Genomic DNA, 70,140 nt, shown 5'->3' with positions numbered 1-70,140 from the left:
CATTCTGTTTTGTACAAAGCCATTCTGTTTTGTACAAAGCCATTCTGCTGTGTCGGCTCAGTGCCTGATTACAGACCTACCGACAAGTTGCAGACAACACTTGAACAGTCTGAAGTAGTGAAAATTGTGTTACAGACTGTTTAATTTCTAGTATTCAACGTGCATCAATCTTATTTCCATGCTGAAGGCACAGTCCCTCACATCAGCTGGGGCCACTGAGCCTTGTGGGTGTGCACTACAACATGACCTGGAAAATTCACACACACTTGTGTATTAAAATCAGTGTAATCTCTGCAGTGCTGGCTGAGTAGTACTTTAAATTAGGTAATGCTTCAAATTAAGTGCCACTTTTATATCAAAACGCTTCTTCTGTTTTACATGAAAATTCATAGAAGTCTTTCCTGGATCCTTGTAATTAAAGAGGAAAATCATCATTAAAGCCTTCATTCCATATTGAGATGAATTCAACTTCTCCTTTCAGCTTGAAATAAATAGCAAGTCTGCTTTCTGCTTTTTCAGTGTGATGTGCTGCAGTAACATATCACAGCTTGACAGAGAGTGTGGACTGTTTATTCCTCTGGAGCATCACAAGCTGCTCTGTCAAAATTCTGCACTTCCACTGGTAGAACTTTTTTTCAACTGTATAAACCACAATTATACCCTGAGGAGTGACACTGGAAACTCCACTGCAAATATGTTTATTTTCATGTCCTTGCTCATTATACAACATCTTATGGCCAGTTCAAAAGGGCAAAGGTGCTATTTTCTGAACAGCTGGTGTCGCTGCTGGGCTCAAACAACTGGATTTGGAGTTCTCTCCTGTTTATGTGTCATCAGCATCCATGATCTGTCTGAGGTGGGCTGCACATATATTTTGTAAAGACATCAAATGGGTCAGGTAGATTTTATGTATTTTAAATACCTAAATAGATATACACTGAAATAAGTACAACTAACAGATTATAGGGCTGTAACATTCATTAGAAATACTTTCAGTCTGTGTATTCCTGAAGACATGCTGGCATTTTTTGTGCAACACTTATTTTTGAGTGAGTTCTGTGTCTCCACGCAGAGTAGTGCTTTGTATCTAGAGCAATATCTGAAAGCCTGTTTTCTGCTAACTTTTTGAGATATTTAAAGATCTTTTGCTGTGTTTAACTTTGTTACTGTTGAATTTATTACTAGAGAAAGTAATTACCTGGAAAGAAACATAATTTCTGAGTCTTGAAATTAAATTGGTTTTGGGAAAGCTTCCAGATAGATGGAAGAGAATGAACAGCTGATAGAGAAGACTTTTTATGTCTGTGCAAAATATTCCTCTGCCTACTACCCTAATTCCTCCAGGTTATTCTCTGTACCTTTGCTCCTTTTGGTATCCAGAGGCTTTTCCACAGATACAGCCATTTTATTTGTGCTTGGGTACCACTGGCTGTAGCACTGTTTGTCATTTCTGACAAACCTTTGTGCAACAGGTTCCCCAGCAGCAACATAAGGGTTTAGTTAATACACTGCATTTTATAGCTTCATGAATTAAATAAAAATGTCCTGATAAATGGACTGTAAGCCTGGCAGGATATAGATAACCTGCATTTATGCACTACCAAACACAAGCATCTCTACTACTGATTAGAGCAGTACCTTTGGGCAGCAACTTAACATAAATATTTGATAACAGCAAGAAAGTTAACTCCATCATATTGCAGGCACACTAAAAAGGTGGCTTTGGAATACTTTTGGCATTGATGAGTTCTTTTGAACTGCTCCCTAATGATATAACTGGTTTTATGCACTGAATAGTGTTAACTTACCTGTCCTGCTGATTTTGGGTGCCAAAGGTGTATCAGGTGGCCACACGTGCCTACATTTAACTGGGGTCATTGCTATCTTAGCTAATTACTAGGATCCAGGTACCACACACTCATATATTTGTGGGTTAATCAGAGCTACCTGCTGGGTGCATGGTGGACTATATATTGCTGAAGGCTAAGTGGGAAATATTCTGTAACCCGAGCATGAAAATGTATGTTCTATCCCTATATTGTGCCATTCCAGCTGCAGACAGTGTGGACTAGAGGAATTATCCCAGAATCTCAAGAAACCACAGCTTCATTGCAATATGTTTTTTTTTTTTTTAATCTGTTTTGCTGTTTATCAAACAACTGCCAAGAAGTAGGAGGCTCTCATCTTGATTTTTCAATGAAATTAAGAAAAATAGTTTTTGTGTACATCTTCCTGAGCGCTTTCTGAAATGCTCCAGCTGGGCTGATAATTTCTGAGCTATTCAGCTCGCCTGAAATTCAGTTGCTAAATTGTTTGTCAACTGTATTCCTTGCATTCATTGTGTTCTGGTCTCCTAAATGAAACAGCTGTGAATGTATTCACAGTCTGAGAAAGCTGGAGCAGTGGTAGAAATCTGCAGTTTTAGTCATTGCTCATCAGCTGACGTAAAAGCCAAACCAATGGGGAGCATGAGTTTACTCTCTCTCTGGTCTCTAACTGTGCCCACGTGTTGCCATTTAATTTGGATGGATCAGAGAAGTCAGCATTCAAGGCTTCTGATAATTCAGGTTTCTGAGGGCATAATAAATCCCAAACATCAAAAGGATAGATAGGTAAAGACTTCAGAAGATACAACTATATGTTTGTGGAAGTGGTGAAATAATTTTAAAAAGTGAAGAGTGAAATGCAAAACCAAGGATCACAAGTTATCTAGTGATGAGTCTGCAATGAAAAAAAATTTAAAGTGTAATGTTTTCAAGTGTCCTAAAATTCTGTTGCCTCAAGCAGGCCTTCCCAGAGATCCTTGTAAAAATACACTGAAGTTGCTTCTGAAACTTTAGTGACGACAGAGAAAATGTTCCTGGATCTGTATTTATCTAGAGAATTCCCTTTGCTACCACAAACTCATAAATGTCTTTAGAATACTTTATTCCTGTGTTTGGTTTAGAAAACAACTTCTAATTGACAGTAATTATCTTAGAGCGTAACCAAAAGATGGCAGCAGTCCAATATGTTTTTTTCTAACAAGTAGACAAGAGACAGTTTATTTACTGTTTTATGAGTTCTGCTGTGTTATGAGAAGGGAAAGATGCTATGGATTCTATTTCCTATTGGAAATGAAGTGATCAAAACAACTGGAGAGGTAAAAAATGGTTTGCAGTTTTTGTATAAATGTAAGAAAACAAAACAGAGAACAAACCACATTGAGACGAGGCACTTGTCAGACCAAGGAGAAATATCTTCATTTAAACATTTTCATGCTGGACAATTCCTAGATGGGACTTCACCCTATAGTGACAAAAAGATCCAACCAGACCCCCCAAAAAAAGAATTAGCTTCCCAAAATATGAGGAACTGGAGGGGGAACCTGAAAGATTGGCTGAGGCGTTTCCTCACCCTTTACCAGGGAACCTGTCATCATTTCTAGTGTGTGATCTTGAAATCTGTGTGCTCCAACTTTCCTGGGGACGCTCACAAGGGGAACAACAGGATTAATGAAATGGTCTTCTCAGGCCTTCCCGAAGCCCTGTGAGGTCAGGGAAAAGGTTCCCAGTGACTCCATTTGTGTGTGAATCAGCTGCTGTCTGGTGCCGTGCCAAAAGGGCCTGGAATTGTGCAATGCACTGATGTGCACCTTATGCTGGGCTTGGATTATCAGTGCAGTCAGGGAGTTGATAACAAAACAGAAGCTACAAAGAGAATTTGATGTGTGTGGGAGAATGGGGAATTAACTGTTTATTGGGTTTACAGTGCAGACAAATTCCCAAACAACAAAACCTCAGATAACCAAGCACTTCAGCAAAGAAGCCTTCGCCCCTACCCCCGAGCATTTTCAAGTTCAAACACCTCACAAATCGTAGCACATAACATCTTCCAAAACAGAAAATCCCTTAGGAAAAGGTTTCTCATAATCACAAAATTTCCTTACAGGAGGTTGCTCAACAACTCTTAAGCAACATTTCCATTCTGTGCACAGCAAACACAAAAGCTTGTGGCGTTCCAGGGTGCCTTCACTTGCTGCTGTAGCTGAGTGAGGTTCCTCCTTTGTAGGGTGAATATGGCTTAGGAACACAGTCCTGGTCACTGATCTTCACACTTGTGAAGGTGCATTATCACCCTATTAATGTTTTTTAGATGTTTCACCAGGGCTAAAGCCCTGATATTCAGCCGGTGTGATACACCCCTGCAGAAACACTTTGGGGTAGTTGAAGCCTGTCCTGATCGGGGCCATTATTTATTTTAAATTGTGAAAAATCCCACTAACATTTTCCTCTGACTTAGTATTTATTTTTGGTAGCTCAAAGTTCCAGGCTGAAGTTTGCCATTGTATGATATATGACTCATATACTTTTGTCTCCTGAACAGAAGCAGTTTGTCCAAAGGAGGCAGGGCGAGTAGGACTTGCTTTTGCTGCATAACGTTTGAAGAGAAAAGCTATAGGAGAAGAGGGTCAAAATAGCTGAAATGTAATGGAAAATTAGCCTGGTTTTTAAAATTTCTACCTTTTCTTTGTGCCTTTGTATAATGAGATAACTCTAATTATACAACTCTGAATTATTACTGAATTTTACTTCAGAAGAGGAAACACGAGTTAATGCTGTTTAACCTCTTGTAGAAATCTGGGTTCTTTCCTTCATGTCCCTGCTGGTTTCTTTTTCAGGCAGCTGCTATCCACACCTTGTTTTGTACACAGGCCTGCAGCTTCACAATCCTCCTCTCAACTACTGTGGTGCAGTGAGCACTGAGCCAAATTTACAAGCCAGGAGGGTTTGACACGAGTGGGAGCAGTCTCGGAAAGCTGTGTGCAAAATGTGATTCAAGAAGAGCAAAATGTGACTCAAGCTCTCTGTTAAATAAACAAAATATCGATGTTTGCGGTGAGTTAAACATCTGCATTTCACTTCAAGCGTTAAGTGAACTTTGAAAACGCAATTTCCCCCGTTTTTATTAAATTCAACAGTTTGAGAAAACTTGGCTGTCAAAAGTACTTTTAAAAGGAGTGATCGGTAAAGGATGGTGTCCTTTATTATGTTAAAAAAACAGATTTTTTTAAACCTTTTTCTTTTTTTGGTGGCTAATACGTGTATCCTTTGTGTGGATGATGGTTCCATTACTGGTCTTAATAACTATGTTTACTTTTTGTCTATGTGGTAATTAATTTATATGTTGAAATTCAAGGCTTTTCCTCTCAAGAAAAAGCATTATAGGAAGAGGATCAGTCTCATAGTTATCCTAAAGCTTAAAGATTATTTAACTTTATTTTTGCAGGACGAATTTCAACATGAACATCCAGATTTTTTTCAAGACAAGCAAAAAGTGCAAAAATTATTTAGAAATTTAAATAACTTCTGATGAAATCTGGACTATCACATTGGTCTACATTAAACCCCAACAGAATTAAAGATGTATGTGAATTTTAATTTAATTTCTTTGAATAACTTTGTTTTTCTGGTGAACAATTTACTTCTCAAAATGCACTATTTCAGGCAACACGAGATGAAGAAAAATATGTCCTAAGACATAGGCTGAACAGGGTTTGTTCTCATGATGTCCTGTTCTACTGCTCTGGTTTACCTGTGGGATGAAGACCCAGAGGGAAATTCCTTCTTGGAGTGAGCAGGGCAGTGTTAATGCTTGAGTGACCCATATTTTGGATGATTTTTCAACAGGAAAAGGTGATGTTCCTTATTTCATATGATCAAGGGGCAAAACAGTGTAACTCAAAAGCTGAGGAGAGGAAACTCTGAAAGAAGTTCAGGAGCTGACAGCGGTTCCCGAGGCTGAACATGTCACTTGTCACTTTGACAGGAAGCTGAACAGGAGCCAGAGTGTGCCCAGGTGGCCAAGAAGGCCAATGGATCCTGGCCTGGATCAGGAACAATGTGGCCAATAGGTCCAAAGAAGTGATTCTTCCCCTGGACTCAGCGCTGGTGAGGCCACCCCTGGAGTGCTGTGTCCAGCTCTGGGCCCCTCAGCTCAGGAAGGACATGGAGGGGCTGGAGCAGGTCCAGAGAAGAGCAACAAGGCTGGGGAAGGGACTGGAGCACAAGTGCTGTGAGGAGAGGCTGAGGGAGCTGGGGCTGTTCAGCCTGGAGAAGAGGAGGCTCAGGGGAGACCTCCTCACTCTCTGCAACTCCCTGACAGGAGGGGGGAGCCAGGTGGGGGTTGGTCTCTTCTCCAGGCAACCATCAGCAAGACAAGAGGGCTGGGTCTTGAGCTGTGCCAGGGGAGGTTTAGGTTGGATATTAGAAAGAATTTCTTTGCAGAGAGGGTGCTCAGCCATTGGAATGGGCTGCCCAGGGAAGTGGTGGATTCTCAGTCCCTGGATGTGGCATCAGAGCCATGGGCTGGGAACCGCAGTGGGGTTGGATCAAGGGTTGGACTGGATGATCTCAGAGGTCCTTTCCAACCCAGCTGATTCTGTGATTCTATGTCACTGATCCAGGCAAGCAGTGTTGGCCCTTCCTGGCTCCCTCCTTCCAGAGAAGGGTTCAGAGGACACTGCCAGCATGTTCCTGCAAAAACCAGCCCTGCTGCCTGGCCTGGGAACGGTCCTTGGAATGCCTGCAGGTCCTCTGCAACCCGAGAGCCACAGGGTCACCACCTTTGGTACACAGGGGCAGGCACATGCAGGGTTTTTCTTGTCCCTGACTGTTTTCTGACTCTGACCTGCTGGCATTACTAAGCATGTCTGATTTATTTCTGCTTCAATGAAATGTTTTGTTTAATCTCAAATGATCTGTCTTAATTGGCTGAGTATGTGGAAACATTTCAGTTTGGGACAGACCCAAAAGAATAACCACTAACTTGTGGGATTTTTTTTCTGTTGGCTACTGAACAAAAAAAAAAAAAATCAATTATTTACATGGTTTCTGTTTTAACATCAGCTGCAGAGGAACTCAGTAGGATCGTGCCTTTATTTGAACCTGAAAATCAATGTGAAATGTGATCAAAATCAAAGCAGGCTCAGAGGAGCAACCAGGATAGAGAAGAGAGGGTACTAAAATACTTTTAGATGTATTTCTTTCTTTCTTTCTGACACACTTGAATTCAAACTGAATTCATATTGGAATCTCTTTAAAGTTGATATTATTTTGGGATTCACAGTTTCTTTTGATTGTGTATAGAACTAGAAGGTCAGCTCTGGATATTGAACCTAGTCTTTTTTTAGCTGATGCACACACTCTCTTTCAGGATAGTGTTCACTTGTCACTAAATAATGTGAGCAGCAGGTTTAGATCAGGACATTACAACAGGTTTTAAACTTGTTACACGTCAGTGGTTTTTTGGACCAGGGCTTCATATTTTGACTCAGCACCAGAGTTACAACTTCCAACCAGCGTGAACTTCATCATCTCCAGCTGCACTTTCCAGATCAGGTACATCCCTAGTGGAGGTAAAACACAACGTGGAGAAAGGAGACAAAGAACGAAAGACAGACAAATAATTTTTCATGCTTGTCTTACAATACTGTAGTGGAGAACAGGCATGGAAATAATGCTGTTAGAAACTGTCCAACACAAATATGGTTTAGAGAGATGAATGAGAGTTTTACCTGTATCTTGTTGCAGAGATGGAAAACCCACGTCGCCTCTCCTGCAGAGCCAAGCAGAGGCTGTGGTTTCTTCTGCCCCTGATGGTGCATTCACTTCAGAAGTGGTTGAGTCTGACATGGAAAACAGGAGTTAAAAAAATCCATTCTTCATTGTACAAGCAGAAATTAAATAATTGTAATTTGCTTTATTTGTTGTGACTTTGGAGAGATGGAATAACTTGCTTAGGTGCTGATCATGAATGTACTCACCCTCTCTTCTTTCCCCTCCTCTTCAAACACTCTTCTGTCTCAAGCACTCATTTGATATATTGACCACTGAATTCAGTACATACAACTACTGTTACCTTGCACTCTAGTCACACGAAGGATGTTAAAGCAGTTGCCCAGTAAATACAGCTTTGATTAGGTCAAACATACTTTCCGAGACTAGCTCCTCATATGAAGAATGTGAAGTAAAGTTAAAGTTAGGAGGTGATGTTTTGGGTAGGCTAAATGTCACTGGGGTCAGTCCGGGGGTCATTTTTGGTAAATGATCAGTGTTATTAATATTATTATTTTATAGATTTCACCTTTTTTTTTTTTTTTTTTTTTTTTTTAACTGGATGCTGCATATCTTTTGGAAAGGCTGCACTGAAAAACTTAACAGTCTCAATTACACTTTGGAAGACTTCCCGTCAGACCCACTTATGTCCGTCTCCAAGTTCAAAGTGTCAGGTCACATTGAGGTTTTCTTAATAGCAAAGAGGCCTTGGAATGTCACTGAAGGAACACAAGACCAAATTCTGTGGAAAACGGGGAGTGAGGCAGTAGCTACACTTTCTGGGAAAGCTTTCATAAACAAAAAAAAGGAGAAACTTTGGTTGTGTATGCACTTCTTAGTCTGTAAGATATGAAGTCCTGATGCAGCATTATCCACTGTCCATCCTTCCCATCTCCATTCTTTTGCTACAAAGTGCTGCAATATTATACTGGAGGCATGGTGAGAGGAATCTACAAGTTCCTTTTCTCCTCCAAAACTGCCTGCAAACTAAATCCCCATTTAAGCTTTATACTGTGAGCTATTTACTACAGAGAAAAGGTTATTTTAAGAGCCTGAGTTGGTAATTTCTCTCCAGTTTTTTTTCTGTGTCTCATCTGAAAACAGGTATCCTTAAAAAAAAAAGAAAAAAATAGGAAGGCCTGGCTCACCAAATATCACATACCTCACTCTACATGCACTATATATATTACTTTCTGTAATGAGATATCACTGTGTAAGGAGAGTCAGTGAAAAGAAATTATTAGGAAAAAACTGGGCCAGTTATTTGTGAAGTTGTGGTGTTTCCTCCCCCCCTTAGTCTTACAATGGTAAAGCCAAGAAGATTTGGGATATGAGAGCAGCATAATTTGATTATTGCCCTCTGCTCTTCAGTTGCCAATAACCTTTACTAGTATAAGTGCTACCTAAAAGCTTTATTGTTATTTTTACAGCAAGGATTGGATTGAGTTTCCTTCTCTCCAGGTGATCAGATTAGGATCAGTAACACTGGTGAGGCAATATAGTAATACCAACTCATCACCTTTTACATGCTTAGAATTCCTCAGTCCTATTTCCCAAACTTTCCACCCCCAAAGTAAATTACAGGATTAGCTTATTTATTTTTTCCTACAGTCATGGTACAGTAGCTCAGTGAATTCCATCAATCTCTGCTTTATTTCCCATTTTCACTGTTAAACAAAAGTGAAATCATGACTAGGAGGCCAAACATGATACAGTGGGAATAATTATGGTTTTTTTTTTCAGTATGCTTACAGTGTCTTTTCTTTAAGTGCTCCAATATTATTTTTAATAGAAGTCAAGAGAAAAATTTTACTATTCTATCATAACTATTCCATCATGTGAGTGGATTTTATTGTTAGTGCACAAACCAGTATAAATTTCTGTCTTCATAGTTTGTCCAAGTACCTGTTGTCTAAACTAGGCAATAGCTTAAAGGACAACCAATATAAATGATTACCTAGAACTTTTAATTAAATTTGGATAGTTCAAGATTAAGCTGGACAGGGTGCTGGGCCATCTTGTCTACACTGTGTTTTTGCCAAGAAAGGTTGGATCAGATGATACTTAAAATCATTTCCAATCCAGTATTCTATGACTGAAATATTAACCATTGGTCTGAGTCATCACTTTCTGCTGTAATTCTGAACTCCATTGGCAGAAACCATATGTACAGACTTTGATACACACTTGGCTAACAGATCTACCAGATGCTTTGAAGCTGAGAATAGGAATGTAACAAACACCCCAAAAAACTAGTCATACATGGACATGGATCAAAGTCTAGAACAGAACAAAATGTGTGGCTCTCAAGTCTGGGTTTCCATTAGTTTTTGGTTTGGTGTTTTCTCTTGTTTTATACAAAATACATGTTGGAGAATCTGTGTTTTATTTACCCAGTAATCTCAAACTGAACGTAGCTGAGTTTATAAAGAACAGCCTTACATGTGGTTACAATGACAATATTTTTCTTTTTAAATCAACAGTCTGTTTTTCAACAGTTTAAATTATCAAAGTCCCTTTGATTTCTCTCAAAGAATACTTGTGAAAGTGTAAGTTACACTGGATATTTCTTCCATCTTCTCTTAATGTTGACACTTTATATGAATTTTTTTTTAATGTTATAAAATGTTCTATATTTATTAGTAACATATATGTGGTTAATAGTGTTTAAAAGAAATAGCTCTAGAGGCAAAAGTTCTGTGGTTTACATTTTATCATGGCACACTGTGAACTGAAGATGTCTAAGTTACTCTGTCCAGGGCTGCCTCTGAAAGAGCACCCTGGGTGAAATGTGTGTTAGGTTAGGTAGAATTTAGGAGGGTAGTTTAAAGCATTTAATTTTGTCTTATATATGTTATAGTTTTCAGAAGCTTATGAAGAAGAACAGGGTGACTCCTCTGCCTTGATTAGACTATAAAATTACCTGGCTTTGTACACGACAGCAGGTGTCAATGATGGCTCTTGGTTCAGGGATGGAGGCAAACTCATAAAACAGGTGGGGAATGAGGCAGTTCAGGATTTATAGAGAACAGGGGAAAGACAAGAAGAGATTACCGGGGTGAAAAAAAGGACAAGAAAGGCATTTGCTAAACTGTTAAAGGTTTGGTCACACATGAAAACTGCAGATAGAGATGAGGTGACAGCATGAGCAAATGTACAATCTGAATAAGAACTGGGGGACAGGGAGCTCTTTTCAGCTGTGTTTCACTTTCTGTTAACCAGGAAACAGGTATTACTGCATTTTACACTTGAGGATCAGAAGCAGAGAGAGATTTATTTAAGGTCATCCAGGAAGTCTACTGCAGAAGAGAGAACTAAATCAGGAATTTCTGAGTTCCAGACCAGTACACTAACCATGGGACAGCTCATTTCCTCTCTGTAGGAGATTCTGCTGCCAAATTGCATTAGAATAGAAATTGCAAAAGTCTCTCTTGTTTATATTTCTTTAAAACAAACCTTCATTAGGACTTGATTCAATACATCACAAATACATTATCAAGATTACCATGAAATGTTTATAAATCTCTAAATCCCAGTGATAGGATTGGCTGGTGATGTAAATGAAACTGAGATCAAGATTTAGGAAAAAAGCAAGTAAGAGTTATCTGAGGAGAAGAGTAAGGTTATTTGCTGATGTAAAAAAAAAAAAAAAAGATTTAAAAAACTCCGAGAAGTTTTCCTCAATTGGGAAGAACTTGTTTGTGTCATTGAATATGTCAGGATAATTTAAAAGCTCATTTATTATGAAATAGAATCCGCCTGTTTGAATCCTGCGTCTCAACAAATCCCCCGAGGCTGTTTACATAAAAGCAAACAATCTGCCAATGTTCAAAATTTTACTCACTTCCCTCATTTCCCAGCTCTTTCTTAAGGAGGAAAAAAAAAAAAATGGGAAAAAAGAAAAAATCTTTTGTGCAATGTTCTTAAACTTACATAGCTCGTACTGCTGCAAGAGCCAAGTGTTGCCGAGCTGCTGCCGTCCACAAAGGATGTTGCTCAAGTCATATATGGAAACAAACTGTGCTTTAAAACCAAATTAAATAAAACTCCTTATGCTGAGTATTATGGATTTTTTTACTGGATTATAAGTATTGTTCAACACTGTAGTGATGCTCTTCATTTTCAGAGTTGACAGTGCATTCCTCAGCTTGGCTCCAGGACAAACAGCTCCTGGCCATAAGTCAGGATATGGTTTTGGTGACTGTACAGACACAATGTGTTTCCATCTTCCTTTTTTCCCTAGGTACTCATGTACTGCAGTTATCATCAGATTAATTTCTGCTTTTTTCCTCGCTTTTAGATGAAGATTTTCTGAGCTGCACTACATTTTGGCCTACACATTGCCAGCACTACTCCTGCTCTGTGTTTGTGAACAGCCATTCATTCCCTTGGCTGAGTACAGTCCTGCTGAAGTCAATGGGTCTTTGACTTCCAAGATTCTTTACTTTCAGCCTGTGCCTCAAATGAGCATCAGAAAGTTCCCAGTGACAGCAGCTAAAGCCATGGATTTGATTAAATGTGCCTGCAAGGCTGGCACTGCTGGTGATTCAGCTCTGCTCACATGATGAGACAGGTGAATGTGTCTTCTGGGTGCCCAATGGCAGTCACACACACATGTGCCCAAATGTAGGACTGCTCGTGAATTGACCACAATGGAAGGTAAAACTCTTCATCTGAATAATTTACACATTTTCTTGTTCAGATTTTTATTCAGCAGACAAAATCTAGGAATAGAGAAACAGTTGAAAGTGCTTCACCCTGGCCTTTCCTGCTATTTCACAGTCATGAAAACATGTCTCTTTTATAAAGTAAATGTCTGAATTTCTCTTGCTTCCCAAAAGAACATCAAATGTTTGTTTAATATCTATCAGGAAAATACAGATATAAAAACTTCTTTTAGACACACAGACATTCCCTTCTACTCAACATTGGAACCTATCTTGCCACTATAAATCTGTATAAGGAAGGGGAGATATGGTGCTTACAAGCACCTTTAGGGCTGGAGAGCCTGAGTAGGGAAGAGTGAAGCTGCAGTAAGGCTCCCACAATAGTCTTCTTCACTGTCCTCCATGTTCCCCCTAAAATAAAATTCTATATACTTCCTGATACCTGTTACTCTTAAATTAAACACCACACAATTCCCTCCTGTCCTATTAATGCATCCACTTGTTGTTCTCTTCACTTCCTCTTCTCTTTTCTTTGGCAATGATTTTCTTTTCTTGGCCAGGCTTTTGACTCCATATAATTTTTTTTTTTTTTTTTATTTCAACAGAACATATCACACGGCAACAGTATCTGAAAGCTGTTCTCAAAAATCCTTTAGGAAAGGCAGGATGATATATTGGGCCAAGGAATACACTGTTTTGTCTTCTGGCAGGTAAGCTGTGATTATTCTAGACCAGCTGTTTTCCCTGTTTCCTTATCAACAGTTTTGGTACTCGCACAATTTCTCTCTCTCAGCCCTTCAACAAAGCATAAGAATTCTGGACATGCATCATTAATCTCCAAGGCTAACATAGGCTCCAATACCAGAATATTATTTCTCAGTTTTATCCATCATCTTGTTTTATGTGAACCTTGCCAATAATTTACAGTGCTGCTGCATCTGTCAAGACGAGCCTTCTGCTGTGTTTAAAGAGGATAGTTCTGACATCTGATTGGAAATGGTGTGGAAAAAAACCCAAGACTAAGTCCAGTCTCAGTCCTTTTTCTTTTATCAGATCTTTCCCTATATCGTTAACAAGGTCAAAACAGGTGCTCATTGCAAAGATTAATTATCAACCAAGATGCTGATGTTGTAATTCACAGCCTGTTTTCAGTGGTGGCAGGAAATCCCAGCTCACACAAGGGCTCTGCTGTGTGGCAGGAGAACCTGCAAAGCAACACTGGCTCCAAACAGGTTGGGCTGGAAGGGTGGAAAGCTGCAATTTTGGTTGGCCAACCAAGTGTCTTCCCACCAGTGATCTCCCTTGTGCTCTTCAGCTCAGTGAGTTCCCATCCAACATCCTGTAATTTGAGTTATCGGAGTTGGGAATAGGGAGAATGTGAGCACACACTGCAAACTCTGTTTTGCTAAACAGACAGGATTGATCTCCCTAGAATGGGGCTGCTGAATTACCAGCTATTTTCCAAGTGTTTCAGTGAATTCACTGCTTTATCACCATCAACTGTGATGACAGCCTTGGTTTACTTGGCCACTTTTGAAAATGAGACTGCTTTCAAATTTTCTGGTAAGAGTGGTTTGGAGATTTTGTGTCTTTTCCTTGATGTTGTGATTCTGATGGAGAATTGCTCAGGTATAGCGAAAGTGAGGTGTAGCTCATGCCTAATCTTTCAGAATTTTCTGGTGCACAGTGAATGGTCAGTTTGGATTATTTCCTCCTGGAAGAACTCCACTAATACATCAGGAATCTCTCAGTGATTGCCCCAGAAACTCACAAGTAATCCACACCACAAGACAGGTAGTTTGAAGATGATGTCTCAGTAGCTGTGTATTCTTTTGGACTCTTCATGGGAAAAGAGGCTCCACTGAGGCTGTTATTAAAGACTCTATTCACTCCTCCTTTTTTTTTTTTTTTCAAAAAGAAATTTTCCTGATCAGAAATAATTTCACAGAAGGCAAACTTCTCATCAGCTCTTAGCAGAATTAGGGACCACTTATGGAGACAAAAAAGGTAATGGAAGAATGAACTATATTCCAAGGAAGGCCACAGTAGCTCTTACATGTACCATTTCTCTGATCATCCAAGAAATTATATAGGTTTCAATAAAAAAAAAAGAACATTTTTAGCTTTGAATGGGCAATCAGGAAGAGACACATTATTTTAAAGCAATCATTTAATTTCCATAAGATTCAACCAGCCATTCTAGATCCAGTGGTATCGCTGATTACTTCAGCAGGCAGGTGATGATGAGAAGCATTTAATGTCCATTGAAATAAGCACTGAGGTGGAATCAGGAATCCTTTCATGCCTCAACATTTGATTGTTGCTATTATCCAGGGGAGAAAATTTTCAAGAAAAAAATAAATTGGGTAAAGATGGATAGTGTGTCTGGTACTGAACTGTAACAGAGAGATAATCAAGTACAGGAATTTGTTAAATGGGAATTTTACAGTATTTATTCCCAGGCTGTCTCAGTGAGTATGTCTGAAGTGATCAGGAGGAGGCAATCTGGACATTTAAAGACAGAAAAAATGGCTGAGTCATCTGATCCACGGGACCTGTTTGCACTCATGAGTCTGTGGCCACTGGACACAACTTCTTTCCCTGCAGGAAGGACAGAAGCAGACACACTCCTGATCCAAAGGACCTGCAGTTCCTGTGGCAGAAGGTTCAGGAGCAGCACATGGGCACTGTTTATGTTCACTGATGAAAGGTCCTGACCCCAGTTTTCATGTGTTATGATGAAGTGGTTGAGCCAGCAGGACCTGCAGCCTGCTGAGCCTGAACCCCCAGGAGGGTTAATTTTGTGATCACAAAAGATCATGCACTCTATGGAATTTAATCAAAATTTGAGGGAATGGGATGAGATGTAGACTACTGCTGCTCAGACCTGTTGGAATCACTCTTTTCCAAATTTAATCAGGCTCTCTGCTGAGAGAGTCACAACATCCTGAATGAGATCCAAGTGTTTAGGATCCTTGCAGTCTACGAATAAGGTTTTGTGTGAAGCATGAGAAAACAAGGAGCATGAAATATAAATGTCAGCTGTAACAGTGGCTTGTTGTTGAAAAATTAAGGCTGTGTTAGAATTTTAATTCCTTCCTGAGTGAATTACTCAGACAAATTCAGGCCCACTGGAAAAAGAAGGCAGAAATTCAATTTCTGATGCAGATATGCTCCTGTCAACATTATACACATGGGACAAATATGTATTAGCACGAATTTGAGCTTGAAGTAACTATATTTCAGCATAATTGCAAGTAGCACGAGCTAAATTAGGTGTAATATTTCAGGAGGAATTGCCCCTTACAGTTTATTTACAATATATTTTCTACCTCTCCTTTTTAAACGAATTTTCTAACCAGGAGAGGGTTTTTGGTGTATTGCTTGATTTAAGTAATTTTTAATTTTTTTTCTCTTCTGTTGCTCAAGCCTGAACTCTATTACAAAACCAAACCAAAACTGGTTTTTAGCATTTACAGTTTTCCCTAGACTCAGTAACTTGTCCTTCCACTTTGTCTCACTGGTGACCAGGAGAACCTGAGCATGGACAGAAGCAGTTCAGAGTTCCCCCAAGCTAGAAAGCAGAAGTCTGACACATAATTTCTGGGTTTACTATTAACTAGCTATGACCCCAGGCAGTCAGAATGTTAAAATGCTATTAATTGTTCGCCACTAATTTAAGATTAAAGAAAAGAAACTTTCTTTCTTGTGTTTTTACAACCTGTAGTGTTACTTATGGACTCACAGGCTGCTGAAGAGTTATTAATTCTTTAAAATTCAGAAGTCAGACTCCCTCCTTCTGTGCTTGTGCTCTAATATCTGTATACAAATGCATGTGGGTGGCCTCTAAGAACCTTTATGACACTTTTTCTTTTGATTATGTGAAGCCAAACCTTTTCATTGAGCACCAGTACATGGAGAATGTGGTTGCAAAACTATGACTCACAGATGTTTTTTCTCTGCCCCTGTACCTTTAGAGGCAGATGGGTCCTTCTGATTATTAAATCCTTCATTAGCCCACTGTTTATCAAAAATCCTACTGTTTATCAGGAGCAACTGGCTTACTGAGATTTCATAGGTAGTTTTTCTGCTTGGCTTAAGGCAATATCTATACAGATTGTATTAATTTAGTAAGAGCTGAATAGTTACAAGGCTGCCTATCACACTGATATATTCTAATTAAGGATATAAACTTGTTTACCAGCTTTCTTTAGCACAGATATTACTTGAGGTAAGCCAACACTGTGAAAATTACTTATAAAAAAAAAATTAGATCATCCTTAATTAAATCTCTCCACAGAGAGACCTCTCCACATCATAAATGAGTGCTCTTTCTTTTCATTAAGGTGAATTTATTTCTTCATCAAAAAATTATCCTCTGCCAGGAAATTCAAACACTTTCACTTAGCTGAAAACCTTGAGGCTGAGTTCCTGCTCCTGACTGTGGTTTGTTGTTGAGTCTAAAGTTCATGCTTTGCTTTAAGGTAATAGTGATTCTGGGAAAAAAAATAATACTGTGAAAACATCAAGCTTGTTCTAAAATTAGGCATCTGCTTGCCTAAGCTGTTGCATTATTCTGTTATCATTTAGTTTACTTTGGTGTATCATAAAAATTTACTTCTCCTCACTTTTAGATGATAAGGCTAACTTTTTTTATTTTTTATCTGCAGCAATGACATATTTCTGCAACCCTATCAATCTCAGGCTGTGGTGGCATCGCTCAGGGAGAGAAATGTTTATCTGAAATGTAATTGTTGGCTATTCCAGGACTGCTTTGTCTGCTAATCAGCTGGCATTTACTTTGTTTGTAACCCAAAGCCTCCTGATGTTACTTGAAATCTTCCTACTGCTTTTTAATGGACTTCGGATTTGTATTTTATTATATACTTAGATAATAACACTGAAGTGTTTTTACTTTGAAATATGAAAAATTATAAGAGGAGAATCAAAGGAAAAAACACCAGAAAAGCAAATGAACCTGTCTACTTACCATTATATATTTGAATAAGGTAGACTAGAATATTTCAATAGAATAGGTTTCTATGTTAAAAAGATACTTTTGTTTGTGCTTTTAAAAGCAGCTGTGCTCTGTTCCCTGATACTTTTGATAATCAAGAACAACTAATATTAATCTGGCTGTGATTTTGTAACAGAACTGGACTCTGGAAAAGCATGGACATTTTGTGAACTGGAGCAATAATTGCAGGTCATTAAACAGAAAGGAAGATTTTCCCTTAGTCACAGCTTTGATTGGCCCATCAGTGTCTGCTCCCAAGAAACAACAGATCATGTTTTTCATTTCTTCACTGAGTTATCAGTTTCAAATGTCCTCTTATTCTTGGAAAAGATGCCTCTGAAACTGAAAGCATCACCTTTCATCTTAATTTCCTGGAAGGAAAGCCTGTCTGGGCCCTGCATGGCAGATGGGAAGATGACACTCAACAAGGGTTGCTTTTATGATTTCTGGGGAGAAGAGGTTGCTCCAACCTCTTCTGTCTGTTCATTTATGTGGGTTGTAAATGCTTCAGGAGCAGAGTCCTGTGGCTATTTTGAGAAAAAACACATATCATACAGGAGTATTTTAAATGTGATTTACCTCTGCTCCTAATTAACTTCTGAATTAGAAGTCTCCTGGGTTAGTAACAAATTTGATTAGTTACCTTTATCAATAACATATATCAATTACCATATTTAAATTAAAAGTTGTTCCATTTAACAGCAGTTCACCCTTATTTTGAGCCACAATTAAAAGTAACACACAGACCACAACTCCCAAACAGAGGCATTCAAAATCACACGAATGAAACGAGAAATGAAGAATGTCTCTTTAAAGCAGCTGATCCTAACTAGTGCATTTATTGATTGGTGTTTGAATTCTGTGACTATTTATTGAAGTATTGAGAAAATGAGATTTTTTTTTTGGTTGATGTTTGTGAAATTGATAAAGTTTGAAGGGATAGATCTCTACCTGTTGCCTAGGTCAGAAAATAAGTGGTGAGGTAATACAGCATGACTACTAGAACTAGTAATGAACTCAGTGAGCTAGGGGTTATTGATTTTAAATAAATTATTTCTTTCCAGACCTTGTGGAAATTCTGTTTGCAACCAACAGAACAATACAACCCTTTAGTTTCAAAACTGTCTTTAGAAGTGTTTAATCTCTCAAGCCTTCACATATTAAATCCTTAAACTTGTGTATCAGTAAAAAACACAAATAAATAATACCACATAACCTGAAAGCATACAGCAGGCATACCCTTAATGAGTTTCATCCATATAATGGCCTTATTTTGCCCATTATGGCATAAATATAATAGGTTAGGACAATTTGAAGGAAATTTTTTCTTTTTTTAATTTGACTTGAGTAGAATAATTGAAAAGAATACTCAATGAAAGATTTATTCTGATTTGGTTTTTCAGTGTCTTCATTTTGGAGAATGGAAGAAGTATAATTTTGTAGGTTTTTTGTTCTTACATGTTCAAATACTAAAGAGGTGAGTCATAAGAGAGAACATTTTGTCCCACATATTTAAAATGAAAGAAAATTATGCTGTTATTGTTATGTGTAGAACTGTACTTCCACTCTTGATTAAGCCCCACTCACTACAAATTACCCCAGCCTGGACAGGCAAGATTCAGTCAGTAATGGTGATATGTTTCTCCTCTGGCCATCCAAAAATTTGGGTCTATGCTAGCACAAAAAATGGATACCTTACATAATCAGAGAGGAGCCAACTCTTGATTCTGAAATATCACGTGGAACTTTAAAAACTATGTTATAAAAAAGTTTAATCTGCTATTCATTAGTCAGACAAATGGGTACAGAACTACTAAATTAAGCCTCCTATAAATTCTTGATGGGAATGCTTTCAAATCGATTGGTTTGTGGGAAGAACATCCTCAGTGACCTGCTGTATAGTCACACTGCTACTATTCTATTTCTCATTTCTAAGGGGTACAAAGTAATGCATAAAACTGCACATAAGAAAGAACCAAACTACCCAAAGGAGGTTCCTAACATCTTCCAAGTATGCCTTGTAGTGACATAATAGAAAAAAAAGATATTAATAAAGTACCAGATATACACAAGGTTTACAAGTGAAGAAGAAAGAAGGGAAATTATTGTCCTGCAGTTCTTTCTGCTATAGCCAAGTTAGTCACTGTCTGAAGCAATCAGAGAGGGTAACAGTATATGATTAAGATGAAAGTGTATCTCTAAGCAGAAATAAATGCAAATCAATAAACTGATATAATTAAAGGTTTCAATAGCCACTTCTAATATTTAGCATAGGGTGGCATGATCCATTAGTGAATCACTTGACCAATAAGCAGCACCTTAATTCTTATGTTTATGCAAGCATTGCTCAGAACAAATGTGAATAAGACAGTAAAGAATCAAATTCGTTGTTGATGTCGTATTGCACATCCTGGCATACTGCAAATATTCTGGATTAGACTGGAAACTTCTGGGTTTAGTAATTTTTTTCCACTTGGAAGTTTTGTCTGCATCTCTGATAGCTGGATGATGGATGCTTGAGCTCCCTCCTCCTCTGCTAACAGGCCAGGATGACTCAGTCAAATTCAGCTGTTCAAGCAGATGAGCTGATGGTTGTGCTCTGCCTAGGAAGGAATTGCTCTGCAGGTCTGCTGGTACCTCAGAAATAATCAGTTTGTTTGCTATCAATAGTACCTTCAGCCACCTGATGGCCAAATGCCTTGGTTAAAGGAATGCCTCTGAATGGATTTCTCGGACTCTTCCTGTGAGCACAAGATCACAGAATCCCAGAACATGCTGAGTTGGAAGGGACCCACAAGGATCACCGAGTCCAACCCTCAGCCCTGCACAGGCCCATCCCCAAGAGTCACCCCCTGTGCCCCAGAGGATCATCCAAACATTCCTGGAGCTCTGGCAGCCTTGGTGCTGTGCCCACTGCCCTGGGGAGCCTGGGCAGTGCCCAACCACCCTCTGGAGGAAGAACCTTTTCCTGAGATCCAACCTGACCCTGCCCTGACACAACTCCAGGCCATTCCCTTGGGTTCTGTCACTGGTCACTGCAGGGAAGTGATCAGTCGAAATAGAAAAATCTCTCTTTGCTCTTTCTAGTGAAAAGAATTACAATGCAAATATGAATGTCACATATTATAGCAAACCTTTCTGTGTCCCCCTCCCCCTCCAAACTTCACCAGGGAAATCGAGAATATTTCCCGTTTGTTCTGTCTACAGCAATTTGCCAGGAGCCATGCCTTATTATCAAGGAACAAAGAATTAACTTCCTTGCTGATAGGGATGTTTAGAAAATAAAACACCATTATTCATAGCTGTACTTCCAGTAAGACCAAACAGTCCCTTTTCAGATAACGGCAGGTGGAAATCTCAGCAGAAAGATACGTGTTTGTCGTTATGATTCCTGATGACCTTTCTTGGTTTTACTCTCCCCTGATAGTGAATGGCTACTGGTGTTTTTAACCTCCTGAAGTGATTCGTGGCTTGTTGCAAAACACCATTAATTTATATTTAACTACCTAGGAATTTCCTCCTTTAACTGCATTGGCCAGTGTCCCAATTTAGGCAACTCATGCCACAATTTGTGACTGTTTTATGAACTACTTCATGAAGGTCAGAGTGGTGGTTATTGGAATGACAAAGCCATGGGTGAGTTGTCTGCATTCTGCTGAACCACATTTTTTTTTAATGTGAAGTGTTACAACATATTTTAATATGTATATTTTGAATATGACAGGACACAGCAAGTATTTTATCCACCCTCCTCAAGAATCAAGCAAGCCCGGGATCCTGAGACCAGATCTTTAAGGAGACATATTGCAACTTCCATTACTTGCTTCAGGTACCTACACTCTCTAACTGCACCCCAACATGACAGAGCGTGTGTTTTTACAAAATCTATTGCCCAGCTTGGGCAGAAACTTACTGTTTTATCCAAACACTATCAAGCCAGGACCTTAAGGGGACACAGCAGCAAGCTTTATTTGCTAAATTTATATAAACAAGCTTTATTTACTAAATTTGTATGAGCCTTCAAGGCATTTGTGACATCCTTTATTGTGCACTTACTCACACTTTGCTATGCACATCATCACCTTCCACATTTTGTGATCACATTTTCCACACATGAGGTGTAATTAATTTCTAAAGCAAAATTAGCCCTTATCAGTCTTAACTGTTTAAAGAAATGAGATTGCAAATTGTCCCTCACTTATATGTGATTTAGAATCACAGTCTCTCTGAAAATCTGCTGTAAAACCAAGTTAACAGCCTCAAAAAAGACATGGAAATAATTCCTCATTTCGTAATAAGAATACTAAATAATACCACTAAAAATACAAGAAGTAGTAGCAATGCTTAAGGAGTGACTCAGACTTTCCAAGACTATAATTTTTCATCTCCATGTTTCTGCTGTCTGCCTATTGGTAGCTTCAGAACAGAGCAAGCCTCTGCCCAGCCTCTCAGCATTGGTTATGGACCTCTTGAAACTCATCATTTCCATTCATTTATTTAGTTTTTTTCAGCAATATAATGCTTAGAACAGCATGTATGCATCAAAAAATGTACAGTTTTGTCTGATGTCAATCCCACCTACTCTAAGTTTCCTTTCTTACCTTCACCTGGATACCTGTGTTTTCATTTGAACAGCTCATTCATCTTGTATAGTTGGATCTTTGACAGAAGTTGCTCCTTGGAGGTGGGAGGAATAACACTAATTCCAGAGGAGAAGGAAGTCCTGCAGGACTGCTAATTTTGAAGAAATGGGAGACAGCAACTCTAACCCTTCATGGCAATGGGTACTGTCAATGTCTGTGACCTCAGAAGTCTTTTTTGTCTCCAACAATTACAGGCTGAACAACATGGCATTTAACTGAAGGATCTTCACTGACAGTTTTATTTGACTGAGGTGCCCCAAATCTGATCCTATATTAATAATTTCCATCTGTAGTTATTTTGATTTACTACTTTTGTCTCCTAAATATCAAGACTTTTATATCACTGCTATTTCACTAAATGGAAAGATGACACTTACTGTTACTATGTACAAAGAAGAAAAGGTTTCCAATGTTTTGCAGCAAGAGCTGTGAATATAATAAAAGTATATTGTAACTGTTACTGAAGGCTGCACAAGAAATTTGAGTAGATGAAAAAAGAGGAAGAGATATTGTTTTTATTTGCATTCTACCAGCTTTGATGTTGCTACTGAAATATCTACCTGTTCATTTACAGCAAGGTTGTTTGGAGCTGGTCTTTAGTGCAAAATTAGTGTTGAGTATGCTCTGGATTAATAACAGGAGGCTTTGAGGATTTGATTACTGTACACTTCACCTGCCAACCAGCAACATGCTTCCTCATCCACAAGTTTTTCTCCCACTGTTTGGAGTTTGGTAACCAATGGGTGGATTGCAATTGTCACAGCACGAGATGTCTTTTTATCTCTATATCTTTTTATGTCTAAATACGTTAAACTATTGCTGCTAAATTTAAACCCATTGAAAGTGAGCAGGGAATGCTGATTCCTTCATTCAAGTTGAAACTTGGGGCAAAAAAGAGCATTTATCTTCCTGATTCTTGGAGTATCCAGGAGCCCAGGGTTTTGCAACCAACACAAGCTCCCCTACACATTAAGAAGTGCTGAAGCCAGTGAGCCAAGCCAATGCCACCACCTCAGTTCTCCAGCCTTTTGCAGCCTTTGAACAGCCAGAGTGACACAGCCTCTCAGAAATACTCCTAAGGGGCTCCTGCACCTGCAGCTTTTGTTTTCAGCCATGTAAGGAGTTCAATCAAAACCTGCTCCATCATGGTTGATTGGAAAACAGTTTGTGAGAGGAAGAGCCACTGCCCTGATGGAGATGACATTAATCCCTCCTGTCCCTTCCCACAGCTCCTGCTCAGGTGTACGACCTGAGAAAGGCTGTTCCCCCCTGAGAAAGCAGTGCCTCCCCAGGCAGGACCCACGGCACAGGCTGTGAAGGGACAATTTTGGTCACTCCTGCTGTCTTCATTAGTAACAGCAAATGAACGGAGCTGACCACTGGTCACTGTGAAAAACTTAGTTGTGCTGGTGTCATTGCCAGTTTTCACCCCTCCAACACCTTCTGAAATCACCATCCTAATTAGCCATAACTCTACAAAACCACCCCACCCCAGAGAAGCCATTATTTCAGTTATTCTTGTATCAGGAGCACACAAATGTGTCCAGAGCTCCAGATATATCCATCCTGCTAATGCCAGTGCTTCCCGTGCTGCTGCATTGCTCACAGCACAGAACTGGCATGTGGCACCACGTGCTCTTGGAGCTCCTCTTCAGGAGCACTCTTTGATGCCTCTTGTCTGAAAAAAAGAGATGAAAGTTTATGTATTTACTTTCCTTCTTTCTCCATCTCTGCAGCAACTGAAATGCTCCTCTCCCTCCTTTTGGCAGAGCACTGCTTTACTCAGGATGCACTCTACAGGCCTGCCTTTCCCTTCCTACCCTAACAACATTTTTACAAGCACGCTGAAACAGCTGTCTTGAGGTTTTCCTGTTCTTCTCTTTGTCTTGATCTACCTGATAATGGTGTTTTAGCTTCTACCTCCCAGACTGCAGGGTCTTGAAGTACCAACTTCATTGCTTCTTTTCAAATGGAATTGCCCCCCATTTCAGGAGGGATGGGTGAAGAAATCTGGCTGGACAGAAGGGCATGGAGCAAGCTGTTTGTAGTTTGAGATCTCCATCTCTATTTATTTCTGGGCAGGGAAACATAAAAGAAACTATTTCCCCCTGAACTTTAATGGGCAATAATGTATTTTGAGATGTTTTTATATTTTATTGTTGTCTTAAGAATTTATGGGAATTTATAGGTCTCAATCAGACCAAACTGAGCATTTTTGCTCCTTGTATGATAAAATGCCAAAATCTGACATGTGTTTTGAGGCAGAAAGTCATCATGTGGGGCTTTTAACTGTCTGTGTAGGTGACCTGAAATACTATTTGAAAGAATGGATTTACCTGGTCTGTATTTCCTCGCTGGTGGATTAGGGAGAAGCAAACTGTACCCATAGTATTCAAGGTATGAAGGTATACAAAAACTGTAGTATGTTTGAGAATTTAAATTTTTAAGTAATTGTCTTGTGGCACCAGGAATAGTACAACTCAAGGCTGTGTCTCAATGGAAGTAAATGTAACTTCTCCGTTGTTATTGCCCATGACAAATTCTGTAACATTTTATAGCTTGGTTTTGCAATCTGACTTTGATTTTACATTTTGGCCTATTTTTATAGAAGAGTTCTTCATAAAAATTCCCATTCAGGCCCATTTGGTAGTCCCAGACACTAATGGATGAAAGAACTTAAAAGTTATCTATAACTTTAAGTTGTAACAGCAAAACTACATGATGGGAAAGGAAGAACCTTTGACTGTCTAGCCTTATCCATAATATCACTAATGCCTCATCTGGATGTGTTCTCACTGTATTTCTCCAGTGGAGAAACTGTCCAAGGAACACTGTGAGCTCTACGTGACCCGGTAGGTGCAAGGGGTGTGTGTGAGGTGATGTGCCCAGCTACATCCCGGACAGTATTCCTGGGAGCTACCCCTTCCCGAGCTCCCTGAAGGCGGTAGTTGGGAAGAAGCACGTGGAAAGCGAAGAGATGAGGCTGTGGCTGAGGACAACCCCTCCCCTGGCTGCCCCATGAGCTGCTACCGCCGTGGGTGCAGCAGGGTGGGCAGGCACCCGCCCTGCCTGGCCGGGGTGCCCCGCGGCCGAGCCGTGACACGGCAGCCCGGCTCTCCCGGCCGGGGACAGCGCTGCACCCCGGCACGGCGCGGCGGCAGGAGCCGGAGGAACCGGAGCGCAGGGGCTGCGGCTCCCGGGACAGCGCCCGAGCGGGGCCGCCCCGCAGCCCGGCCGGGCACGGGAGCGCCGGGGTAGCGGTGAAGTGCGGGGACACGGCCGGGCAGCCACACGGAGCGGGGCCGGGGGCGGAGGGAGGGCGGGCGGCGGGCGGCGCCGGCCGGGCGGGGAGCGGGGCCGGTGTGGGAGCGGGGCCGGCGGAGCTCCCGCAGCGCCTCTGTCCGCACCACGGAGCCACACGGGGCCGAGCGGAGCCAGCCGGGACCGCGGTAGGGCCGGGGCGGCGGGGCTGGAGCGGGCAGGGCTGGAGCGGGCAGGGCCGGGCCGGGACCGCGGCACTTGTGCCCGCCCCGCCCCCGCGCTCAAGGGCGGAGGGGCCGCCGCTCCCCCGGCACCGCCGAGGGTCGCGCTGGGGGCGTGGGGAGGTGGGAATGTGGGTAGGGAGGTGCAGTTTGGTGCCGGGCTCCGTCTGAGGAGTTTCCCTGGGCTTTGCCGGTGGAGCACTCCTGGCTGGCAGAGATGCCCCTGGCTCCGGCGTGCGCGGTTCCCGGGGTAGCTCAGTAACCGAGAGACTTCAGCGGCAGTTTGTAGTACGGGTTATTAACGCCTTTTTTTTTTTATCTTTAATTTTCTTTTTATTTTCTTTTTCTTTGCCTTTTTTTTTTTCCCCCCCCTGTACCTTTCCCCCCCCCCCCCTCGGGGGAGGTTTTTTTTTTTTTTTGCCGGCAGAAATATCCCGGGAGTAGAGATGGGAGATAAAGTGCAAAGCAACTCGCAGAATGGGTTTCTGAATTGGTCTAAAAACCAAGTTTGAGCTTCTGCGAGGGCTCTGGGAAGCTTCAGTGTCGGTTAGGATAAAGCTTTGAAACAAGAACTTGTGAGAGGAGAATTATTTGGAAGATGTTAAGACATTGTTTTGAAAATAAATGTTTAACAGGGAGAAGAGAAATGGAGTGTGATTATAATCTCTAAATGCTCCAGTCTGAGTATTTCACTTTTTACTGTGGCTGGGCTGACGTATACTGTCATTCTAGGAGTGTGTTGCAAAAACGTTTGTTTAACGTAGGTTAATCACCAGAATGGTTTGTATGGTTTCTCTTACTGCATGTACGTGTGCATTATGTCTTTTATACCTTATTTTGTGTATCTTACAAATGCAGAGACTAAAGATCCTGTAGGCTATATTTGCATTGTATAATGCATGCAGATAATTGTTTTACCCTGTGACTGATGCGCTTACGATGTGATGCCATATCATATCACACAGAAAACCGGAAAATTAGATTTGTACCGCAGACTAATATTATGGAATTTCTGCTTCAAATGCCATTTGAACATTGGTATGCCTTTTACAGTGTTGTGTATATTTGTTTTTAATATTGCAGATGCCTTTTGACTGCAAGACTGCTGAAATGCTTTGAGGGCTGGGCCTCCCTTCCTAACCATGAACGGTTCAAAATCACCAGGGCTGGCTGGATTTGGAGTCTTGAGGAACACAACCTGCCACACGGAGAAGAAAATTTCAGTTTTCTTTTCAATAATCTTCATGACGGTGGGAATTTTGTCCAACAGCCTCGCCATAGCAATTCTCATGAAGGCATACCAGAGATTCAGGCAGAAATCAAAAGCCTCCTTTTTGCTTCTTGCCAGTGGCTTGGTTGTCACAGATCTCTTCGGCCACCTCATCAACGGAGCCATTGCAGTGTTTGTGTATGCGTCGGATAAAGACTGGATCCGATTTAACCAGTACAACATTCTTTGCAGTGTTTTTGGCATCTGCATGGTTTTCTTTGGTCTGTGCCCACTCTTCCTGGGCAGTGTGATGGCCGTTGAACGGTGCATTGGAGTCACTAAGCCAATATTTCACTCTACAAAAATGACTTCTAGACATGTGAAAATGATGTTGACTATGGTATGTCTGTTTGCTGTTCTTATAGCTTTGCTGCCTATTCTTAGGTTTAGAGCCTACCAAATTCAAGCATCGAGGACCTGGTGCTTCTATAAAACAGAACATGTTGAGGACTGGGAAGACAGATTTTATCTCTTACTTTTTTCTTGCCTTGGGTTACTGGCCCTTGCTATTTCATTCTTGTGCAATGCTGTCACAGGAATTACCCTCTTAAGAGTCAAACTTAAAAGTCAACAAAGACAAGGCAGATCTCATCATTTTGAAATGATCATTCAGCTCTTGGCTATAATGTGTGTTTCTTGCATTTGCTGGAGTCCATTCCTGGTAAGAGCCTAATGTGTTTGCCAATGTTTAATGCACATCACTGTATAAAAGTTATACTTTTTTATCTCCAGGTTTTAAAGTGCTTGAGCTGTGGTAACAGCTCTGTTTGCTCAGTGATACTAATTTTAATGCATATTGTCCATAATGCATGTACCTATGCATCTATAAAAAAACTTGGTAATTATTCTCCACTGCTGAGCATAAACAAAATACATCGAGTAAGCTAAATATATAGGGACTGTGAGGACTGTATTTCCAGTGCTGTGAAGCAGACAGTGGTAGCAGAATGGTGGCTAGAATAAATCGGAACAAATACTGAGGTTGTCCACAAATTCAGTGAAATCTTGAAGTGGGAAGTCTTTTTAGTCTGTACTGCCGTTCCTGTAACTTTTTTATTTGCAGCAGCCTGTTTGCTGTTATTTTCACAGTTTACTGCTATACTTGTGAACTGTGTTATGGCAGGTAACAGTTAAGAATTTAAAAATCCTCCACTCCATTTACAGGGCATTAAGGGCTTTGCTTTAGAGTCGTGTTGAGAAACAGGAGTTGGCAGTGGGGTAAAATAACGTTTGGTTTAGCCCTGAGCAAGCTGGGCTTGTAATCTGGACAGCTGACTGGCAAAGCTGCTGTGTGCAGTTGGTGTGCTCTCTCAGCCATCCCAGCTGTATCTTGGGGCTCTGCTGTCACTGCTGTGGCTCTCCCAGAGTGGTAAGTGCTGCTCCTGTTAGGGCACACTCTAAGCCAAAGGAACCAGGATTGTGATACAGGAAGGAATTTGACAGCTGCTGTTGTGTGATGGCATTATAAAGCTGGTATAAAGCTGTAACTCTTTTTAGTGTAGTAAACCTATCTGGAGAAAATGAATTGTTTTGCTCAGGTCAGAGATGTTAAGTTACAAGCTTTATGAAATCCTAATTTCTTTCCTGGAAACAAGGCCCCTTAGTTTTCCAGGGAGATAAATGAGGAGCAGTTTTGGTTTTAGCTAACAAATACAGACATTTACATCTGAGATCTGTATCAGCTGTATCTCATCTGCTCACTGCCTATGGTAGGGTATGAAGTCACCTGAGTTAGTTCTAAATTAGATAGTTAGTTCTAAATTAGATAGTTAGTTCTAAATTAGATAGTTAGTTCTAAATTAGATTAGTTAGTTCTAAATTGATACTGATATTAACCTTGCTGCAGCAGTTGGGTGTATCTGGCAGGTAGCACTTAATTAATCCAGTATCACAGGCTTCAGGGAGAAAGTTTGGATATAAACGTCTGCATCACTGAAATGCACAAAACCTCTTTCACTTCTGTTCATATCACAGAGAATTTTTCTAGTCTTGCTCTGCAGCATAGTTTAAATTCATGTGGGCTTCTGTCAGTGTCGTGGCTGTAGTGTGGAGAGCATAAACAAAGTTGTCACAGCAGTATAGCAAGTTTTGTGGTGAACTTCCTTCCAGTTACTTTAGACATCTCCTGAAGTTTGTCTGAGGCAAGCCAGAGAGTGTTTTTTAAGGAGAGCAACTCAAATGATGACTTTACATTCCATGAAAAAGAAGCATTATCCTCTGGTGACATTTATTTTCAGGTAAAATAATTGTTCTCAAAGGTAGGAATTAATTTGGTTTTTAAAAACCCTTGAGTGTCAGAAGACCTACAAACTTTTTTAATTCAAAAGAGGTGCTTCATTTATTCAACATACGAAGGAACACTAAAGTGCAACCACTGTGGTTGTTTTTCAGTGTTGGTAATTTTGTTATGCCTTTCCATTTTTATTAATTGTACTATATATTGTACTAAAGATGGGGTCCTTTGTGAGTATTTCCTTTCTTAGCTCTTAGGATCGTAGAGTTTGTACCAGTTATTAATTCACTGAATTACCCAGTCTTTATTTTGATGGCATTCTTTTCACTGAATACAAACAGAATTATAAGTGTGGTGTTAATTTAGCAAGATTTTTTGGCCAGCAGTGGAATAAAGCTTTGTCAGGAACGTACTGCCTAAGAGCTACATTAAAGTGATCCAGGGTTTATCAAGGTGTATGATTTATGATGAATTGCTGCTTCAGACCTACCTATCTGATATATCTTCACCTCTATGGGCTTTTAATTTGTGAAATGAATTATAGAATATAAATGAATTTATATTCTATAATATAATCAACATGTACCAAAGTAAGTCTTTCTTGACATGAATATGAGCAGGTGTCCATAGGAGAAATTATCTGGAAAAGGACCTGAATGATTGTTCTTCAGTCATTTGCTTCTTCAATTTTTTTTCTCAAAGCTCAATCTAGAAGTCAGTGTTAGTCTTCGAATTGTGAATTTTAACTATGTTCTCTATTCCAAAGAGTACACAGAACAAAATGTTTGTGAGAGTCAATTGCCTCAATGTAAACCAAAGCAATTAGAAACCAAACAAACCTTTGGAAGAGAAAGTGGAGGAAGGCAGTGTGGTTTATGCCACATGTGGTTTGCAGATACAAGAGTCTGGATTCATTGTGTGATTTCCTGTCTGATGTGGGGGTTTGCTTTGTTTATTTTCCTTCTGCTTTCAGTCTAGTCTGGTGTTACGTCCACTGATGTATGTGCAGGGCCACCAGAATCCAGTCCACCCAGTACTGTAATCCAGCTACAGATTGACTTCACTATTAGATTTCCAATCAATTCCATGTTTTTTTCCAAGTGGAGTTAGTATTCAGACATTGTCACTGTCCTGTGATAAAATCACCTTTAGATGTCATTAGAGTCCCAAGACCCTGGATTGTCCTTTATGGTGTCTGCTGTGGAACTGAACTTGACTTGTGCATCTGCTCAGTGGTAGTGAAGTTGTTTTGGTGCCTTTATGTGTGTGTAAATGCATAGATAGCTGACACTTAATATTATATGTAATAATATACAGTTGTATAATCAATCATCACCTTTACCTTAAGATTACTGGAGATGTGTAGCATTTTTCAGAAGCAGAGTCTGTGGTATGACTTATGTGGAGCTCTGCCTGGAGCTGTTGGACAGGGACTTCCTTCTGATATTTTTTTTTTCCTTTTGATTTCTTTCCTGAAGCTCCATTTCATTTGTTTTTCAAACATGAGCAGCTTTTTCAACTTTTCTGCCACTGTGAGGGAATCTTTCCTTAATGAAGTATGAGAATGAGGGGGAACATTGATCTGCTTTTGAGGAGCTGAGAGCGGGGGGGGAATTCACAAAAAAAGGTGACAAGTGAAATTCATGAGTTTTATAATAATATATGTAGTCAATAATATATGTAGTCAATTTGCAGAGGCACATTTGTTCTGACAGTCCAAATAATTCTGCTTTATGGTGGGTAATTCCAGGTAAATGTGTTCTGAAGGTAGTAACATCAACTTCTCTGCATAGTGTCATCTTTTCTCATCCTTACTAGAGCCTTAACCCTTTGCTGGGGGTATGTGAATCTTGCTGGATAAATTTGGTCCTTAGGGGCTGGATTCCCAAAGCAAATAGTTGGGCTGGAGCATTTTGTGACGAGCACCTCTGATGAAATAAATTGTTATATAAAGCTGGTTTTTGGCTGTGACTTGACATCTGGCCTGTCATGAAAGGGCTTGGTTTTGGAGCTGTGTTTGTGTGAGCAAATTCTGGCTTCAGTATGTCATATTCTGTAGGGCTCGAGGGATAAACATATTTTAAATTTTGTTTGTGGAGTAGCAAAGAGAACTGCCTGTAATTGTGGACAGGAGGGATTTATTTTAGAGGAATAGAAAAAAAAATGTGATACGGAGAAATTTCTGATCTTTTTCATGTGTGGAACACAGTCTTAGCCTGAGAAAAATACTTCTACATTCAAATTATTCTTGTTAAGATCTTTTTCCATGCAGTTATCTGATTAATTTCATTCCAGTTTTACGTCCCCTATACACCAGAAAATAGCCACTCCTGTTTTTTTGGGGGGTTTTTTTTTTTTTTTTTTTTTGGAAAGGGCTCAGCTGTTTATTTTATACGATTAAATCAACTCTTATTCAGTTGCTTTTTTTACTGCATAGATTAATTTTTATCAGTCCCTTCTCATGTAATCTCTTCCCTTTCCAATTTGTTATGCTAACTGTGTCTCTCTGAACTTGCTCTGACTTCTTCTTGTCCTCAGATTGTCTCATGCAGTGGGGCTTGATGGCTGGTTTTCGTGCACTTAGGGCTGTGTCCAGCTTAGAATTTACTGAGTCACTTCAGCCTGGAAGCTGCTGGAGCCGATCTGAGTGGTCCTTTCAGCAAACATTCTTCTGGAGCTGGTGAGAAGGGCAGCTGTGTGCTGACAGGGAGGCTCTCCTTGGAATACCCTCACCCCATCCCACCCTGCTTGCTCCACCAGGTATTTTGGGTGCTCACAGTTCATATGTCCCGAAGGAGGTCACTTTGTTGCAGGTTTTACACTAAGTAAGTTCTGGTTGCATACAGTATAAGGTAGTTTGGTGTGCAAGGCAATCTGTGTACATCTCATTTGGGTTGTTTTGCATGTGTAGTCACATCCACCCATGCACAGTGACACTTTGCCAGGAGTTCAGATCCCTGTTACCCTTGAAGTCTCTCCCTGCATTCTTGTTTTCTGTCTTTTTTAATAAGCTGGCAGTTTAAATTTCTGTTCTACTACCTTATGCTTGTGTGTGTGATGGGCATCATGTATTAATATGTAATGGGCATCATGTATTAATAAAGCTCATTGCTTTATTAATGCTGTTTGTATGCCTTCATACATTGCTGGTTGTGTTGCCCTACTACAAAAGAGTTACTTAGAAGTTATGCTCTTACAACTGATGGTTTTTCATGATCAGAAAGTGCAGCTGAGGAGAAGCAGAGAGGTGTCCCAAGATGCAGGCCCACGCTCTGCCAAGTGAGGCTCTTGCCACCTGTCCAGCACAGCCCCTCAGATCTCCCCAGTGGCTGCTCTGCACAAGTGTGTTCTTGTCTTACAGGTTTTCAGTCAAAGCTGCAGCCTCTGTGAGCTTGTTGTGCCTGCACAGGCACTGTCAGCAGGGAGAGTGATCTTTCCTTTCAAAAAAGAATAAATTAGTCGTGTGTTTCTGAAGACTGAAGGAGGAGATACTCTTAAATATGTTTAGCTAACCTTGCAGCTCTGAATGCTGTTGTAAACTTTCAGAGGGAAAAACTGCACTTTGTTTTTTTCAAGATTCAGATTTTAAAGAAGATAATCAACGATAATTACTATGCTTGTGCTGGCTTTTAGTGTTGAATTCTTGTTAGAGTGGTTGTCTGGTGACACCATACAAAGGTGGGATGTGTTGGCAGAAGATGTTTGTTGGGTCTGGGTGATGCTTCACCCCTGTGGGTTCTTGTTGGATGCTGTCATTGCACCTCTGAGGACAGGTGCAAGCCCATCTCAGGGGCCCACTGCTGCCACAGTGGTTTTAATGAACGAACCAGTTTCATAGGAAAAGGAAAAAAAGGTTTTTGCCAGCAGCAGGCCTGCTAAATACACCTCTATGTCTAGTCCAAAGCATCAATACATTAATGGTTATTGTCGACTGTAGGTAATTATTTCTCTTCCAGACCTTGCTGTGTCAGAAGAGATCAGGAGGGGCAGTTTGAATGAATAAAATGCTCACTGGGTTCCTCTTGACAGAAGAATCTCATGAGTTTCCTTGTCTTTCGAGCTACACTAGAGAAAGGGCTCTTGTTCTCCCTCCTGTCGTGATCCTTTGGTTGCTTGCTGGGTTTCCTGATACATCCATTAACACTGTGCAAATTCAATTACTGTTCTTGATTGAGTTCCTCCGAATGAGCCTCTGATACTCAGGGTTAAATTGCTGAAAGGTTACTGTCATTGCTAATATTATGGGCCAAAAGGTATTTTGAAATAAATAACTCATTTTAGGATTTAAGAGGAAAGAGAACACTCATTTGAATCGAAGCTTTTGTTAGTCTCAAGACACAAGTGTCTTTCCAGCTTAGTTCCCCCTGGAGTAAGGTTTAATCAGCAACTCAGACAATTTGAGTGTGCTTTTGTATGTCCTCATGAAAATATTCCATGGAAAGAATTTGCAGGTGTCTGCAGAGAGAGCAGCAGAGTTTAATACAGTGCATTTAAAAATTCAATCCACCTATTCAGATGTGTTTCTATGATACTAGAAACCCTTGGATAAGATGTTCATGCATTTTTTTAGTGTTGGTTATAGAGATCTTTCTTTTATTTTGGATAAAATGAAAGGCACAGCTGGCAAATTTCCTCCAGGTTAGATGAGAAATGGAATGAGATGAATTTTAGCGTATACCCACCTGAGATGATACTGAATTTCAAAGGTACTGTTTTGCTGTTCAGGATTGGTCTGTTCCTATTTTCCTCTTTTACAGCACATAGAGATCTTACAGGCCTTATCCTTTCTGAGAAATATGAATCATTTAAAAAAAATGTTTGTAAGTGTGGGCCAGGGCATAGTTTATCACAGAGTGCTTAGAAACTCTATATTAATTGTGGCTATATTTGTAATTCAAGTGTTTACCTCCCTCTCCCAGAAGTCAGGGAGCTGAGCAGTTGAGATCCTCTCTAAACAGGAAAGAAGTGCTGGGGAAGAAATGGATGGTGGTGATAAGTGATGATATGAAGCAGGGGAGGAAGAAAGGCTGCGATTGACAGATTACCCTTTACCAGAGGCTTTTGGGAAAGCATAAATATAGTTTTTGTTATCTGTTTACTTGTGCTGTTTGGAAAAACTTACGTAAAGCCTTTTCTGAAAATGCAGTGCCATCAGAATACAACAAGATTGTTTTGGAGGGAAGAAAGTAGGGAAGGCAGGTCGTGAGTCATGTGAGAATGTGGCATTTTCAAAATAATGTTCTGGTTTTCTTTCATAGTTTCTTCCATCTTTATTTTTTAATTTAGATTATATATACCGAATTAAACTATGAAGATCTATAAAACTGAAACACAGTACATTATTCCAAATAGATGTTAGTGACTTTCACAGGAACTTCTGATTTTTTTTTTTTTCCAATTTTGAAGTTACCATCTCAAAAAATCAAATTCTCCAAACTTCACCCAAATAAATTTGCCGTTCGTAACCTCTGCTTATTTATTGAGTTGGTAAATTTTTTGGATTCTGTGCTTGATATTAAAAAGTCAGTTTGACATACATTCCATTGTTTGGTATAAGAGAATTCTTCCTGTTTCCTAGATATTGCACTTATTCAGGCCTTTCTTACTTGAAAATATCATGCACTGCATAACCATCTTTGGAAAATGTCATACACAGCATAACCATTTTTGGATAGTTATTTTAGGAAAGTTCTCTTTCCTGACTATCTAAACACCTTAAATGGTAAAGTTGTTGCTGAAAAGTCTCAAGGACAAATACACTCACATGGAGCAACTCCAGAAGGTCCTTCACCCTCACCAGGTTTAATGGCAGACATCAGGGTGTGATACAGATTCATATATTCTGAGAGATAATTATGGTGTTAATTCACAACTTAAGTTTGGCATGGTGTTGATAAATGCTTTCTAGTAGAAGTTGGTTGTCTCAGGAATACTGCAGAATTTGTGAATGTCTGACCTTAATGGAAGAATAAGTATGAATATGTATAGTCCTTGCATCCCTGAATACTTAAGGATGGCCCTTATTATGCAGTATTAGAAATACTCTGTTGTTTTCTAGCCCTTACAGTTGTCCTGTAAAGTTCCTCTCAGCATTGGAGGGTAAAGAATGTTTTAATTTTATCTGTGCAATTAATTTTTTTGTGCAAGATATTTTGGTTGCAGGCCTTGTTCTTAGGCAGGAACACATTCCTCACGCCATGGAATCAGGCCTTCCTGTAACTCTAAAACATGTAGCTCAGGAAACAGGTTGTTTATTTGACTTTGGTGTGTTTGCTGTGTCTTTTCATGATGAAGTGACTCATTTACTCTTTCCAATGCTAGAATCTTTTCTATCCCTATCCACAAAACTTTCCTTTCAAATGAGTTATCAATTAAGCTGTGAGAGTAATTACGTTACCAGCTAGTTGAAGCAAAGTATTTCTAATTTTGACTGGGAGGAAAGGAAATAAGGAAAAAGGACTGTCAAACCAAGATAGAAATATTTGGATTATTTAGGAGAAACAAAGAGAGGTGGCCTGGAATGCTTCATTCAAGCCCAGCCTGAATTTATGCTACTGCAAACCAGATGCAAATAGGTAGTGTCTAAGGGGAAAGCTGACAGAAAATAAAGACTTCACTTTCAGTTAATGTTTGCAAGTTTATATGCAAAAAATCCCAACACCTTCTGTTTACGAGGCTTACTTCATAATTGCATTCCTGCCTTTTATAGAGCATGATAATGCCAAAGGCAGTTAATAAAATACAAATAGTGGGTATGATATTGTGGCACTTCACAGGTTTTTTTTTCAGTAATTTTGAGAAATCCTTGCGTACAGAAAAATCTCATTTCAAGATGTTTACAAAGGTTTGTTCAGAACACAGAATCAGAGAATCACAGAATCAGTGGGGTTGAAAAAGCCCTCTGAGATCATCAAGTCCAACCCTTGATCCAACCCCTCTGTGGTTCCCAGCCCATGGCACTGATGCCACATCCAGTCTCACCTTCAACACCTCCAGGGACGGTGACTCCCACAAAACCTCCAGGTTTGTGCAGCTCCATTTTAAGGGGAGCAGATATGAAGCTCACAGGGGCTAAATAAACTTCTGTAAAATGATTTGGCAATCCCAGCTGCCTCTGGTAATTCAAAGCTTTTCCGGCAGTTTCTCATTTGGGTTCTCTTTGGATTCTGTTTTTCCTGTGATCCTGACAGGGGAAAGGTCTTTCTCAGACTCGCTGTTTTTATCAGGATAATAATCAAACTTACACATTTAAGGATGTATATCATGGCAGGTAGTAATCACCATCCTTGATTTACCTGTTTTGGACCAGAACTTGATTTTGGGAGTTAGACACAGATTTTTCCCAAAGTGAATAGTGAGCCAGTGGATCCACTCTTAATTTTTGGCATTACTACTTTGCCACAGAAGTATACATGAGAGAAAAGGAGATTGCCTTGTTCTGCTGCTACTTCTCAAGAGCTGATCCTGCAAAACTTTCCACAAGGAATTATTGCATGTGCTGTTAAAAGTACCCTCTGGACTTCAATGCGAAGGAAAACTTCATGTATTTTTTCGTCTACGATTCCTTTTTAATTTGACGTTTTCTATAAAATTACTGTGCTCAGTTAAAATTTAACTGCTAGGCTGAACGATCATCTGGCATATAAAAGTTGAAGACACGGTTCATGTTTGTCTTTTGGAAAGAGAAAGGAAAACATTAGGGGAAAAACACGTTGCAGATCAAGAACATAAAAAGCATTATGTGGCATAAGTAGAACAGTGTGTGCACTAACATTTTGATGGCAGGAGTAGTGCACTGCATATTTCTTGGAAGCCCTAGTTTTTACCCTGACTTACAGAATCACATAAAAACCAGAATGAAGCATGCTCAGCTTTGTTGCAACAAATGTGTGGTTTATGTACTGCAAGGTCTGTATAACAAATGATACAGGCAATTTGCTGTCAGTGTTTCTCATAGCTGTTCTTAGGAGATATAAAATGGTACATAAAATGTGAAGATTCAATGCATTTTTAGTTCTCTCTCCCCCTATTTTGCAATTTTTTTTTTCTTAAAGTTTGTGTTTATAGAGTGCTACAAAGTGGCAGCTTGTATGATCTCTGGCCTATTAGCAGATTGCAGCTTCTTTTGTAGCATGAATAATGAAAGTTAAAAAAACTTCTGGAAATTCAGGATAAGTATACATTGTTTTGTTTCCATGGAGTGGGACACGATCAGTAAAGTTCTGCCTTGAGCCCTGTGTGGTTTAGGAGAAGGGGATTTGCACCTCTGGGTTCAATGCAGGCCTTAGTGACAAAATATAAATACTCTGCAAACACTGAAAAATCCATGGACTTTATTCCATCAATGGAAATCTTCCCAACTGCTTGTAAGGAAATCCAAGGGAAGAGGAGGAGGTTTGGGAGGGTCTGTGAGGTTCCCACAGGGAAGTGGAGCCTGAAGGCTGAGCCACAGAGGACGAGAATTTCTGATATTTGTCCACTCTGCTTTCCGTGTCAGTCTCTTGGTGACCCTTTTTTTTCCAGTTTCCTGAAGTCAAGGATAGAACCTGGATTTAGAGCCTAAGCACTGAAATGCATCAAAGGAGCATTTTTGTCTTATTTCCTACCCAGCTGTGAAGTCTGCTGCTTGTTTGGACTGGCTGTCCTTGAGGACTAACGGGAATGTGACTGAGCAGCACAGCCACTCAGCCTGTTAGCTGTTCTCCTGGAGCTCCAATTGGAGGGGAAATTAAATTAAATTAGTGCTGTTTACGTTTGGAGAGTGGTGTGAAGCTTTGGAGTGAGTTTTTTCAGTTTGTTGCACTGAGCTTTGTCCCCTGAGGAAATGGCAGTTCCCTGCTTGGTGCAAAACTGAAGAAGTCAACAATTTCAAAATGTTTTTAAAAAATTTTCCATCAGGCTTCCTGGATCTTGCAAAGCAAGCCTTGGTTTTAGTGAAGCTTAAAGTTGGACAGAAAGTATGGAGAAGTTTAATGTATTGTGTCAAGTCCTTGCTTGATACAAATTTGATTTCATTTTTAGGGACAGGGAATTCTCAGGTCTTTCCTTAAGCCAGTAAGGGCTAGTATGAGTCAGGGTAACTTTATATCTTACAAGCAGGTACCCTTGGTTTAAAAAATTGCTTTTAGAGCTGTGCTTTTATAGTTCCTTTTCTAAAGAAAGTTTGAATTGTCTTGGTTAGATCGTTTCTTTTTTATTTATTTATTTTTCTTGCAAACCAGGGAGACACACTACAGCTGTGTTCATATAAACACTGAATAAATCAGCAAAGTGCTACTTGGATTCTTACATTTCTAAATAGGTTAGAAAACGTCACGAGTTACATTTATTATTTGCCAGCTGGAGATTAATTTTTTGAGTCATCCTGCTGAATCTGCATGAATATGAACTTGTGCACATCAAAGGCAATTAAATATGATGCAATTGCCTTCCCCTTCCCACTTCCCCATTTGGGTACTGCTGGCTACAGGGAACAGAATTCCTTTGTCAGAGTAACCTGGTGGATCTACAGGGAAGGAAGAAAGTCTTTGAATTGGTTTCCTGACTTAATTATTGCCCACTATTAGTCAAATGAGAAGGAAAGAAGTGGCCTTTTGTGCCTGCAGAGGTGGTCCTGCTCTCAGAGCTCTGCTTGCAGTTCCTGAGCTGGTGACTTGAGCCAGTTCAGTGGCACAAGTGCCTCGTGCCCAGGGAGCAAATACAGACTGTCTGCTGTGTTTTGCTTCAATGGAACCCTGTACTAAAAACCTGGGAGTGTATTAGTCCTTTTTATAGCGTACGGTTTCAAACTAACTTTGGAACAGTATTGTTAAGAATTTAAATGCAAAGAAACCAACTGACTATGAAAATGTGATAGAAATAATAATTTATATTGACTTCACTCCATTCTACCCCTCCTCAGCTGGAGTTTAGGGTCTTATTCTAGAAATCAGCAGATGGTTTTAGAAAGGCTCCAGGACATAGTCACCTTTTAGCACTGTTGGTGCAGTTGATTTCAGTGGCTTGCAGTTTTGTGATGTGTTTTCTCAGAAGACATGAAGTGTTTTAGGATAAAAATGCTCATGCTTGGGGCTGGAATGAGGCTCTCTCAGTCCATTTCTATATGGGAATCTCAGCCTTCAGAACTTCAGATATCTGGGATATTATTTTGTATTAGTTTCAGTGATAGAAGAAAGGAAATATTTTTTTAATTTCTTTGTAATATTCCCAAATAGTGTAAGTAATATGGCTAGAAAATTTGTATTTTATGAAATAAAATTAGTAGTTAATCTAGGTTTTATCTTATTATTTCAAATACAGGGATTCACAGCTGAATTGCTTAAGCAAGTGTCTATGTACATAAAGCTCTGTGTTCAGAAGAGGTAACTTGAATGTTCTGGATGAAGCTTCTCCAAGTCTCAGAATCCATAAATTATGTTTCAGTATTCCTTGCCCTGATTTATTTCATGTGTTATGTTGGCCCAGCAAGCTGAACAGCAAATGAATAGATTCATTTAGAGGTGATTACTTCTAAATGGAAGGGAATCTCACAAGTTTGCTGGGTAACACAAGAGAAAATAATACAGCTTGACAACATCTGGATGGAGCTATTTTTCCTCGATGGCAACATCTACTAGTTCTTTTTTCTGAGCATGAAATTGCATTGGATTTGGCATTTATTAACAACAAATGAATTTTGAAGTCCATCAAGAAGCAGGTTAGGAAGCTGTATGTCTGGATTAAGTCAAGCATGAGCTGTGTGGGACAAGGATGTTGGTCTGTGAGCTCTGTTGAGCTCCCATTTGCTGCCCAGTCCTACTTGAATGAGTAAGGCATATTCTGAATTTGGCTTGTGGTATTAGACCTCTAATAAATAAAATGTAGACTACCCTGAAAAAAAAACATCCCCTGCAGAAGCCAAAGGAGTTGTTCAAGTTTGGGTGGGCTGCTGAATGTGCCCAGTGGTTGTGGGGTGAAAAGCAGACTCAGGGAACTGGCTGGTGTTTGTGTTGGCTTGGTGCTCAGACATTCCTCCTCCTCCTCCTCACACCGGTTCCCAGCTGTGCTTCTGCCAGTCCTACCAGCTTCCTTAGCAGTGTTCCTGGGGGATTTCTGTGCTGCTCCCAGAGATGCCACACAGAAACGGTCAATCTGATGCTTAATCAAGCAAGTTCAGTGTCCTTTTATGCATTCACTTTGTTCCACTCAAGTTTAGACTCAGATGTGGTGACCTGCAAGCTATAGGTAGGGTCTGGGAATGAAGAGAAGCGTTTAAAAAGGAGTAAAATAGGTTTGCTGGAATATTGAGCTTTAGTTTTCTCTCATCATTCATTTTAGGCTTCTGTTTTGTTTTGTTTTTTTTCCCAATGTATCTTTTTGAAAATACAGCTTTCTGCACTTGGACAGACTGACCCTAACTTTCATGGCCCAATAAATCAGTGTACTCATAGCATCAGTTGTAAAATACCCCGTTTCTTGGTTAAATAACTGTCACTTTAAAGGCTTTGGAACTGAAAGCCTTACAGTGTTTCATCTTTCTACCAAAAAAGTCTTCATGTGCTTTGAACATTAATGAGAGAGAGAGATAATTTACCACCTTATGGCAAGATTCCTGGCTTTGCAGATCAGGCTTTCCTCACACAGGAACTCAGGACAGGAACCCATCTGTGTCTCCACTGGCAAGAGGAGGGGTATTGGTGGCTTTTGTCACCATGGCTTAAATTTTCCTATAAACCTCTAAATCCTCCGGTGTCAATAAATTATGTTTTGTTGCAGCTTAAAACATATGAATCTTCTTGCTGAAATCAAACTGCTTTATTCCTTCTGCAGACTTTAATTAGGAAGATGTGAAAAAACCTTTCATAAAAATGTTCTGACCTGCTAGTGGCCTTTGTCCTTGAAAAAACCCATCCCTGGAACAGTCTTGGCATGCTTTGTTAGCTCAAATTCTGGATTAAGTTTTTATTTCTTGCTCAAATCAGTCCCTGGTTTTGGAGGGTATTCCCTGGCTGGTTGCCATCATCTGCTCAAAGTTCAGCAGAAGTAATTCAGCAGAGACACGTGTGTGTCCTGTGTAAAACATTAGAGGATTTCTAGGATGATAAATGTTATATGCCTGACAGAATTCACATTGCAACTGGGAGGCATTGATGCTGTGAAGGTGTGAAGATCAGAGACGAAGCTGAAACGATTTCACTCATTTATGTGCTCTCTTGGTGTATTTTTTTTTTTATGTGTAATTTTAAAATATTCCATTTGCAGGTGATTTGTGTGCTCTCTTGGTGTATTTTTTTGATGCATAATTTTAAAACATTCCATTTTCAGGTGACCATGGCCAGGATTGGGATTAACGAGAGCCGCTCGAAGGAGACGTGCGAAACGATACTTTTCGCCCTCCGAATGGCCACGTGGAACCAGATTTTAGATCCCTGGGTCTACATTCTCCTCCGGAAGGCCGTGCTCAGGAACCTGTACAAGATCACGAGGGGCTGTTGTGGCGTTCACATCGTGAACTTGCACATGTGGGAGCTCAGCTCCATCAAGAATTCTTTGAAGGTCGCGGCGATATCCGAGTCGCCGAGTTCCAAACAGATAAACCCGCGGCCGCTCAGCTCGAGGGGACAGTGAAGTTTTCACACAGCCTGTGAAGAGACAGTGGAGGCAACGCTCGTGCATGGGCAGTACCTTGAAGTGAATTCCAAGGCTCAGTGCTTTGGCACGTCTTTTAAATTGTGAGTGGTTTGCTGTTGTCACTCGCCGGTTTGATATTGCTACTCCAAAAGATGCCCTGGGATGTTTTAATTCTTTCTGGAATACATCCCATCCAAAACTGGTAATGGAATGATAAATCATTCGTATTTCTCCCTTCCAGGTACTGAAGTGAACAGGGTTCCTTATAAATACTCCCCACCAAACCTTGGAGGGCTTCTTAAGACTGGATGCGAGTGCAAAAGTGTTCTCCAAGGTGATTTTTAAAAGGAGTAGATTTTCTCTACCCCAAATCCTTTGCAGAGTCACTTCTTTCTAGGATAAAGTCCAGTGTCCTTTCCATAAGGGTATTCTTTGCTTCTAGGCATTGAATTTACCAATTGTATATATAAAAGACATTTTGCTTGTTCCTAGTTTATGAAATGATCCACTTTGCTTGACTTGACCTCTTGATTATTCCATGAGTTTTTGGGGAGAGCTGCAAGCTTCATCAGTGTAAGTGTTCCTTTCAGCTCACTGACAAAACCCAAGGTTTCCTGTGGGAACACAGGAGCAGATCAGCTCAGCTTGCTTAGTTACATTTTCAGATTCATTGGTGAGTTTTTAGTCCTTTCAACAAATTGTGTTGAAGCGAACAGGCATAAAGCAGTGGTTGGTCTGTAAAAATAGGTTTTCCCCTTCCTCCCAGAACTGAAGGACAATTCTGGAAGTGTTCCCCTAGGGCACATAATGAAATGCTCATGTGGTACATCTGCTTCATTTGTTAAAGGTCACATGTGTCTTGTGAAAATGTGTGTGACCAAGTGAACACCTCTGCAGGGAACCGCTTTGGGAAGGTGATTTTGTTTGTGAAAGCTGGATGCTCAGTTTTTGCAGGGTCTGTGTCTGAAGAGCTGAGGACATTCAGTATATTTGGAGGTACCAGAAGGTTTCCAGGACTTCACACAAGAGGCCCTTCGCCTTCAATGCTGCTAAAAGAGCTTTGGTTTTTGTGACTGTGTGCTGTTCAGAAGCAAAAAATGAGAGGTGTTGTTTTAGGATAAAAAGATCTATTTTATTTTTATCTACTTAACTTCTAATAACTACATTAGTGAAGTGTTGTTATATTTGAACAAAGTAGTTAAAAACAGATTCACCAAGAAGACAGTCTGAGGGACCAAAACTATTCACAAAGTACAAATTCACGTTGTATGTGAGAATAGTTTAAGTCAGAGAATAAAAAACCAAAAGGTGTAAATATTTCGATTTTTTTTTTTTAAGCTATTTCCTTTTTGTTTTAAAAAAGTTGACAAATAAGTGGGTTAAATAACCCTGTAATGAAATGGCTTCATTTACCCTAAAGAATTTCTGTATGTGATTTATTTTCTCAGTCATGGAGCTGATAAGCCGTGGACAGATTTGATGCTGGTATAAGTTCTGCACTGTTGCTTCACGTGGGCTCTGCTGAAATCTGGAGGCATTCAGTCAGTGCTCAGTTTGGCTTTTTCATTTCGTAGAGTGTGATGTCAGTGTATCTGTTGATATAAATTATTTGTTCCTTATGGGAGATTGTTGTTTTAGCAGCTGCAAAAAAAATGTTGGTCCGTAAATTGTTGAGGTGTTTGATCGGTGAATGAAGCTCGACAATGTTCCATTTTGTTGTGTGAATAAATGTAGCTTGTGTAGTTCAGACTGGTTGACTTGCAAAGCAAACAGAAGTTTATATGTATATGTGATATCTTATATTTTGTGTACTAATACATATTGAATGTAAATTGAAAAGCCTCATTAAAGTTATCAAACTGTATCCTGAGTGTTACGGTATTTTTGTGTAACAAAAGAGATCCAGAGTTGTTAAAAATAATACTTATGACAAGAAACCTCACGCTGGATTCAAGACAGGAGGTGATAGGAGGTGCTAGTGTTCGAACACTTTGCTGTCTGAGGCAGGAGAGGTCAAGTTCTGATGACCCATTCTCAGAAAATGCAAATAGAAGCGTAGCTGAGGGAGTTCGGTGTTTGGGACAGAAGTATTTTTATCCAAATACCTGCCAACATGTTTCACATACGCTGTGAATCCTGGAAAAAATGTGAGTTTTGCTGTTAATGTTTTGTCTTGCTCTGTGGTGTGACAGCCTGCAGAGGCAGCTCAGGATGCAGGCACCCGAGGATCTGTTACCCCTGAAAGCAATTGGATTATCCTTGTATTCCACTCACAGGAGAGCCAACAACGTGCTGGGCTGGAGGATTAGTTAGATATTTTATGGAATATGAGATTATAAAAAAAAAACAACCTGTGGGATGGCTTCACATTAGGATCTGAGTGTTGCCCAGGCAGGGAGCAAAGGACAGTCTGCTTAGCAGTGTGCTGATGATCTGGGTAACGATGTGAGCAGTCATGAGCTGCCTATTTACTGCTGGCAATAATTAGTGCCTCCAGAGCAGGCAGGGGCATTAAGTGCTCTGGTGGGAAGAAAGTGAATCTCATTTCTGACTAATGACTGAAGAAATCCTCAGGGTGGGCGAATATTTTAACCTAATTGGGATCTTAAGCAATGGCAGGCTGTATGAGGGAGCACATTATCCTAAAATGAGGTCCTAGCCTGGGCTCAATAAACGTGCTGAAGCAAAGAAACCATCAGTAACCAGTTGCTCATCACAGGGATTATGCAAATATCTGTAGTTTGTTACCTGGATACAAAGATAGAGAGCAAGGTTCAAGGCCTTTTAGATCTGATTCTTGAGACAAAGTGTCCACCTTGTGTGTTTTTATTAGGTTAGTCTGATGTGTTGGGAACAATTTCAGGAATGGCAGTAGGAACCAGTTTTGTAGCCATGGAGATCCTTTAGAACAAGATGTTGGGACCTTTTGGATGTGCCAATACACTGCTCCAGGATGTTCCTGGTAACACAGCACTCCACTGAGTAGCAGCATAGATTGGCATGAGATTTAATGCTCAAAACTTGGGTCCTGGGAAAAGTGCACAAATCCCAAGGGGATTTACAACACCTGTTTGTGACTTTTGTTGCATCCTAAAGAAAACCCAGATGCTTTTCAATTCAAACTTCTGCAGCCTGCCACCATTAAAAATGGCAAAGCTGCTCTTGCACTTCAGCAAAAAGTGACTTTCAATTAGTGTTGCTACGTTGTGTTGAGGGTGGTATTTAATCCTTGAACAGACATTGTTTTCCTGCTGAATGTGAGTTAATTTTGATACTCGCTAGGAAATTTTTAAATACTAATAGTGTAATGCTGTGTAAAAAATGAGATAAAAGAGGGGCTGTTCAATATGAACAGTTGCATTTTGTCTTCTTGAGATAACCCTGAGTTTACTACTATGTGATAATGAGTAGCTGCAAGGAAATAAAACAATTATGAGTTCCAACACCCCCTGGCCAGCTAGTATTGAGTGTCTATCTCAGCTGGAAAATGTTGCACATTAATGCTATGTTGGTTGGTTCAGTAACAACATGCTTTGTATTCTCATAAGAATGACTTTTTACAGGTGTGTTGCTCCTTAACCAGTGGATGCAGCGATGTGGGGAATGGTGGTGACAGGTGTTGTGTGTCTCACACATTCTTGTCTTCAACACTGGAGCTGGGTAAACAACGGGAAAAATGCCATATTTGATTCTCTGCAGAGAACAGCCACTATCACAGCTTGGTTTCTGATGGTCATTAATACATCCAGTTGGATGATTTGGACAGAGACCTTTTTCTGTTGTAAATTTAGCAATTCAGACAATCAAGTAAACTTCTGCTTTTGCACCAAAATGTTTGTTTGCTGTTGATTTTACTCAGTTGTTTTTTGAACCCATGCCCTTGGTGGGAGGAGGTCAGGCTGGTGAGCAGGATCTACACTTGCTGATTATTATAGGATTCTTAAATGTAACTCACAGATTTGTTAACTTATACCTTCTGCAGGCTTTCCCAATCTTTCCTAGTTATTCAAACTAATTAGGTCACAATTAATTCTTTTGGTGAAGGCTGAAAGACAAGGACAGTTGTAAATCTTTCTCATCTGTTCCTGGTTCTTCCTTGGTAAGTAGGAATCCATACTCTTTCTGGTTTTCACTTCACTTTAATACTGTTGGAGAAATCAAAATAGATTTGCAATCTGACCTTTATGTAGCTGGTGCTCTGCTTTTTTTTTTCTTTCTTTCTTTTTTTTTTTTTTTTTTATTGAGAGGAATGCCATAAGAAAAATTCCATGCAGCTCTGGAGAAATGTAGTAGTCTGATGACTTTTTAGAGGTGATTTATGTTTCAGAGGGGCAGGCAGTGCAATTGAGGAATATATCTACTGGCAGAAATGTGGGGATTTGATCAGAGAGCCTGGAAACTGTGCAAACTCTAAAACATTAGGTCTCAGTACAACTTATTCATAAGAATCAAGAAAATAAGCATAATATTTGCGGCAAGTTACAGGAAGAATTAATAACACAGAAGTGCCAAAGGTCTGGTCTGTCACAACTGTTTGCTGTAATAGGTCTGACCCTCCTCGTGTGGGGAAAAAAGGCTTCCTGTAAACATTCCAGCAACTCCAAATGATGATGCTTTAAGAACAAATCTATTTACTTCATTTGGCCCTTTTTTCTGCTGCCTCCTGTAAACAACGTGACGTCTGAAGTGGTTGGACAATGGTTAAACATTAAAAATATAATTTCAGAAGCAATTTTAAAAATGTGTTTATAATTAGGAGAAGTTAAAGAGTGATATAGATACATGAAGGACTTTGTTTCTTAGCAACACATTCATGGAGTCTTTAGAAAAAAGTCCTGTGGTTGCAGGAATATAAACATGTATCTGTCTAGCTGTTTAATTTCAGCACCATGGTTGCAAAATAAATACTCGCTGCAGAAGTTTACAAAGAAAAATCCATTTCTTATTTTTAAAAAAAAAAAAATCTACTTCCAGTAGGAGGTTGAATTCTTGAGGCAAAAAATTGTTATCAGTAAAACATCTCTACCAAGCAGCTGCCATTCCCAGCAAAAGTTTGCATGTGTGTGTATTTACTTTCTTCTGAAGGCAGCAGAAGAAAAATCCCTCGAATTCTGTTGTGAATTATAAATAAGCTATTTGTAATCTGAAAAAATTTCTTCATTGGATTGCATGTTTCCGTCCTGTTTCTGCTTCAGACGCACTGAAGGCAGAGCTGTGTGGGAGAGAGGGCTCCAACAGGAGAATTTAGAGCAGTCCACTCCAGTAGCCTGGAGTGAAACTTTTGCAAGGACACCTGGATGAGTGAGAAAGTCTAAATTTAATTTCAGGATTCAAACTTTTGGTTTTTATAATCCCTGAGAAGCAGTGACTTTCAGTAGTTTCTGGGGTGCCTTAATTTTCATCCATGAAGTTCCCCAGATGCCTGAAAAACCACGTGCTGTCTGCTGCCCCTGCTGCTCTGTGTTACCCGGGCACAGGAGGGAGATGAAGAAAGGAGAACTTTAATCTATGATTACCTGAAGCAATCCAACCACAGCTTCCTAAAACAGTAATTTGACATTTGTCACCTCCGTTGAAGAGACTCCCTTTTGTCTTTAAACTGAAAGAGGGTAGATTTTGATTAGATAGTGGTTGTCTAGAAGAGTTATGGATTGTGCCATAGCCACAGCTCCTTGGCACCTCCTCTCTGGGTAACCCACCTGGGGTGAGTAGGAGCTGATGGCCAGAAGGAAAGGTAGTGGTTTGGATGATTTAAGCTGCAAAGCTGGATAAAATATTCCATGTGTGTTAGAATTGTTTATATTTTTATACAGACTTGTCAGTCTTTGTCTGTGTGAAACTGATGTTCTCTTCCAAGGAAACATTAATCCACTTTAGTGAGAGACTGAAGTGTTTGCTGTGGTGTTTAATTGGGTCAGTACCACGGAACCCATAGAATGATTTTAAAAGTGTTTGCGATGTTTAGGATTACATTTTATTTGATATGCTTACTGCAAACCTGTTCCTCTTATGTTCACTGTCACTTACATTCACTTATATTCACACTGACTTTGATGGAACTGTTTTCAGTTCCAGATTTGACAGAGCTGGAGAAAAACATTCACTGCTTGAAGAAATACTGATATATTTTGAAATTGCTTCCTTCTACCCAATAACTTGCAACTCGACACAAGGTAATCCCATAAAATATCACTTACTGCTTCATTTCACTCCCAAATAAATGTTCACATTTCACCATGTTTGGCTGGTGTGTTTCTGCTCCCACAAATGTCATCTTGGAAAACAGTTTATTTCCCAAGAAATAGTTTATATGCCTTCAGGGGTCTGAAAGGAATATGATTTGCAAATACATGTAGGACAGCCAGGTTTCTCCCCTGAACCTTTGTAAGCTATTTCAAAAAGTTCTGATTTCAAAGAAAGTAAAACAAAAATTGTCGAGTGAAAGTGAGCATCATTCATATTTAAAAAGTTATTTTTATTCTTGAAACACTTTGGGTCATCGAGCAGAAACTATGCTTTTTGCTGTAATTAAGCAGGGATGGTTCTTCCAACTCTACCTCTTCCTTATTAAGAATTATCCAACTCACTGTAACTAAGAGGATGATATTTTTATCAAAGGGAAGAAAAAAAGACCTAAATGAATTATTGTAACAGGGATATCTCAATAACAAAGTATCACCTACTACATCAAAAAACTATTTTTGGCCAGCAATTTGTGCTGTGTATTGTCATGCTGGTGCTAAAATTTCAGTAGTTCATGATAATGGACTGAGTTCAGGGTGGTAATAGGTAGAAAAAATAACATTCTGAGTCAAAGCCTTGCTTAAGTTATATGTGAGTGCTGGTAGCTCCTACCAGTGTAGTAATTAGTGTTGTTCTGTGATATATACTGCTTAGTTAATTTTTCTTTCTCAGATATAAAAATTAGAAAGGCCATTTTAATTTCAGAGCTGTGAAGTGAGTAACAGGAGACTCAGCCCAGGATGTCTGTGTCTGTGCACCACATGTTCTCCACAGAAATACAGAATTACAGTAATTTTTGTAGTGTAAAGGTTCAGCAGTAAAATAGATGATTAGGAGTTGCTGATGATATCCAGAGTTATTATTTGTGTGGATTTGTTATTTTATTCCATAGGAAAGGCTTAGGACATGTAAATCAAATCAAGAATGATGTCAGACTATTGAAAGTACGTGTCTGAGTCTGATCTCGGTGCCAGTGCGAGACTTGGATCCTGTTAATTGTAAGTGAGATCACAGAACATCTGGAAAAATCCTGAATGACAAAACCAAGCCAATATAACTTCATAAAAGGTTAAAAAAAACTCAAGTGTGGTGTTGTCAGAAAAACTATGCAAAGAGCAGATGGGGAAAGTTACGGCTGTAGCCCTCTTGGATTTCAGGATAGCTTTGGACAGAGCCCAGTGCCATGACCTGAACAGATGAGCGTGGTCCGTGTCTCTGTATCTTAGTCTGTTATCTCCAAACAGGGCAAAAACTTGGCTGGAGGCAAAGGAAATGGTGTAAAGGGGGTTAAATGACAGTGTCATACTCGTGCTGGCAGAATCCCAGCCAGAAGAGTCCCTCTTTGTGATCGTGCTCCTGCCAGGAGACGACGGCGATGTGGGAGCGTTTCCCGTCCTTTGCACGCCGCAGGTTGTTCAAGGGAGACCCCAAATAAATCCCAATTGTCAGCACTCACCGTGTTCTTCTGGATGATGCTCCAGTGGTTGGGATGTGATGCATCAGCAGAGGCAGGAGTGACCCAAGGGAGCCCTTTTGGAGGCGGAGGACGTGGCTGATCCCTCTGCTGTGACGTGGGAGCATCCTCGGGAGGCCGGGTGGAGCAGCCCAAAGCCCTGCCGGCCTCCAGCATCTGCAGATCCACTCTGCAATTTCCCTGGTGGGTGAAATCTCTTATTTATACTCTGGCCAGTATGAGACAGGTTGGTCTGAAGCCAGGATGGTGAGACGATTGTGAAAAAGGAGGGAAAAAAAATCAGTCCTGTAGTAGATGTTTTTTTTAATGATAATAAAACCATTTCACTTGAAGTACAGTTCTGTTAGAACATGCTACCCAGAGGGCAGCACTAGTAATGCACTCAGTGCTCAGGGGGACTGAGGCCACCCAAGAGTAATAACTAATTATAAATTTTCTCACCTCAAGTCTTACTATGTGCAGTCAGAGCAAGGAAATGTCTCAAACAAGCCTGTGTGGAAGGGAGGGACAGCTCTTGGAAGCAGACAGGAATTCCTCATTTGCTTCAGACACTTGGGTTTCCTGCCCCAGATGACTTAAAATCAGCCTGCAATGTGGCCAGTAATTCCTTGTCAAGGGATTCAACTGGTGTGTATCAGTCTCAGAGAGAGGTGAGGAAACAGGAGTAAAAGGTCTACATAAATTCAAGGGATATTAGTATTTTCTATGGAAAGCAGTACTGCTACTTCTGCGAATTTGAAGAAAAATTAAAGCAGGTCTGGGGGATTTTGTGATGGTGTTTCTTACGTTCTGCTGCCTGATAGGGGAGAAATTTTCATTTTGTTTGTTATGAAAGCATGACTCATTTCTGAGGAGACCTCAGGTTCTATAAATCCCCATGTAGTAAGGGTGCCCCTTCAAATTCAGATTTACTAAATGAAAATGGTGCCCATATTGAGACCGAACCAATTATTTTTACTCACATGGAAAAACAGTGTAATCTGTAATCACAGCCTGCTGCAGAAGAAACTACTAGGAAAACAATCCATTAGAAGGAGGAAAAGCTACCACTAGCACTCTAATCAGCACTCTTATTGCAAGATTATCTTGTCATTTCTATTTTTCATCTTTATTTTTTTATGCCTCTTTCTTCTCCATTCTAATTGCTTTGTGTTTTCGGTGTTGCTGGGGGGTTTATGGTAGGGGTGATGAGGACTGACACTGTCACCCTTCTGGTACACTTTTGCATCCTAGTTCCTTCCTCCTGCTGTCCAACCCTACTGCTTATCTTGGGATGATGAAATGCTCATCTCCACTGTTTTTTTCATAAGCAGCTACCAGCAAAATCAATGTACAGTGTCTTTCAGGATAAGAAGTGATGCAAAACTAGAGTTCTGACAGAATAGACCAACTGAGAACCACTATCAGTCAAATGCCTGTGGCAGAGGGCTGAGTGTAACACAATACACTGTGTTCTTAGTTCTGCAAATTCACAGTTGCTGTCCTCTCAGCCTGTCTGCTGTGCAGATCGAGGAGTACAAGGATAGATGTTGTGACTGTCACCTTTTTGAGAACATTTCTGGTTGCAGGGCACAATGCTGAACAGAATTAAGTCTCTGCTGGTGGGCCATGAACAGCACCTGTAGTCCCATCCTCTTACTGGGAGGGTCTGCTTGGCCAAGGGAAACTAACCAGCTTTGCTGCATTTTACCTGCTTTTTCCAAAAAGAGCAACGGTGAGAGCACGAGGGGAACCCAGGACTGTACTACTGATTAAATGACTTTTATGAACTGTGCTTGCTAATTCTTTTTTTTCTCTCCCTCCGCAAAACTAACAAACATTTATTGCTGCCTGCAGACAAAATGAGAAGTGATAGTGGTCACACTCTAAAAATGGATTCTCCAATGTCTTTTCAAGTTGCCATGAATGCTGCCACCAGTTTAGAATGGCTTGTTCTGATTTGGGGATGAGTTATGCTTGCTGTGAACTGTGGTGAATGATTCCACTGCTGCTAAGCTGTGATTATTCACATCACAATTTTTCGTGAGTGCCTTGTGTCTGCTCGCCCTGCTTTAATGCCTCAAGTAAACATGACAGTCCACAACTGCACAGCCTGCCTAAGATAAAAATAAATGTGTGAGTAGCCTTAAAACAATGATGTTCAGTCATGCCTCTTGTGCTGAAGACAGCGTGTTCAAGTTTTGCCATCAGGAGGAAAGGAGGGTCTGGGTGAGTTCTGAAGGCACTAGTGAGAATTCCTTTTACTAAAACCCAGTTCTAATTTATTTGCATTCTATTTTAACAGAAAAAAGTTTCCTGAAATTACCTGAAAGGTGTGATACAGATTTATGGAAAGTCTGACTTCCCATTACAGTTCAGAAGCCAAAGATGGCTGAAACACCAAATACAATTTTACTTCTTCACTTTTTATTTGGTGTGTAAATTCAAGGGCTGTCCTCTGTGTTGATGCCATGTTTGGTTTTTTCCTTTTCTCTTTTTTTTTTTTTTTTTTTTTAATGTGCAAAGAAATGTGGCTTTTGATTTTCTTGAATGTTCAGGAATATATTTGGGTACTGAAGCCGTGGAGATGTTTTTTAATGATGATCACCTCATTCCCAATGTCACTATTCTCAATGAGAAGATAAAAGGATTTGCTTTCAGTTATGTGCCAGTAAATCTAAAGATGTTTAATGATACAGCAGTAAAAACAGGCAAAGAAGTTCACGTGGTTTTCATTTTTTAAATATGATTCAAACTCAGCCACAAAAAGCCCTATGAGCTTTTACAGTTGAAATGCAAAAGTTCTCAGAAAATGCAGGACAGTATTTTTAAGGCTCTGAAGGCCAGAGAACTCCTTTGACATCCAGCTTCAATCAAAGTGAGCTCGTTTCCTTGTTACCATCACAGGCAACTGTGTGCTCTGCAGTGAGTCCGTGTGGTGAACAGAACAGTATTTATTTCTCATGCCTTGAAAGTAAAACAACTTGAAAGTAAAAAAAACCTGAAAGCAAAACAAAGGAGACCTTGGTCTCCGTTGCTTAAGTTGTGGTTACTTGGGAGGGAGAGCACAGTTTGGGTAACAGCAGGTTATAAAAGTTCAGAGTCCAAACTTTGAGAACAATCAGGAGCTAGAAGAGAAGCCCTGATCTGTGTGTCCTTAGCAGAATTCTGTCTGGCTGCTGCCAGCAGTGTGCATACAACTCAGCCACACTTTGTAAAGCATTGACTTAAACTTTTTTCATCTGCTTTGGAATAATTTGTTGAAGGCAAGAAATTACCTAATTTGAGCTGGTACAATAAAGATAGGTATGGCGATAGGTATTAATATGCTTTTAAATTGCCATTAAAGCGAGGGAAGCATGATTAAATCTGCAGAAAGATTCAGTTTTGGATTGGATTCTGTTCTCACAGTGATGTAAATAAAAAGCATTTAATGGGAAAAGAAAACCACACCAAACAATTTACAATTTACAATTTTTTCATGCTCCAGTGCGCTGTGGAGTGATACCTTATCTAACTTCAAATAATGGAGCAGGAGTATCAGGAACAGTGTCTGTGCCATACAAAGCCTTGCAAGGCAGGCAAGCCTGTTGTAATGGAATGCAAGAGATGGCCTTGCAGTCATTCAGGAAATTGGCTCATAATGAATGTACATGGTTCAAATGAACATGAAAGAAATAAGAATACTGTAAAATTGACCACTTTGGTTCTGTGTTTTAGCTGAATTAAAATGATCAAGCCTGTATGTAATCACACATCTAAGCCTTATCATACAAATGATACACAATCATATTACTTAGGAGTAGATTTAATAATTGTAAGAGAGATAAGATTTGCTTGCAAGTCCTTTTCATGTAATCTAATACAGACCTCCTGTTAGGCTGTGTTATGTGGGGTAGGAATTTAGCTCAAATGGCAGAAGAAACTCACCTGTCTTTGATTATTTCTTTTCTATGAATATGAAATAGTAGTAAAATGTTGGCCTGGAAGGAAAGAACAAGCAGAAAAAGGGATTATAAACCAGTGGCAGCCAGGCTTGCTGAGCAGATATATGTGTTCTATCTTGAGATCAGGCAGGAGACAGGACACTGTGGGACAGGTCAGCACAACTGAGTGAGAGTTCAGAGCATCTGAGGCAGATCTCAAAATGGGCAGGTGGGTCACAGTCACAGTCATTCCAGGTGGTGTCATGAGCAGCTGCCTGGATCAGGTTCAGGCAATGCCATCTCAGCCCTGAAGAAACTCCGTGGCCCAAGGGTGAGGTTCATAATCACCTACTCCATCCCTTTCCTGCTCCTTGTGTGGCACGGGAGGGTGGGTGAGCTGGGTCCTTTTGTCTGACAAGGAATTCTGTGTCCCTCAATCCTCACAAAGGATGTTCATTGTCTATAGACATGTTTGCAGGGAGGTGGCAGCCTTGTCTGTGGGCCCATCTGTGAGAACTCCAAGCACGACCAGTTGCACTTGCTGAAGTTTGAAACATTGACCTCTTGCTTGAAAAAGTCCTGTTGGATGGCTTTCTGAGGGGAGTCTTTTTGGGAAAAATTCAACTGCAGCAGTTCAGCTGCCTGTGGAGAAGGGGCTGGGGAATGATTTGTTATTTGGCTCACAGCCGGTGGGAAAAAAAGCCAAGGACTGTTTTGTGGTGCACATGGACATGCAGGGTAAAATTTGGCTGCAAAGGCTGCCTAAATTATTAGGAATTTTCTAACTTCTGAGTGCTTCATTTTAAAACCTTCCTGTGTATATGAAATACATCAATATAAAAGTCACCCTGGTACTTTTATTGCTGCAGAGGGAAGAACAAAGCATTTCTGTCCTCTGCAAAAAGGGTTCTTATTTGCATCATTTTAGCCTGACATGTTATTATCCTCATCTGAAATACTTTTATTACTTATGTTGTAAGTTCATCTTGGAAGGTTGTTTTGACTCTGCACTGGTTTCAATTTACCTAATAAATCATTTAATTGTGTGCAAGATTGACCATCTTTTTACTCATTTATAATTGGGAAATCACTTGGGAAAATGTGATACTTTACAATTATAAAGTAACACACTAAAATCATTGCCTATAGTGGTGCAAGGCAGTACCATGTTCTAAGTCAGTTTAAAACACAGGAAAACATGATAATATATTTCTTCTTTCCTGCAGTCTGATCTCTATTAATTTTTTTTATTGTTGTTTCTAAATAAAGCTGTTTGTTTTCAGTTTCAGTCAGAAAAAAAACCGAAGAACACTAAAATGCTGCAGCTGAAAACCCCAAACCTTTGCCTTATTGGAATTTTGGTTCATTTTGAATCATTGTGTGTAATTCTGTAATTCCTTCAGGTAAATTTTCGTTTACAGATAAACCCACATGCAAATAACTTGCACTGAGGAGCAGCAAGTTTGAATGTGTGTTGCCTCTTTTTGAGACAAGAGCAATCATGATTTCAGATGCTTTTTTTTCCCCTGAAAAATATTTTATTAAAATTACTGGCTTTTTTTCTTCATTCTGCATCAGTATTTTCTGATGTGATAAATTTCCCTGCACCTCTAATCAGGGAAAAAACTGGTTTACCTTTTAAATTTGTGAGAGGTGGCCTCAGATATTAGGACCAGCTAACAGGGTACTGGTGTGTCCAGCTCTCCACTGTGGTGTCCCAAAGGACCTTGATGGGACTGCACTTGCCATGGTCAGAGTTTGTACTCAGACCATCCCTCCATTAAGGACAGGTGCTTTCCACAGAAAGGGGATTTTTTTCTTCTACCAGGCCACTCTTTAGAAGATCGATGCTCCCATCTTTATTCAGACTTCTGAGCAGAATTACTCTTCGGGAGAAAAGATGGAGCTGCCTTCAAGCTAGGCAGTGTTTAGCATTTTAGGTTGTAATTGTTAAATTTTTGAGAGCTTTTTTTCAGAAAAAGGACTTGGAATTCATTCTGTGCCTTTTTTTTTTTTTTTTTTTGAGAGGCTTCCAACTTCATTCCTCCGCCTTCCCGAAGAGCACCCATTTATTTCGCCAGGAGAAATGTTTGGGTCTGCTGAGGCAGGAGGGAGTGAAGATGGGTTTCCCTCACCTGAGGTGGAAGCTGCACTGGGAGTGTGTTTGGGGAATGGAGTGTGGGCTAGTGAGGAACCAGCTGATGTTTTTATGGTGGCATATGTAAGTTTTAATAGTGTTGCACAGTAAAATGTGTTACAAAATATATTCCTGTACTTCATGTTGTGACTGAAATGGCTTTGTGCTCATAAGGGTATAGAATTATTAATGATTTTCAGTAGTACTTTTATTAGAGTTTCTAAAACTATAAGAGTTGGTCAGTTATTTAAGGGATTTAGTCAGATTTATTAACATATTTTAAAGTTCTTCTTGCTGAGTGAGGAAGTGGAATTCCTGTGAGTTAGACATTAACTGAGCTGTCTTAGTAATGGACTTGTCCAACTAGTAATTACTTTTTTTATCAATGTCAAAACCTTGTTTGTGAAATCTAAAGGATTTTGTCTAAAGACACGAGGAAGCACAGAAAAAGCTACTTAGTGCATAGGTTTATGAGAGATGGTATCTTTTGGTTGATCCATTTTACTTACTATATATTTGTTATAGCTTTCATCCACTAATGGCCCACACTATTTTCTCTTTCAGATTCTGCATCATAAGGCTATTATCTGCTTAGATTTGTTTTGACCCCCATGGCAATAATTTTGCTATGTCTGTTTGCTTCAGATTTTGTTTGTTTGTTTGTTTGGTTTGTTCTTGGCTTGTATATCAGCTTTCAGGAGATTGTGCAGATAAAAAACCCATCCCAAACCCAAAACAATGAAGTGTGATTTTCTTTGCCATCTGCATTTACAATCCCAGCAGGATGAAGTTCATAGCTGAACAGATGGAGTCACTACAGATTATCACTATATCTGTTAGCTTTTGAAATGATGACAGGGTGCTTAAAGCCCAGACAAGACACAAGCACTTATGAAGCCAGAGCCCGATGGGTAACTGTGGAGAGGCAGTGAAAACTTGTTACCCGTGAAGGAAGATGGAATCACAAATTGCTGCTCTTGTGGGGCCATCAGTTCATCTTGTTTGTTTTGCTTCAGTGAGAAAATTCCTCTGGTGCAGAGGAGCAGCCCAAGTGTGCCCGGGTGATGCCACGAACAGCTGGAGATGTGCTGAAAAAGAGAAAATCAGCTGCTTTTTCCACAGTCCTGAAAAGGTCTAGAAGAGACCAAGAAAACAAGCTGTTGGTCATACTTTCCATCTGACCCACAGGTTTAATGCGTAAAACAGGAAAATCCCCTTTTTCATAAAATTATTCTCAAGTATGCCTTAAGCATATTATATCATTTTTAGGATGACTGAGAAATTCTGCGTTAAGTAAAACCAACCAACCAACCAACCAACCACATGTTTATGTAAAACAAAACAGAAAAAAAATATTTAGACCTGGTTAGTGATCCATAATATTTTACTGGATGCTGTGTCAACAAATGAAATAAAGGAAGGTTTGGAAATTTGACATGATATGTAAACAGAGCTGTACCAGGGCAGCTGTAAGGAAATACTTTCTTCATCCTCTTTGAAAGAGAACGGGAAAATCCAGTTTGAAATTGCTAATTTTATTTTGGGATTCTTTTGTGTTGTCTGGAAACTATGGATCCAATATAACACTGTCTTTGTATAGTGTCTGTATGATTATGTTCCTGACAAATACAAACCAGGCAGAGTGTGGGTAGGCATGTAAGACCTAAAGCTTTACTGAGTGCATACCTCCTCTTCAATTTTCACATTTTAGGGGATAATTCCAGTTACAAAAGGTTATTGAGTAAATCTGACTGGGAGATGTCACACGTCTTTTCTTATTTCTGCCTCTCTCTAATTTCTTGAATGTGTATGTCCTCTGTGGTACCTGAACTTCAATGTAATATCTATAATGATTTGTGAAATCATTTTTTTGAAATCATTTTTTTGAAGCATATGAAGGTATCCCCCAGTTGTTGCACATGCAACAGCACATGGAACTGTTATCATCTGGGAGATACCTGCTTGATTTTCTTGACAAACTAGGTAGTTTAAACTTTTAAGGATGAATTTAAAGATCAAGGAGTATATTAGTAGGTATATTAAAAAATACTGGGCCAACATAGTCCATTACATTGATCTATCAGTGTACTTGTAATGCTGTACAAATAGCTTTTGATTTCCTAATTTGTTATGTGTCTATAAATGTGTAACTTTAATTGTTGGTGTTCTTAAAAGAAACAGCTTTATCATGGATTTTTGACATAAGATTGTATGTGAGGAGTAGAGGGAGAAAAAGTTTGAATTTTTTACTAGCAAAGAAAACACAGCAAAAGCTGTGATTAAAATTAATTTCTACTGAAACCCGATACCTTTTAATGATGAAGTTTCACATATTGTAGCTTTGATTTCCTAAAGGACTATAAAGAACAAGAATGAAAAGTAAATATAAAACAGAGCAAAGAATTATGATCACCATGGCTCCCTGTATAATTCATGTGGTTCAGGATATGACATTTCTGGATATTGGCAATAAGAGTTTGGAAAGACCATGTGGTGTTACTGACTTTCAACACCTTTTCATCTTTTAAGAATAACAAGGTCCATAAGTAGGTAAGATGTGTGATATGTTTGTAAAGCAAATAGTTTACCACAACCAAAGACATCATTTTTTTTGAGTTTGAAGAATATGAAACATAAGCTGGAATATTTCACTTGGAACTCCTGGGTGTACTTTTACCCTCCTAAAACATTGTGAATGTAACGAAGATCCATGGCATTCTAAGGAATAGTTTCAGACTTCTGTTTCTGTTTTCAAGTGGTACTTCTTTCCTTTGCAGATGTTACGTGTAAAAAATGTTCTTGGGAGCGTTTTAAAAATGCAGCTTGTTCTCCTCTCTTGCACCTTTTCTAGTGAGTAATTCTGGTGGATGGGTTTCAGTAACTCAGAGCAATATGGACTTGAACTCTGCTTTTTTGCACGTTCTCCCACCATAGCCAGCCCCACAGCTTCCCATCATCAGTCCTTTAAAGGACCTGTTCCCACCTCTTTGTTTTCTACGTACACATAATGCTAGCAATTAAAGGCACAATTTCAAATTCTTACAAGCACTTCATTACCTAAATTCCCAGTTAATGCACTCCTACGGTGTCCTTGCCTCGAAGGAGGAACTGTGATGTTCCTAAAAGGGCCTCAGAGCTGTCAGGAGAAGGCAAAATCTTCTGCTTGGTGTTTAAACACGCCTGTTCTCACTTTGAAATCACCACCTCTCAGTCCACATCCATTCCCTCCTTTTGTCTCAGTTCTGCCTGCCTTGGCAGAGTTTGGTGTTGTAGATTCACTCCAGTAGTATTAGCTTTAAGTATTAGCTTTAAGTGCAGACCCCCTTATGTGGATTTTATTTTTGCATTCCTTTTCCTCCGTATTTGCATTTTCTCACTAATGTGACTGCACATCTCAAACAGTGTATTTCTGTTTTAAGTTTTCGGTTAAATAAGACTTTAGTTACCGACACTGTTTGCTTTGGCACAGAGCTCTGCAGCTTTTGCACTTTGTAAAACGTTAATAAAGATGGCTCAACTAATTCTGTCAGAGAGCTGGAGTAACACATCTCAAATGACACTGTGCTGAGAATGCCTTAAATTCATAAATTCATGCCACTGCATGACAGGGTGCTATCAGATCTGGCAAACACTTCATTGTAGCTTCTCCCAGGTTTGAATCTGTTTTTAACTGAGGCTTTAAAGTGTTTTAAAAACCACCTGCTAAAATGCATTGGTGGACAACTTAATTGTTTATATTTATTGTGCAGGAACGATACTATAAATTCCAGATGATGAGAGGTGGTAGAAATCTGCAAAGATCAGTCATGATCTGGAAACTTTTTGGAGCTTTGGAGTATTCCTTTGGATTGGGCATTTGAGTCTGCTTAATGTGAAGCCAAGAATGTAAGCCTTAAAATTTAAATGTTGAACTGCCTTTTAGATGTAGGTCATTTGTCTTCTGCTGTAATATTATTCATTAGTTACTGTAAAAAAATTCCTTGGTGTTACTGTTACTCTTGTTATCCTTTCTGTTTATTCTGTTGAAAACTCTGTTGATATTCCCAAATACTTGCAAAGTGATAGAATCCTTTGAAGTTTTTGCATCTTTCCCCAAATACAGCGATTTGTTTAGAGATTTTTTTTATCCTTCTGTTTTATTTTGCAGTCTTGAAGATTGAAGTTCAAATTTCTCTCTTTGTCTCCCACATTATTTTGAATTCTTTCTCATCTTTGGTGTCAAGGCTGCAGCCTTCAAACTTGGCTAACTTTTGGTTGCCAACAAGTAATTCTTAAGATTTCTCGTCCTTCTGGATGTCCTGTGGTAGACCCAAACTGTCTGAAAGAGCTCAGCTCCAGAAAGAGCCTTTGCTTTTAAAATAGTCACAGTTTACTTCCATTTTACACTTTTTGAAAGATCTCTTGTAAGTCTCAGTGTGGAAGATGCCATATGTCAGAGCACAGTATCATAATGACTTGTCTGTCTAGTCCGACCAAAGCTTGTGGAAAACAGTTTCAGAATAGCAATATTCAGAAATAAAACCACCTTCTGCTTGTCATTGCTTGCTGATACAATCTCTGCTTTTGTGTTCCCCTAGTTCATGGTACTTTAATGCTATTGGGACTTTTTTTAAAAAAAAGAACTTATGTTGCTTTTGCCTGCTGTTTTTCTGTAGTTTCTCTCAGGTCTGATGGAGACTTGCTTCTTTTAGTTTTGATATCACTTGAGCAACAAAGTCTTCTTCGTAATCAGTCCCAGCTGCCTCATGACACTGTCTTTCATCAATCTTAAGTAAGTTCTCTGAGCAGAAAAGATGAACATCTGGCTGATCACTTCAGCAGGATGAAATATGTCATTCTCATATCTATGGTGTGATGCCTGATGTAGAGACAGTCTTTTGTTACTGCTAATTTGTCCATATTTATCTAAATAAGTGATAATGATCATTCTGCAGGAAAAGCTAGCTCTCAATTTCCCTTCTCATGGAAGCTTTATGTGGAAGGCATAAGTAAAACATTGGATTCTAGTTGCATCCTCTTATAACCAATGAATGGTAATTTGATCAGATGGACCATAGGCTGTCCTTTATTTTCAATAATAAATAAGGTGAATAAACTACAAAGAACTGGGTAATGCTCTTTTGCCAGGTTTCATCAGCTCATGACAAAATGAGATGCAGTTGCCTGGTGGTGTAGCAGAGACAGGAGTTGGAGTTTAACCCTATCTTAGTTTCCACATCACAATGCCACCTAAGAAGTAAACTTAAAGCTTCCCCTTCACTTCGCTGAACTTCTGCTGCTCCACAAACAATGACTCCTTTTTATTCCTGTTTCAGTCTTCCTCTGCTTTCTTCTGCTTTGTTTTCTGCCTGTGATTTTGTTTCTGCACGCCCAGGAGATGGGGTTGTGTGAATTGGCAGATGGGGAGAGATCTTGGCCTTTAAGATACAAATTTACTCCAGCCTCAACATCTGTGAGTGCCCCCGTGCAAAAAGGAGCAAATGTTCCCCCAGGCAAGGCATCCTCAGCACAGAGAATCCGCTGCTGAGAAGAGGCACGGAACAGAACTAGAGGAGGTCGTCAGACACATCTGTGAAAGTGTTTACATGACAGAATAAATTAGAAAAAACATAACAAGGCAAGCCCAGCAGGAAAACACTGAGTTTGTATTTTGTTCTTGTCTCCGTCTCAGGTAGAGGAGAAAGGTGGCCTCTGACAGCAAAGGCACGATACCCAAATTACAAATTTGTGCTGTTATGTTTTCTAATGCAGGAATACAACACTTCACCACGTTTGGGTGTGAAAATTTTACTGCTTAATCAAAGGCTGTCATGGAGATCATCAGGTTTCCAACAAACTGAAGAGGGTGTGATCAGTGAACTGATGAGCTGAAAGCAGGTGTTTGGAACAATTGCCCTTTGCTTGCTTTGTTATGGTGACAGGATTTGTATTTTGTGCCAGAGATTTCATAGATCTCTCTTGAGAGCTTCTCTGTGCCAGCAGTTGCACTGTGTGCCTTTTCTTAATAAGCACATTGCACGTGTTTGGTGTGGCTGGTTCAAGAAGCATATTTGCTCCTCTTTGTAAACTCAAAGTGGCTAAGAGCTCTTTCCAATCAGCTGTGAACATGCTGTCCTCAGCTGGCAGCTCTCTCTTTGTGCTAGGGAGCAGGATGAAATGAAACTACAGTGATAAACATCAAGACAAACTATTTTCCCCTTCCATTTAACTTTCTCTCTTCTCTTATTCTCTTTTCTCCTCTTCCATGCTGTTTTCTCTCTCACCTCCTCCCTATTTCATTTTAATTTCCTCTTACTCTTAGGTGTTACAGTAGAAGATATGAAGGTGTTGTCCTTCAGAAGCAAAGAACAGACACAGAAGAAGGAAGAAAAAGATGCTGTAACTCTTTTTATATACATATATACATATACATAAAATTTTTAATTTTTTGCTTTTTCCTTTTCCTTGGAGATCTGAGCAGAATAAAAAAAAGTGATATATATATATTACATAGATACATAAGATATAGTGGGTTTTCAGTAGCTTGATACCATGTTTCTGTTTAATACCTACACTCACAGCTCAGACACCATCTCCCTCATGATAAAGGTGGGAGCTTGATAGCCAGTTCTCACTCTGCTCTGATTCAAATCCATGTTTCCCTGGGTTTTAGTGCACACTCTGGGTTTTGGCATTCATTTCTTCGTGTTATTTGGGCATAATTTTTATGTATTACAAGTTAGAATTAATAATATATTGACTATGATTAATTAGCTGCTGGTTTATTTGTTATTTCTAAGAGACATGATGGATAGTTACAGTTTAGGGGTGCTGTGCTGAAATAATGTCCTGAAACAATGCAAACACCTGCTTCCTTCTAACTGTGAAAAAAGCATGAATTATTTTGTTTCTTTGATCTTTGATTTCAATGCTCTGACCTGGCAGTGGTTCAATATGTTAGAGTAGATACTTCTGAAATGATTGAAAATTGCTTCAGAACGTCTCCAAGTAACCCTTTCTCTTTGCTTGAGACTGAAGAAGCAATTTCTATTTCTCACACACAAATCCCTGTAATCTCAGCCTGAAGAGAAATTAATGATCCCTCTTGTTCCTCCAAGTCTCAGACAAACAGTATATCGTAATACTGGGAGTCATATCTGATGTCCACTTAAAAATAGGGAATCATTTCAGAAAGGAAGTTCAGCTGGAGGATGCAATTTTTCATGTTTTATATTCCCTTTCTTAGGATCAGAGCAGTAGTTTTAAATAAGTAGTTTTTTTTGGGAGAAGTGCTATTAATTTATTAGTAAAATAACAGTTTGTGCACCTGACAGAGATTTCCTATTACACGTTGTGAAGGGAATCTTTGCATAAGGATCATTTATGCAGGAGGACAATTTTAAAACGGTAGAATTTCAAGAAAGATTCAAAGGACTCACAGTAAAAAACTGGGCTCATTTACTGAATTCTGTGCCTTATTATTGGCCTGAGAAGTGGAGGATAGGATTTGTCATGGCTGGAGAAACCTCTACTCTGTCAATGAATTGAGATAACGAGGTTCACACATCTCGTCTCTGAAAGAAGTAACTGGATGCAGATGGAATTAATCTTTCTGGTACTTCAGACTGCATTCACAGAGCCTGAGCTGTACAGCCTTACCCACCTGCTTTAAGTGGCTGTGAGAAAACTGTTTGTGGATTATTCATTGCCTGGAAATTCATCTCATGGAAGTGGTCTATTCAATAAAGGCATTAGGATAAACCAATTAACACATCAAAGCCTAACGAGCAACAAGACCAAACCAATTATTATGTCATTAATTAGTAAGGATTAGACTAAGAGGTGATAAAGTGCTTTTCACCTGCTTATCACGACGCCCTCTGTAAACTGGCATCGTTGTTCCTGAGGGAGACACTGCTGTGCTGAAGGTCGGTGGCATTAAATGGGAAATAAAACACCATTCTACTGGGGCCCAGTCCTGTACCCTGGGCAGAAATAGCCCAATTACACCGTGACCTTTTCTAGGAACGTTACTGAAACTAATCTTATGGATTGCTGCTGCAAAAAACGTTTTGACTTAATAAAACTATTCCATTTTGAATTCTTTTTTTTTGCAATCAAAAAAGTTTTGTTTCCGATGACTGTAAAATTACTCTTCATCTTTGGTCAGAATATTCAGCAGTGGAAAAATGATCTTTCGTTTATTTCAGAATAGTTTCGGGATGTCACGTGTTGACATGGGAAACCCAGATGTTTTTAATTCTGAAAACTGAGAAATAGATTTTGAACAGGAAAGTTATCTTGTTTGATGTGCATCCTCCTGAAGTAGGATAACAGAACATTCCCCAGGTCTCTTCCAGGCTGTAATTTATATAAAAAGATGAGCAGAAACAGTTTTTGGGCATCTGTGCAGAACCTTAGGAAGATCTTGAAGAAACCAATTATTGAATCCCCTATCAAACCTCTCAGAGTAAATCAGATAATTTGCATTCTTCATATCCTCTCTTAAATACATATAAGGGGAACTGCAAAAACACCTTAGCAAAATGTGATCTCAAAAATTAAGACAATAGTCAGGAAACGCTGACTTTAAGTTCTGCAAAGATGTCTTTTTTAGAATTTATTTGTTTATTTTTTTTACCCAGCTCTGTGTGCTGTGACACCCTTGCATGCCATGCTCAGCAAACAACAAGCTGGAATTTCCACACAGGTGTGGAGGAGAGCACTAAACCTGCAGTTGTGGTGGTAGTTTTTGATGATCCACACAAGACCCAAAGCAGGAAACTTTGCAACCTCTCTCAGCTCTTGTGAAGCCAACAGGAGCCACTGTGGGACCTGGGACAGAGGGAGAGCTCTGCCCTCCTTGGATGTGAGGAAAAATCCTTGGAAAAACCCTGTTTACAAATGAAGTGCACAGGATTTTTTTTTCTGACTGCTTCATTCAAACAAGGTATGTGATATTTCTCTCATCAGTTTGAGTGGGAACCTGCTGTTTATGAATATGTGCGATTTTAAAGCAAAGACTGTTAAAATAATCTCACTTATGAGTCACATGGTGTGGACAGACACAGATCACTTCTCTCCTGCTCTCTTGGTGCCTTCCTTACATCTGTGCAGGAGCTGGGCCAGTGGCTAACATAGGATTTTTCAATGACTTGACTCTTCTTTGTGCTTCCTAGGGAGCAGCAGTCTATAAATACAGATTCAGCTACAGGTCAGAGACTGTCCCTGTGGAGTCTGTCTCTCTCTCTGTGTAAAATCCCTCGGGTGTAAGGTGGAAAATATAACCATTGTGGTGCTAGGATTGCCTGCTGTCCTGCTGAAGGCTTTGGAATGCTCCCTGCAGTGGAACCAGGGAATGCTGTAGTTCATATGTTTCATTCAGGAGCAGATAGAGCAAGATGTGGCAACAGCTGTGAGGGACCAAGAGTAACCAAACATATTGCCATGAACTCTGGCCTTTAGGATCCTAGTGGAATAGGTTTAATCTGAATTTTCTGTAAATTTTCTCTTTGGGGTGATATTGCCAAGCTTGATCTTTAGAAACAGCATCTGTGATGTACCCTTTAGATGTTACCTTTTAGATGTTTGCTGTTTGATTCAAACAGAAGAAAAAAAGAAGTCAACCCAGTCAGCTAACCTGAGCAGTTTTTTCTCCCATATCTGTGGAAAAGGGAAAAAGTAGAACGTTCAAACATCTGTTTTAACATGCTGGGGAAGGCGAGGGATTTATGTATATAAAGCTTGTGCTATCATGTGCCTTGAAAGGCTCACTTGACCATTTTAAGTAACACTTGAGTAACATTTCAACAAAATATTTTCCAGCTGTTATTTCTGTCTCTTCACTTCAAAATGTTATTTCCAGCAATATTATTCTACAGTTCTGTTGTAGTCGCTGTGAAAACCTCTCACATTCTGCTTCTGCAACTTTTTATTTTACCTGCTGTTTTTTTTCTTAGGGGATCACAGAATAATGTAGGTAGGAAGAGACCTTAGGAAGCTGCTTGATCCAAACTACCAGTCTAAGTAGTCTAATCAGGTTGCACAGTCAAATTCTGATCATCCTGAAGGATGGAAATTGTAACATTAGTGTAAAATGCTCTTTGATTTCTGGGGTGTTGGACTTGGGCTGAATGTATTTTAGCCTAGAATCAGCATTCAGATGGTCACCAAAATTGGGTTTTCTGTGGCAAATCTGTGGCTTGGTGTAGACCTCAAAAAGAAGTTGGATTTCTGTAGCTGTGTAGCCTCAAACAGCACTCAGGACTCAAACAAGGGAGGTTTTCCTGTAAAGGAACAATCAGGATTGAATCAGTTCATCACTAATAAATAGTTCACCAGTATTGCTGTGTAATCCACTGATACCAGATTATTGTGACCAGCCAGTTTTGATGCACACCTCAGTACAACAGTTCTATTTCATGTTTGAACTTTGGTGACTTCAGTTTCAATGGGATATTGTTGTAACTTTGAAGAGCATCCTCGTGTCTCTGTCCTTTTACTGGCAGAAATTAACTTCAAAAATAAGGTTAAATATATTGCCATATAATACTGTAAAAGTAAAACCTGTTAGGATGTGCCTTTTGTATTTCTTTTTTAGTTTTGGTAGAATGTATGCTTGTTGTGCATGTCTGTAAGGATTTCAGTGCAGTTATTTTACTTCCTGAAAAGAATATTTTAGCCCAGATGAATAGTTTATTAAGAGTTTATTTCTACTGGCTGAATTTACACATCTGAAATAGTTTTAACACACATTTTAGCTATATAAGTACTAATATAGCTAGTATATGGAAGATGCATATAGGATATTTGGATTTAATAAAAGTCTTTTTCTACTAAGTTACCATAAATTTCCATTAATGCATACAGTTCCCCTAAACTAAGCTATGATAATATATCTTTTATAGAACTAAGGTAAATGATAACACATTTGAAATGTGTTATCATTTCAAATGTGTTATCATTTGATAACACAAATCAAATGTGTTGATTTGTGCTGTGCCACTTCTCTGTTACCATAAACGAAGAGATGGCAGAATAACTTCAGACACAGAATCTAATTTTTAAAAAAGTTAATAATATATATATGTTTGTGAGATCTTTGTTCTTTCAAAATCACAGGACACAATGTTTCAAAGGTAAAACACAAATTTTGCTTTCTCGTGTCTGTTTTGGAGTTCTTTGTTTTCAGATGCTCTTTTTAGCAGTGGACAGGGTTCTGTGGAAACAATCTGATTTCTCGACATTTTCCCTCCTGGGAGAGTTTTACATCATCAGGGTGCAGTGAGGAGTGGGGCTGAGCATCCAACATCAGGAAACCCATTCAATTTTACTGTGACCTGTATTGTGGGAAATATGTAGTCATCTTGCTTTCCTAATTTCTCTTTCCTACTGGCTTCCTCCCAAACCTGATTTAGGAAGAGCAGATTCATCTGGAAATGTACTTTTTTTCGTCGTTCTTGTTTTTGCCAAATTTTCAATTAAAAGTGTTCAACAAGCCAAGAAACCTGTCTCCCCTCTCTGCTCTCCTCTCTTTTTTTTTAATTTAATATTTATAACATTTTTGCTATTTGCAATATTTTTGTACTTGTATAGCCTCACTTTATGCATACACACATAAATATTTGAGAATATTTTCCGTGTAAAGGCTTGATGATAGGAATAGTTCATATTTTTCAGAGAGCAGAGGGAGATGCCAAAGTTCCTCTAATGGGACAGCTATGGAGTTTATGCAAGAACGAGATTCCAGTCCTAAAGAGCAGAGCAGGACCTTAAATGTGGATCTCTTCCACTCTAGATGAACAAATTACCACGTGGAATATATAAATCTGCCTTACCAGGAATCTTTCTCTTTTAGGAGAAGGGATTTGACATTAATAAAAATCAAAACCTTAAAATCCATAGTGAATGATGCTCTTGTCCCTCACCAGCTGTACTTATTTTTCCCTCCTTCTCCCCCATAATTTGTTTGGCCCTTCCTAGGAAAACAGGAAAGCTTTTTTGGGGTAGTTCAGCTTCACAGTGTTGTTAAGAGCACTGCTTTAAACCCAAAGCATGTAATAAGTGCCTCAGGAACAGCCTGGGACTGGTGACTTTCACCATTAAATGAGCAAAGGAAAATGGGATTTTTCACACACAAAAGAATGCTGCATAAGTTAGACCCTGTCTGGTCTCGACTTGATCACTGAAAATCTATTCAGGTATTCTCTGATCATTACTTGTTAGTTTTTAAGGTAGAATTAAGTCATATGAGCCACTGTGCTTCCTGTAGGAACCGAAGCATTTCCAGAGAAAAAAGACCTTAATGCGAATCTGACCTATCGCCCTTCTTAAAATGTTTAAATGAGAAAAAAGGAACCATGAACTCCTCTGTCATCTTGAAAATGCTTAGGGCTGAGATGTGCTCATGAAGGACTTTCTGCACCTCCAGAAGAAAGGGTGAATGGGCTCTTTTGTGTTACCTCTGGATGAGAACCCAGTGGTATTTATTGTAGGAAAAATGTCCACTGAGCAGGCAGGAGGGATGATTTCCCCCCCACGTGTGATGTGAGACACGTTGGTCGACATCAGGCAACTTACCATCAAAAAAAGTACAACTAGGAAAAGGAAGGTAAAGAAGACAAAAAATGGAGCTTGCTGGGACTGGCATTGTAACACTCACAGGTCAGAGCACAAAGGAAAAGGATTGCCTAAAACACCTGAGGCAAGTGAGGAGTTGCTGCTCTGCTTGAACACTATTCCAAAAGATAGCTCATGTGAGGGGTTGGGGCAAAGTAAGTGGCTTTGTAAAAACTTCAACTTGTTATTTTATGCAGAAATAATTAAAAAGGACTAAAACTAAAAGCGTACACCCAGAATTAGACAGAGTTTCATTTGAAGCCCTGAGATTTTATGCTATAGATGAAACCATTAAATTGCCAGATGGAAGATGCATAGAGAATATTTGGATTTAATAAGTCTATGTCTACTGAGTTACTGCAAATTTCCATTAATGCATACAATGCCATGATAACATATCTTTTATAGAAGAACCTAGGCAAATGATAACATGTTAGAAATGTTACTGTGCCACTTCTGTGTTGCCATAAAGGAAGAAAGTGTCTGCAGAGCAATGTCACCTCTTGCACAGTTCCAGTGCCAGGTGGTAAAAGCAGTGTTGACACTGAAAGCAGGATGGCAGCTGGATTGCTCTGGTATCCAGCACTGCCTTGGCAAAGGTGTGGGTCACACAGTTTAGTGTAAAGCTTAAGAGCTCTGTGTTTAAATCTGTATATAGAGTTGTCTCCTGTTCTAGGTAATGGATAATTAAATGAGTCTCTTGTCCAAAGTTCATGGGAGCCCTCAGTAGGGAAATGCCCTAAAAATTCTACTTCTGTTCTGGAGACCTCTGTTTTCTTCCACTAGAAAATCCACGAATCCTTGAGGAGGTGAGGAGGAGCTGGGTCCACGACTGCAGTCTGTCTGGGCTAGCTTTATAAAAAAGGTTTGCTCTTGGGTAGTTTGGGGAGTTAAGGAAGGAGTCTGTGGAATTAGCATTTAGTGATATAAATGGAAGGACTTAGAAGAGACTTTGAAAACTTAGCAATGTTCTGAAATCCTTCATTCCATAAGATATCTGAAAAGTGCATGTTTTTGAAAGCAATTATTAAATTGATGTAATGATGATCCTTCTTGGGCAACTGTTTAGCTCTGAGGAATGGTACAGAATATGCTTAAAAAATGAGCCAGGAGCAGAGGCACGTGCTTCTCCAAATATTGACCCCAAAATATTTCTCTTTAAAACTCTGGTCTCTAGCTATAAGGGAGCTAGAACTGGAAACAGCAACTGTGTGTTTCAGGCTATTGGATTTTCAAAGTGCTTTTTGTTTTTCTGGCACAATTAAGTCACATTTCTAAACAGGTGAGAAGCTTCCTTTCTAAAGGGGAATCACGCAGTGAAGTGCTGTACATTTTGCTGTGAATACTGGATCCCAGAAAAGGAAATCATGGCAGTAGTGGGGTTTCCACTAAGCTTTGCTAACACAACTCATAGAATCAGATCCTTTTTTGTTAGTAGCATTAGTATGCTGGGATTCTCTGATGTCTTTTTGAAGTTCAGTTTCTTTCAATCTTCCTGGCTATGAATTTATCAGACAGAACAAAAAGCAGTCTGAGGCTGAACCTCATGTTTGGCAAGGGAAATAAGTTTTCTATTAATCTTTCCCTCCTTCCTGTCAATTAATCTTCACCTCCAGTCTCCAGAGATGAGCAAGTAGTGCTGTTTTATACAGATAGATCCAGGCACTTCACACAGCCACATCAAACAGATCTGGCACTAGAAACGAATTTCAAGCATCGTGGCTCAGCCACACCAGTTGAGAGTCTCCAAGAAGACACCATGAGCCCACTTTTGACGTGTTTTCTTCACTTCTGAAACTGGGCTGGTTCTTCTTCTTTCTTCTCAGCTCTGGCACTCAAAATTGCATGTGATATACAGTGATACTTTGATTCCCTCAGCTGCAGTGAAGAAATGTTTAGCACACCCTAGGAGGACCTGCTGTGAGGAGCAGTGTGTTGTCCTTGGACCCAGAGCTCTGCAGGGTTTTACTCTCACCTTTCTTAAAGGGCTTGTCAAAGGAGATTGCAAGATGTCTGTTGAATCAAACATTCACCAAAAATGATGCCTTTTATCTAATCATGGTCAGACAGGCAGCTAAATAGGTTAATGCGAGAACACTGAGAAAAGAGAGTCTGGGAAGAGAGTAAGGACATTTATTGCAATTTAGGAAGGATATCTTTGAAATATTGAAACCAGAGGGTTCCCTGCCTCCCATATTCTATCTACATTAAAGGTCTATTTCAATCTCAAATGTGTTTCAGGGGTCTATTAAAATTATGTGCCAGGAA

The 70,140-nt window shown here is 39.7% G+C and overlaps 1 protein-coding gene across 8 annotated transcripts; it reads left to right on the top strand.

Moving 5' to 3' along the window:
- Positions 1-24,905: 24,905 nt before the first annotated feature.
- On the top strand, positions 24,906-43,380 carry PTGFR (prostaglandin F receptor). 8 transcript variants are annotated; one of them, XM_027649246.1, is made up of 3 exons: positions 24,906-25,187; positions 26,488-27,335; positions 41,211-43,380. In XM_027649246.1, the coding sequence occupies exons 2-3, from the start codon at positions 26,547-26,549 to the stop codon at positions 41,511-41,513; spliced, it is 1,092 nt and encodes a 363-aa protein (XP_027505047.1). In that variant the 5' UTR covers positions 24,906-25,187; positions 26,488-26,546; the 3' UTR covers positions 41,514-43,380. The 8 variants fall into 8 exon arrangements, with proteins under 8 accessions (XP_027505047.1, XP_027505045.1, XP_027505050.1 ...); XM_027649244.1 differs by lacking the exon at positions 24,906-25,187 and adding an exon at positions 25,278-25,371; XM_027649249.1 differs by lacking the exon at positions 24,906-25,187 and adding an exon at positions 25,469-25,527.
- The last annotated feature ends 26,760 nt before the right edge of the window (positions 43,381-70,140 follow it).

This window comes from Corapipo altera, unplaced genomic scaffold (genome assembly GCF_003945725.1).
Source record: "Corapipo altera isolate COAL_440 unplaced genomic scaffold, ASM394572v1 112, whole genome shotgun sequence".
Lineage (NCBI taxonomy): Eukaryota > Metazoa > Chordata > Aves > Passeriformes > Pipridae > Corapipo > Corapipo altera.
The sequence above is the reverse complement of the archived record's forward strand: the minus strand, read 5'-3'. Positions and strand labels throughout refer to the sequence as shown.

Bases quoted from the DNA above. Each gene is read 5' to 3' on its own strand.
- PTGFR (XM_027649246.1), top strand. From the start codon at position 26,547: ATGAACGGTTCAAAATCACCAGGGCTGGCTGGATTTGGAGTCTTGAGG. The intron at 27,336-41,210 runs GTAAGAGCCTAA...TTCCATTTTCAG, and splicing joins TTTGCTGGAGTCCATTCCTG to GTGACCATGGCCAGGATTGG.